Source organism: Talpa europaea (genome assembly GCF_964194135.1).
Source record: "Talpa europaea genome assembly, contig: HAP1_SCAFFOLD_147, whole genome shotgun sequence".
Lineage (NCBI taxonomy): Eukaryota > Metazoa > Chordata > Mammalia > Eulipotyphla > Talpidae > Talpa > Talpa europaea.
Genome location: NW_028167972.1, coordinates 1 through 51,690, shown reverse-complemented (window position 1 = coordinate 51,690; position 51,690 = coordinate 1). Strand labels below are relative to the sequence as shown.

The 51,690-nt window shown below is 42.0% G+C and overlaps 5 protein-coding genes across 5 annotated transcripts; 3 read left to right on the top strand and 2 right to left on the bottom strand.

Moving 5' to 3' along the window:
• Positions 1 to 5,671: 5,671 nt before the first annotated feature.
• LOC311188065 (histone H4) lies at positions 5,672 to 5,983 on the top strand (the record flags this gene model as incomplete). Its single annotated transcript, XM_084259834.1, has 1 exon — positions 5,672 to 5,983. The coding sequence occupies one exon, from the start codon at positions 5,672 to 5,674 to the stop codon at positions 5,981 to 5,983; it is 312 nt and encodes a 103-aa protein (XP_084115960.1).
• A 2,401-nt stretch (positions 5,984 to 8,384) lies between these two features.
• Positions 8,385 to 9,005, bottom strand: LOC311188058 (histone H1t-like; the record flags this gene model as incomplete). Its single annotated transcript, XM_084259828.1, has 1 exon — positions 8,385 to 9,005. One exon carries the CDS (start codon positions 9,003 to 9,005, stop codon positions 8,385 to 8,387), a length of 621 nt encoding a protein of 206 aa, XP_084115954.1.
• Positions 9,006 to 22,524: 13,519 nt separating this feature from the next.
• Positions 22,525 to 22,905, bottom strand: LOC311188059 (histone H2B type 1-C/E/F/G/I; the record flags this gene model as incomplete). The annotated part of the gene is made up of 1 exon (XM_084259829.1): positions 22,525 to 22,905. The coding sequence occupies one exon, from the start codon at positions 22,903 to 22,905 to the stop codon at positions 22,525 to 22,527; it is 381 nt and encodes a 126-aa protein (XP_084115955.1).
• A 192-nt stretch (positions 22,906 to 23,097) lies between these two features.
• On the top strand, positions 23,098 to 23,724 carry LOC311188055 (histone H2A type 1-C). The gene has a single exon (XM_084259825.1). The coding sequence runs from the start codon at positions 23,250 to 23,252 to the stop codon at positions 23,640 to 23,642; it is 393 nt and encodes a 130-aa protein (XP_084115951.1). The 5' UTR covers positions 23,098 to 23,249; the 3' UTR covers positions 23,643 to 23,724.
• Positions 23,725 to 50,506: 26,782 nt separating this feature from the next.
• Positions 50,507 to 51,251, top strand: LOC311188066 (histone H1.4). Its single transcript, XM_084259835.1, has one exon. It carries the CDS (start codon positions 50,538 to 50,540, stop codon positions 51,195 to 51,197), a length of 660 nt encoding a protein of 219 aa, XP_084115961.1. The 5' UTR covers positions 50,507 to 50,537; the 3' UTR covers positions 51,198 to 51,251.
• The last annotated feature ends 439 nt before the right edge of the window (positions 51,252 to 51,690 follow it).

Genomic DNA, 51,690 nt, shown 5'->3' with positions numbered 1-51,690 from the left:
TAAACCATTGGTCATTGTACTTCCCAACCAAGCTGAAAGTACACTGACCATTTTTTTTCTCTTTCAATATTATCTGATACTCAAAGCAGACTGGCAAGGAGCTTCTCTTGCTCTTCTACCTTATTAAGGATATGCTACAATTCATTAGGCAGAAGTTGTTTTTACATTGGTTTTATTTCACTAAGGCTGATATCTCAAGAAACACCTTTTAAGATAGCAGTTACTGTCAGCAGGTGTAAACTTTTGAGTCTTTTTTATAACACTTTTTTATAACACAAGTTATAAGTGTCTATTTTCTTTAATTATTTCTTATTTTTTCTGGCTTTCATGAATTCTTAAGGTCAGCCTCATTTGAAAAATTGAAAACTTACACTTTGTATCTTTCAAAGTTTGTATCTTTCATCCCTGGCAAGACACCCTAGAACAAAGCGCGGTAGCACAGAGTGGCGACACCTTGTGGCCATAGTCAAATATGTGATGGGGTCTTGTGACAAGAGAGCGGGGATGGGAGCTTTTTCTGAGCTGAAAGACATTGACAAGGGTGGGGACTTGGCGACCACTTGTGGAGAAATGCTCTTAAAATTTTGAGGAAACCAAGAAGAAATTCATCACCAGTTATTTGAATCTCTGGAATAACAGGGCACTGTTGAGCTGCCTGAACAAGGAATAGAAGGGAAGGAAAACAATTTGCCAGGTAATCCATGAGGCTAGAAGAAGCAGTTAGTCAAAGTCTGCTGGGACTTCCTAATACATTCTTGTTATAATAATTTAGTCTTAGAGTACTGTGTATTCTTGCACATTACAAAATATTCTTCATATACACACACACACATCACTTAGAAACATAAGGTGTCTAAATATGCTAAAAGATTCTTGTAAATTACCTTTTCTTCCTCTAACCATTCTTTTTTTTTAATATTAGAACTCAAAAATGCATGACTTTAAACATTAAGCTTTTCACCTATGTGGACAGAAGTTTGTATTTTTTATTTTCTTTTTGTAGACCTTGGGCCATTTTTTCTTCTCCCATTTTGAATCAGTGATTAACATGTAAACAGTTACTACAATATTAAATGAATTTGTGACAATTTTATAGAAAGCCTGTATTGTCTTGACTGCCTGTGCATTTATTAATTTACCCGGCATGCATGCTGCTATTTCACATATTGTTTCTGAGTAATTGTTTACAGTATTTACTCCTTTATCACTTTATTAGATGAATTTGCATTCTCAGTCAAATCTCTTCCATTAAATGAATATTTTCTAAAACTAAAATTTCTCAGCTAATAATTACTGAGTTCTTACTAGATGCCAGGCTATGATTGGAAAATTAATTTAATTCCTTTAAAGAATCCTTTGAGGTAAGATCTATTGTTATTCTATTACTCTTATCTTATTTTTCTATATGAAGGCACAGAAAGGCTAATTAACTTGCTGAAGTTTGCACAGCTAGGAAATGGTTGTGGTAGATTTTTATTCTAACTTGTCTGACTCTATAATCTCTCTCACTTAGTCAAAAAATATGGGGTGTGACATTGTTAACACCTTTTATGGATACTCCTTTAGGTATCCGTTCTGCTGCCTCTCTGATAAGTTTGTGGAGGTTGGTTCTGGATATTTCATATTTTTGTAACAAGTCTGATCATGGTTTGATTTGTTTGAATGTTTCAGGTGTCCAATTAGCCCCAACCTGTTTGCAGGGTTTTTATCTCAATGACCTAATCACATATTGAATGAACAGAGTCCTGTGAGACCATATTCACTTATGAGAGTGAGTCAGAAGATGAAATGGGAGAACGGGAAGCCAGAGAGGTTGTAGAATGAAGCCTTCTCCCAGACCACATGACTAGGTAATACCCGTGCTCTTCCCAGGGTAGAAGGACCCATTATTACTGTCTATATGTTTGTACCTTTAACATATTTTTGTTCTCATATTCATGATTTTTGAGTCAGTGACACTGAGAAAAATTTGGAAGTGGGGAAATTAGAAGGGAGTCAAGAATTGTCAAAATAGAAGTAAAGTTTTATTAATGACCTAGTAAGACATGTAAAATTGAGGAGTAGCTGACCTAAACCTCTGGACTTAATGAAGAGGGTACCTGAGATGTTTTTCAGGGTGAATCACACCGTTTGTTTTTGTCTGCAATGACTATATTGTATACATTCTATTTTCATGAATTAAACGGCCTGGGGAGATTTTAGTTTTACCTTTGAATTCAGACTGTCACGAACATATGTTATAAAAATCTTAAATAGCATAGTCTGCCAAAAGACCTTGACAACATTGAAAACTTCTGCACAAACGATCCAATTGAACCCCTGCACAGACGATGCTCAAATACAGCTAATAGGTAAGCAGGTGCTGTCCCTACTTGAAGAGTATATAAACCCAGGGGAATCTCACACTTAGAAAGCTTTGGCTTGGACACTGAACGTGCAGAAGCTCCCTCTGGACGCCAGGTCTCCAACCTGTCCTCTGTTTGAACACTGACTTCACCTGCGTGACCATCCTTGGCTATGAATTTCCATGGCTTCCTTCCCAGGTGACACCTGGGCTGGGACTGTGAGTGCTAAGAGATGTTGTGCTGTGGAAGCACCATGGTCAAGTTCTAATGTTTGCTCTTTAATATGTGAGTTTGAATTCAGAATGTCTATGAACTAGCGTAATAAAAATCCTTTGGAGACCAAACTCGACTAAGGCTGACTCTGTGCTTGTGACACAGGCCTTTCTCTTTTCTCTGAAGTGTTTGACATTTCTTTCTAGCTAAGTCTCTTAGAGTGTATGTGTCTGTGGTGGGAAGGGGGTATGAGTCAGGAACGAAAGAGCTCCTAATTAGGGCCAGAAGATAACCACTTAATTATTTCAGAGGTGTCCCAAACCCTTTGCCTTTCAGAGCCTCACAGTTCTTTCTTGGGTCTTTTCTTTTCCTTCCTGGTTCTTTCCACTTTTCAACTGAGTAACAAGCCCTCCAGAGTTTTGACGGCTAAAAGTGCAGCAATGATGGAGGAAAGGATAGAAAACCTAAAGGAGGCCTCACAAGACTAGAACCTAACTCACACAAGGAGGTGGGGGTAGAAGGGATAATCATAAACCATTAATCCAGTTATAGAAACCAAGACCCTTAGGCATCAATGCCCAGATCAGGAGGTACCACACCCAGAAACTATCAGACTGCTATAGGGAGTGTCAGGAGCATAGACCTGAAGGTGAAGATATGGAGATTAATGACCACAAACCATTCACCACAGATATGAGTCCTTCCCGACCAAAATAAGATGATAAAATCTAATGCTGCCCCCACAACGGGGCAGCAGTCCTTCTGCCCACCTGTGACTATGCAGGTGCTTCCTTTCACCAACTCTCCCTCTGCCAGGCAGCAGCCTTCCTGCCATCCCGTGACCTGTAGCATGTCGGGACTTCTCTTCACTGACCTCCCTCAGCAGAAGCAGCTCTCTTCAAGGCCGCCCGCCTGCAACCATGCAGGCCTCTCTAAGCAAACCTGTCCCGTTGGGGGCAGCTCTTCCTGCCCACTTCTGTCTATGCAAGTGTTCTTTACTCTTCTGTCCCTTTTCTAAAAAAATTGCTCTTTCAAATATAACTAACGTCTGTCTCGTGGAGAAACTTGTATAGGAAACTCACCACGTGCCGCTGAAAGGGGAGCTCTGGCGAAACATTCCCCAGAGTGAACCCAAGGACCCTGCACGCCAAACCCACTGACTCCAAAAACATCAGTAGTATGAAATTATAGCACGTCTCTCAGGCCATACTTGTATTCTACATATACAAATAGACATTTATTTTTGAACCAGAATGGGGGAAGGGTGTGCTTTTTTCTTTTGAGCAGTGTGACTGTTACACAGGAAATTTTCAAAAGCTGTAGCAGGAAGCTAAGGAGAAAGTTTTGATTGAAGAAGTTCCTCTTTGCAAACCAGATTCAGATTCATTCTATTCTAATTAAAAAAGGGGGGCAGGGTTAAGCTTGTTTAAAACACCAATAATTTTATCAAAATTCTCCCAGTGTTATAGGGCAGCCCTGATACAAAACGGGGTGCCGGTCTGTTTGTCCGCACCCGTGCTTAAAAGGACTTATCAATACTCTACTGCAGGTACACGAGAAAGGTTAATAAAAGGTTTATTTACAAGGAAGGGCAAATGAGGAAATGTACAGCTCAGGGAGAAAAATGGGAGACAAAGTTTTAAATGCATCCTACCAGATCTGCTGATCTGGAATCCCAAATGGCACTCTGAGAGCTGGCTGCGAGCCAGGAGCAGTGAAGCCAGAAGGCCAGCGATAGCCAGCAAGACCCCAAGGACCACGTGTTTGGTTTTTTATACCCAACCTGGCTGCTTAACTTCACCCTCAGGTCCCAGCCTCCTTCCTTTTGGTGGTGACAGGATTTGTTTTTCCCAATGTCTTGATGACTTTGGTCTGGAGTGGGGGTGGGGTCCACAAAGCCTGTATGGGATTAGCTCAGAACATCCTTTCCCTCTAACACCAGGAAGGCTTTGTAATGACCTTAGTCAAGTATTAGCCCCACCCTGTGATTAATCCCCAACTCTACAAAACTAGGTCTTGTCTCTAAAACTGCAGAAGGTTGAGAGGGAATTAATAAAGGAGGACAGAGGAGTCGTTTGGAATTACAGACCCTGAAGACAGTCCAGGGATTATGCTCCCTCTCAGACTTTTGCATGGAAAGAAGTCAACAGATAAGTATTTGAATGATGATAGAGAAGGAAGAAATTTTTATTTCCAATTCTTCCTCTTTGTGCCCCCCCCCCAACCCCACCCTTTGTTTGGTTCTGGCTGGTCAAAAAATCAAATCAACATTAGATTAACGAGAAAAGCCATATTTAATTGTCTGCATATAGGTTTTCCACAGGGATATGAGAGCCCAGGACAGAAATGAGGTGAGGCATATAGTTTAGGAATGGGATAGAGAAATGGGGCTTCACGGGGGTGAGGAGGAACATTCATGACTGAAAGATGAAGAGCTGTTGGGCAATTAGATATTTGCCCTGCCATATAGATATGTTTTTCATATGGAAAGGTTATTTCTGGTAATAGTAACTAATTTGGGGTAAGACTCCAAGTTCATTCTCAGTAAGGGAGTGATGTTTCTCATGAACCAGAGGACTTCCATTTATTTCAGCTCTAAACACACATGTCAAAGTGGCATATGTTGGGGAGGCCTATTCTAAACCCCTTGTCAGCATCCTTTGTTTAAGTAAGATTAAAGGGATTGTGAGGGAGTTCTTTGACCTCTAAACCCACCCTCCTCTACATAAAATTTCTCTACTGCCCTAGGAACCATTACCGAACTTACTAGCTACCAAGTGGCAACAAAAAGCAACATGGAGTGGAGCTCTTAACTCAGCTCCTTTGAGCTGATTGTCAGTACATTCGACTCGCGATTGTATGGGGAAAAAATTAAAAAGGCGAAAACAAGCTTTTCAGCGCAAAGAAACCTGTACCTACCTTTCCAGCACGCCCAATGAAGGGAGAGTTTCGTTGGCCAATCAAAACACTGAAGCGTTTCTGGTTATTCACTTGGCTCCACCCCCTTGACAACAATTTAAAAAAACCCGCCTGCGCTTGTGGTTCTCAATCAGGTCCGCTAAAGTGATATTTAAAGGGCTGAGGCGCTCTTGCGAGTTAATGAGAAGGCAATCATGTCTGGCCGTGGTAAAGGCGGGAAGGGTCTCGGTAAGGGCGGCGCCAAGCGCCACCGCAAGGTGCTGCGCGACAACATCCAGGGCATCACCAAGCCCGCCATCCGCCGCCTGGCCCGGCGCGGCGGCGTCAAGCGCATCTCGGGGCTCATCTACGAGGAGACCCGCGGGGTGCTCAAGGTTTTCCTGGAGAACGTGATCCGCGACGCCGTCACCTACACCGAGCACGCCAAACGCAAGACGGTCACGGCCATGGACGTGGTCTACGCCCTCAAGCGCCAGGGCCGCACCCTCTACGGTTTCGGCGGCTGAAGTAAAAAGCATCCGCCATACTTCAGTGAAAATACACAAAAGGCCCTTTTCAGGGCCGCCCACGGTGTCTTTTAAAGGGCTGTTACACGGCGCGTGAATGGTGTTGCTGAGATAATGGTATAAAAGTTGTTGATCTGTGGTTTCTGAGTACAGAAACTTACTCTGTTATTTAACATCAAGTTTTATAGAAATTAAGAGTTTAGCAAAGCGAAAGTAGGTTAGAGGTCAGCACGCAGCAATATTGGCAAGCTAGGAAGTGCCTGTGTTTGAATGGAGCGCGTTCTTTAGGTTTAGCTGATCTGCAACAGCCAGGGGGCATGTTTGTGCCAATGAGCTCATAGGACTCCAGCACTTAAGGCATTTAGGGGGCAAAGTTGGCCAAGGTGCCGGAAATTGCAGTTTTTGATTACAAAGGCTAGAATTCTAAAGATACATTTTTTTTTTTGGACAAAAGCAGTAAAGGGCTCCTTTACGAAATGGGATGAATCCGGTTATCGTAATTTCTTGTGATGAGAGTCTGGGGTCAGACCACTGAGAAAGTCACTGCCTTGCAGGGCATGTGAAACATACACTCCTGCCCTATGGCTACTACAACTTCAAAGGGAGACGTGCACCACCCTGTACAAGCAAGGCAGAGGTTTTGACTTACGCAGATTGAACCATTATGTTTAGTTCTTTCTCCCATTGGCCCAATTAGGTAAATTTGTGTGGAAAAGCTAGATCCTGAATCATGCCTTAGGACATGCGCGGGCGTGTGAAAGGAAACAGTTCTGCACTGGGTTTTTTTTGTTCAGACTCCCCAAATACCAAGACCCCAAATGGTTGACAATATGAATTTAAATTTTAGGATGACTTTCAAGAATGATCAATCACTAAGTGAAAACTGAACCAACCTTTTAAAAAAATGCTTTAACTGACCCTGAGTGTCTCTTAATAATTTAAGCGATTTTTGTGGCATCACCTCAGCCTCCAACATCTTAAGTTCTAGGATTAATATTTGAGGCTGGGAGTGAGATCTGGAAAAGTTTATACACTTTACAAATAAAATACATAGAATTATAACTGGAATCAACCAATCGTATTTAAATCTTTTTTTAATTTTTATACAATTGCTGGGGTACAGGCCGGCAGGCGCAGATTCGATTCCGGTGGCCTGGGAGAGGATTCCCGACATGGCGCAGGGCAGACGGCCTGTCTCGCCAACTGCTCCAGCTGGCGAGACAGACGTCTGCTGCGCCATGTGGGAATTTCCCAGGCCACCGGAAATCGAATCTGCGCTGCAGAGCCTGTGGACAGCTTCACAGCGCTGCGTTCAACTCTCTGGGCCACCAGGAAGGCCCAAATATGAATTTTTAAAATGACATCATTTAATTTATCAAGTGACAAATATTTCAATATTCTTGCAGTTGTGAATTCAAAGTATCTAATTTCTATCAGTAATGAACTTTCTAAAACCTCCCCCATTCAAATCCTGAGATACCTTGATTTCTATACACTGGATCCTTTAAGTCTGTGGATATGGAGCTCTAAATCTCCAGAATGACACCAATAACACCTACAGCAAATTTGTCTGGCGTAAAGTCAGATGTGTTTGGGCAATAGCCTGATTTGGCCCCTACAAGCAGACGTTCCTAAGGCAGGTACCTACCTATTCCAGCGTAAGTACCACTGCATAGCCTGCTTCAGAATGGACGGCTTGAATGTCTTACCATCTTCAGCTCTGCAGATATGTACCGTGTGGCTAATGAAACCTGTAATTAATCTCATCACAAAGGGCATGCTAACAGGGTGTTAAGTTATCCAGGAAAGATACCAGTGTTACGCCCTTTGAAGTTTAGGTGGCTCCTGGTGGCGCAGGCGGTTGAACACAGCGCTGTTAAGCTGCCCGCAGTCTCTGCAGCACCGGTTCGATCCCCGCCGTCCGGCCGATAAGATGCCCACCATGGCGAGGCAGACCTCTCCTGTTGCGCCCGCTGCTCCCCTCAGCACTGTGTTTCTATCGTCTGCCTGTTCTGTTCCCTGCTCGGTCTTTGATGAATCCTCACACCCTAACACCTCTGCCCTGTACCCCGGTTCTTGTAAAAATAAACGATAAAGCAGCCTACAGCCTCTACATCACGAGTTAGATCCCGGCCGGCTAGTGATGTTGAACCCACATGGCGCAGCAGACGTCTTCTCCCGCAACTCCCCTCAGCAGTGTATTTCAGTCTACCTGTTCTGATCCCCGCTCTGTCTGATGAATTCTGATACCCCTCTGATGTCTGGCTTGTGCCCCATGTCTTGTATAATAAACAAACCCGTAAAAAAAATAAAACCTGGCAAGTGTTACACCCTTCTAAGATTATTTAGGTGGCTCTTAAAAGAGCCTTTGGGTTATCTGAAAACTGCGTTGCAGTAAAGCTCACTTCTTCGAAGCTGCCTTCCGAGAGTTAGTTTTCTGACTCAGCTTGGGCTTCCCGGGTTTCGGCTTGCCGGCTCTTGCTTTCGCAGGGCTCTTATGTTGCTGCTTAACCTTGGCTGCCTTGGCCTTCCTGCCAGCTTTCTTAACCGCTGTTGCACTTGGCTTCTTGGCTCTCTTGTTGGTCTTGGTGCCCTTAGCAGACTTGGCCTCCAAGGCCACCTTCTTGGCCTTGGCAGAAGCAGGCTTTCTAGCCCTGCCCTTAGGAACCTCAACAGCAGCCTTCTTGCTGAGCTTGAAGGAGCCCGAGGCGCCGGTGCCTTTGGTCTGCACCAAGGTGCCATTGCTCACCAAGGCCTTGAGGCCCAGCTTGATGCGGCTGTTGTTCTTCTCCACGTCGTAGCCGGCGGCCGCCAGCGCCTTCTTGAGCGCCACCAGAGACATGCCCGCTCGCTCCTGAGAGGCTGAGAGCGCCTCCGTGATCAGCTTTGACAATGAAGGACTTGGAGCCTTGCGCCGTGCGCTCGTCAGGCCGCTCGGCTTCTTCCCTCGCTTTTTTGCTGGAGGCTTCTCCATTGAAGCTAAGCCTGGATCTGCCGGGACTACAGGTGCAGTCTCAGACATATCAGGGTGGACAAGGACGCGGGAGCCTGACAGGCGTGAAAAGCCGCGGGCCTCAGGGCCTTATATAGAGCAGCGCGCGCTGTGATTGGTGCGCTGCGCAGGCACCGCCCCCGCCCCCTGGGGCGGAGCATTTGTGTTTGTTTTACACCAAAAAGTTGAATCCTAAAAAAATCCACTGCACAAAATCGCCCAGGTTCCATACCGAACGATCCATGAAGACCCAGACTTCAATTGCATTTTCACTTTTTAACGAAAAATGACCCTCCGTGGCAAAAGTATTCAATAATGTCCTTGGTTTTCCGCCAAATTCAAGGATACGAGGAAAACTTCCTCTTTTCCCCATAAATTTAAAAGTAGTTTGAGTAGGAGACTTATCTTATCACTTCAGAATGGCTTTCCAAATGTTTGGCTTCCAGTATGTGGAGAAAATAACTTATTCAGACCCTGATTTTTATTGAAAATTATTTGTGTATGTGAGTGAAGTAACACAGAGTTCAGATGTCTCGGTATGGACCTAGATAATGCTTCTAACATGGTGTGAAAACTTCCGGGAACAACTGATTGTGTTTACCCAAACACAATCTAGTATCATAATATACAATGCATGAGTTTTGCTTGTGACTAAAACCACTCTTTAGTCTCTGCTCTTTGACAGAAGACCCTGGAGGATGGAGAGGAACATGGACCTCACTCGTGGTAACTGCTTGACCAAAATCACTCTCGTGGCTGGCGACCTCAACTGTTTTGCTAATGGTTTCATTAATTCAACCCCCGCCCATCACACCTCTTTTTAGACCTCCACCCCAAATACACAAAGGAATAGATAAGTTCCCTGCCTTCAATTAATTATATAAAATGTGAGGTAGAAACCTTCACCTGAAGTGGGAGCCGCAGACCCAGGTCTCTAACAAAAACTGGCCAATGTGTCTTCAGTAACTGGGAAAAGGGTTGTTGGGACATTGCCCAGGATACTTCTGTGCATTTGTCTCAGGCCTTACCTTTGTGAGAGATCTGGATCCAAATTTGCTCATCAGTGGGTAGTTGCTCAGGGGAGCATGGAGTGTGGCCAGAGCTCAGGGTCTCCTCACAAGAAATACCTTGTGATGATCTCAAATTCCTGCATATGGGATTTGGAAGTTATTTTGCAGATTGGGAAGCCACTTGAGATTTTTTAAGGAGAGAATTTGTGCATTATTGTTGATTTGTTGTATTGCTGTGTCTGTCTTAGCTCTGGATTCCACGTCATTGTAGAGAAGTATCTAATGTCAGTGGTTGGTAATCCGTTACAATAGTCTCAGAAGGAAGAAAAGGGCTTCCCTTTGTGTGGAAGTGGGGAAGGGAGTGGGGAAGTGTGAAGTGTGGGGAAGGAATCTACATTTGAAATATTTCTGAAGCAGAAGTAAAATAATGAGAATTTTAAACTTCTGATTGCTGAGTTTAAAAATTTTTCTCTGTTTCATGCACACAACTCACATACACACACACACCTAGAAAAAAAATTCAGAAAATAATGCTATGTTAAATAGCTGCATTCTGATGCATTTTATTCTAATCTATTTCAATTTTTTTTGTTTGTTTGTTTGGGTAATGCTGGCTGCAAATCATAAGATTGATTCCACAAGCCACTAACACACGACGACCCTCAGTTTGGAAAAAAAATTTTCTCTTGGATTACAGATGGATTTTACCAAGGGCCCTATCTTTTGATATCTTTTCACTTGCCAGCACTCCTGTCCTACACACTTTTTGGAATTTCCTGATCTAAGATTTAGAACTGCCTTTTAAAACAATTATCCCCTTTTAATATGTTTCTTTTTTAATAACTTTTTAAAGTTATAATATTTGGTTTCCAACCATTTTGCAGATGCTATTTCACAATTAATCTTACCTCTTTTTTTCAACTGATTTCTTCACTTTTGAAAATTCATTTTTGATTGGTTGCTTGTTCAACTATAGCATAATTGTTTTGTTTGTTTTGTAGGAGAAGCATGTGAATAATTCCATGTTTTGTAAAAATTGTCTCTAAAAGTCATTAAGGATTTATTGAATATCAGATGCGGGTATGATACTGTTTTTGCACTGAGGCATGTACAAAACCCATCTTTTTAATTAAAAACAAGTATTACTTGGTCGAAAGCAATTACCATTTTTCTTAATTTGGATGATAAAATCTAAGCAATTATTAGGTGCTTAAATCAGTGTCCAAAACAATAATCCTCCTGGGGACCACCCTGTTACACTCCCAGGATTTCATAATGGAGAAATTATTCAGAGAGGCTGGCAGGGGAGGTGTCTTCTCTGTTGGGTCAGAGGGACCTGAATGACTTGTTCATTCAGTTTCAACTGCTCGACTGTAAGCTGCACATCTTCAAGAATTCTGGAAAACTCAGAGGACAGAGACACTATTTTCAGGGCCACAGCTTAATTAGAAAAGCACTGGAAGTGTCTGACCTGAAAAAAAGGCTATTTATGTAGCTGGAAAACCCCTGGAGGAGCTTCACGCCATCTCATTTCTGTTCTTCCTGACATTCCTACCTCTTATTCGCTATTTATATGCAAGTAAAAACATACCCAGATTATGCTGTTTCTAAATTTGTGACTAGCATGTGTCATGCTGACTAGATAGACTTATGTCCAAATTCTATGAACAGCTCATTGTTAGGATGACTGAAAATATTTTCTCGAGCTACATGGATGCTATGGAGCCAATCTTTAAAAGAAGGGAGCCATGGCATTAAAACTTGGGGTAAATTTTCTGTTGTCAGAAAAAGTAAAAAGTCTTTTTTTCTTAAACTTCCTAATAATAAGAGGGAAGACTCACACGACTGTATCCCTTGCCCTAACCCCTCCTTCCTGCTGAGAATGTGCATCCTGGTGCTAGAGGTGCTGCAGTGTTGGGCCCAGACCTGGGGCCCAGACCTGAACATCCGGGTTCTTGCCTGAAGCAGGTACTGAATGTTAGCTCCAGGGAAGGTTTCAAGTTTCCTATTGTGACGACTGAACCCTTCCCCCTGCTTGCTACTGTGGCTTGTTTGCATTGGTGGTCTCTCCTTGTTAGCGATAACGAGAGACCTCCTCCTCTGAACCCTATATAACATTGTACACATTCCTGAATAAATGAGACTGGCTATGATCCTGGCTTTGTCTCCACTCCTCGCATACCCCTGTCCCATACCAAATCCCTGCTTCCTCCCCCGGGTACCACGTTGATCTGCCCGGAAAGCTACTTGATGCAAGGAATCTGCATATTTGGGCAGCCCCCCCACAGCCCTGGCCAAACCAGCCCAACCTGCCTGCTAACTGGAAAAAACAAATCCCTTTCCTGATAACCCACTGCATAAATGACCCAGTGCCTCCATAAATGATATACAAATATTGATTTGGTGGGTGGTTCCTCTCTGTAAGCATGCAGATTTCATGTGGTTGGGAGTTTTGTCTCCCATGTACACTGCTGAACCCTCTGGGAACAGAGTCTGGTGTGTGAGAGGGGCTTATGCATGCATACCCACTGAACGGCAGGATACTCACATGATGAATCTGACTTCCAGCTTTATCTCAGGTCTTTATTATTTTTTTTAAAGATTTATTTTTTTTTTTTAAAGATTTGTTTATTTTTACAAGCACTGGGTACTGTCAGAAGCATGGAAGAGTGAGAGGATTCACCAGAGCCAGAGCAGGAGACAGAACCGGCAGACTGACGAAATACACTGCTGAGGGAGCAGTGGGAGAGACAGGAGAGGTCAGATCTTTTTTTAAATAAAAAAGTTATAGCATATAGGGGCCTCCCTGGTGGCGTAACGGGTTGAGCACAACGTTGTGAAACTGTCCGCAGCCTCTGCAGCACGGTTTCTATTCACAGCCCACTGGGGAGATACCCACATGGCGCAGCAGACCTCTCCTGTCTCGCCTGCTGCGTCCCTCAATAGTGTTTTCTGTCATCTGCCAGTTCTGCTCCCTGCTCGGTCTCTGATGAATTCTGTCACCCTCCTGTGCCTCTAGCCTGTACCTCAGTTCTTGTATAAATAAATATTTTTACAAAATTTATAGCATATAGGCATCCAGTTTATTTACCCAGTTCAGGCATTAGTCTATGACCAAGTCATCCTCCTTCAGCACAGTGAGCACCTGCTACCCGACATGTGCCAACCTCTCCAGGGCTCTTAGGAGATCCTCACACTCTGTCAATTGAAAGCTATTTTGTACATAACTTGCATTTTAGCTTTTCATGATGCACCCATTCCTAATGGAGCAGTGTTCAGAGCATATGCATTTGTGATTGGGCATTATCTGGTCTAATGCTGACTCTTGAGTCATGAGCTTCTTGACTCTGTATGTGGTACAGAGGAGCCCCAGCCTTGAAGTAAGGAGAACTAGTTAGTTTCCCACCTTACTTGTTCTGATTTTTATGACTTTGGACAAATTTGACTTATTTCTCCTACTTATTCAACTTCCTTGTTGGTAAGTTACCATGACACATTAGCCTGTTCAAGCTACCAAAATAAAATACTATGGTCTGGGTAATTTCAACTACAGAAATTGATTTCTTCACAGCTCTGGAGGTAAAAAAACCCACATCAAGCAGGCTGGGTTCCAGAGAGGGCTCTTTTCCTGAGCTTCTTGCTGGATCCTCACATGGTCTCTCTCTGGGGAATGTGGTCCAGGAGTGGGCTCTCTCTCCTTCTTCAAATAAAGTCACTGATCCTATTAGATTAGTACTGCCCTCTCCCCTTATGATCTCTTCAAACTTAATTACTTCCTATAAGCCCTATCCTCAAATATAGACAGATGGAGGCTAAGAGGTCAACATGAATTTGGAAAGGACATATTTCAATCAGGAGCAGACACCTTTCTCAGGGAGTAGTCAGGAAGTTTCTCAGAGACAATGTAGGTAAAGTCGTTTCAGTTTCACACAGCCAAACAGTTTATTCCAACACAGTCTTGGGCCGAGCAGGTACCTGAAAAATACTAGCTTTTAGGTCTTACTGAGATCGTACTTATTCTTTGTATAGTGCCTTCTTGTGAAATGATTATAATTGTGCCCATTATCTCTCATGGCTCACAAAAATATGGGGAAAAAATGAAATTTTCATGATTGCTTTTGGCCTATGAGGTAAACAATGTTTTTCAATTTTTTTCAGTGTAAATATGAGTGCTAGGAAACAGGAATTTTCATATAATGTTGGTATGATTCTTCTGGATGGCCTTTTGGCAATGTATATATACTAAGAGTCCTACAATTTTTACCTTATGATTTAGTGTTTCTACTTCTAGAGTATATTCTAGGGAAATAACCAAATATTTAAACTGATTCATGTACAAAGGTTTATGATCTGTAGCACCAATAATATATAAAAATGAAACTCAATATAAATAGCCAATAACACATGACTACATGATACCATCAAAATTATTTCTAATCATAAACCCTAGAAAATTACATATATAGCACAATACAATTTGCTTTATACTCTATATATATTTATTATAGTTGTGTCACTATTTTCACATATACATACATCTCATATACATACACACAGGTGATACTAAGAGTTACTTTAATTTTCTTTATAATTTTTCTTTTTACAATTTTCTGCAATGAATATTTAATATTTTTATATTCAGAAAGAAGTATTTTTGCCAGATACTCATTATTCTTTCCATGACTGCTAAAAATATCTCCATGTAACTTCTTTTAGTATCATTCATTTTCATTGGTTTATTCATGAGATGTGTCCAGCAGTGACCAGTGGTAGGGAAAGGCACGTGTAAGCCCATTTCCATATCCTGTAGAAAGAGAGTGATTGATTGATGAATTTCATTTCTATAATTAATCAGTGACTTAGTAGTGAACTTAATAGTTCTCTGAATCTCTCTTGACTCAGAGAACAATAATGGTGGTGGCTAATGTTCCTTGGGTGTTTGCTCTGTGCCAGACATTTTCCTAAGCACTTTAAAGACATCAATGCATTTAATCTTGCAACAATCTTATGTGATACCTACTATCATTCTCCCTGCTTTAGGTGAGGAAATTAAGGCTAAGGGAAATTGAGCTTCCCAGGAGATACAACTATTGAACGATAATCCTCTGTAGTAAACCCACACCCACCAGCATTTGAGTCTCTATTGTACAGTCTTTAATAAAGGATGAGTATGAGCCAGTCAGTGTCCTGTACATTACATTTGAGCGAAGTTCTAAAATGTGAGTAGGACATCTGTCAGCTCAGGGCTTTTCCCAAAGGAGACACAATGACAAAAAACAGACAGTAGGGCTTGTGTAAGATGGGTGCTTGGGGCTGAGCCTTGGGGACCTCCTGGTGAGATAAGGAAGGGCCTTGCACTATGACAGCTTGAAGAAGTCAAGTTCCTTATTCCCACGTGGAGCCCAGAAGCCTCCCTTCTCTTGGATGCTCATCCCTCCTGGCTGTTGGCAGATGACATCATCTCCCCCCACTCTTTTTAAATAAGTCAGAAGAAACCTATCTAATGGAAAGGGACCCAAGTAAATACTTAGTCTCTTTCTTGAGGTGTTATAAAATGCTTTCCTCCTCCCTTTGACAAGTAAGCAAAGGGGAATCTTTTATGCTCCCCAGGAGTTCAAAGCCAGTGCTGGTAAATTTATGCAGGGAATTTAAAGGAATCCCCTTTAAAACCTATGAGCTGACAGTAGTGTGGCTGGAGTGTGATAAGCGTTCACACATTTGGCTAATTTGAGAAATCTTAATTATGACCCATATTTGACACTTCCAACACCTGCCTTCACTTCATTTTACAGACAGGAGCTTTTGTTGCATGTTTTGTGTCTATCTGTGAAAAGCACAGTCATAGTCAAATCTAGGCAGATTTTAAGGGAGATCCACCTGGGAACAGAGCAGGGGACAGGCAGGACATGGGTAGGGAGAGGCATTTCTCTCTCTTTAGCTGGTGAGGGGCACAGCCTCCCCCACTGTCATTGATCATTGCTGCTGACTTTAGGTGTGACCTCTGATATTCCACTAGTTCTTTAAACAGACTCATAGTGAAGACTTAATACTTTCAAGTTCCACATGTTATCTTAAACACTGTTGAAAAATTTAAGGACTGTGAGCAAGGGAACCGAAACTCTCCTCGGGCATGCTCACGTTCACCCCTCTGCCTGCAAACTCACACTGAATGAGGGCAGCGATGTTGGTGTTAGAGGACGGACTGGTACCAGGAACTCTATGGGTAGATCCCAGAGCTTTGATTTCTCTACTACTCGTTCTTCCTCTGGGCTTTTCATGTGCTTTCCTGCTAAGATTTTATTATTTGAGAATTCATTCATTTAATGTAAGGGGCTTACTTAGAACAGTGATTGGCACACACCCGTGTTTGCTACTATTGTTCCGTTACGCGTTTTAATGAATGTTAACATGTAATTTCATCTACTGCCACTCCTAATCCCCCTTTTCCTGCTTGTCATCCAATATAATTATTTGTTGTTTGCCTTTCCCAGCTGAGCTGGAAGCTCCGAAAGGGTGGTGACTTTGTTTTTTTCCAAGGGGACAGTCACTGGAGATAGCTCCTTAGCAGCGCAGGAACCAGAGTCAGAACACAATCCCTCAGGGCCACGGGCACTCTGCCTGCCGCTCTTCAGTGTTTCCTATGCATTAAAGATCTATTTTCACAAACATCTAAAAGGTAGGGCTATCACTATCATCCTCGAGCTACAGATGAGAACACTGAGGGACAGAGAGATGAAATGACTAACTTCAAAGTCTCACAACTCATAAATGGTGAACTGGGGGGTCAACTTTGGAGGTTCTGTCTCCAAAGGCTACACTTGTTTTTATCACAGAGCAAGGTTGTGCAGTCCTAGTATTGACAGCTACCATTTTGGGGATGAATATTTTATACTTGTTATTTCATTTAATCCATATTCATGAGCAGATAATTACTAGTACCTTTCAGGCTCAGTATGGGTAGCTTTGCCAAACAATAACTCAAAAACTGTTAATTGTTAACATACTGTTTGCTTGTGCACAAGTTATGTCAAGTAATAGCTTTCAACCAACAACATAGAAAAAATGATTTATGCAACAGAAAAAGGGAGCAAAAAGCCTAAAGACTGTGCAGGAATAAGAAAAGGGTGTTGTATGGACAACCTGTTCTGCACAGACCAAGGAGGGATTGCTGAGAAAATTATCAATGCTGTTCTAGAAATTCAAGATTGGAGTGTGAATGTTGGGCTGTCTCCGTGTAACATATCCCACTAACCCTCCAGGGCACTTCCATCCCAGGGAGGTCATATTTTCACCATCTCTGGCATCAATGTCTCACTTTCTCCACTTGGGTCAAGAGGAGAGTGGTCATACATGTGTTAGTGTACCTGTGTGGCTTTTAGTCCTAGTCTCCTCCCAGGATGATTAGTCATCAGCCTATTAGACAGAGGAGTGCAACAAATTATGAAAGCTATCACAAATATAGTAATACTTGAACTCAAATTTGACCCATAGAAATAAATTAACATTCTTGTTTAGGACATTTTAGTTAAAGTATTATGATCCTTGAAAAGAATGGGTAAAAATTAGCATGCCAGGCTCTGCTCTTTTTTTTAATACTTGGGAAAACCAAATTTAAAATCTAATCATTAGAAAGATTGATAATGAAGAGGAGGACAAAACAATACACAGGAAAAAAAGGAAAGAATTGCCACTTCTAGATCTACTCTTGACCTAAGGGAAAAACTTCTTAATCCAGAATTCTGAAGATTTTTTTTTTACTGTCTTAGAATTGGGTTTTCAATGGAAGTATATATCCAGTGTTAAGATTCTGAATGTATTTATACTGGGAATCAAAGATTTATCTGTCCTGAGGCTTAAAAGCAATGTTTGTAGTTACAAGCACTCTGAATGGACTTTTGCAGCATCCTTATAAAGCTGACACTTCTGAAAGCCTGCCACAAGTCTAAGGCACCTTCTGGAGAAGAACCATTGAAAAGGGGCAGAAAGGATTACGTATATGGAAGGAAAAGAGCAAAATATCAAAATGCAAGTCAAGATAAAGGCTGCCATTGCCAGCCTCCCCAGGGGTCTCTCACCCATCTCTCTTTCAAGTGTCTCCTTCCTTGTTCCCCAAGTGCTTGGTGCAAGTCCAAGGCCAAGAAGCAAGCAAGGCTTATCTACATGTCTCCACTCCATGAATCTCCTCTTGCCCTTGCTGCTCTGCTTCACCCTTTAATAGATGAGGCAGAGAACATGGAACCTTTCCTTTTTAGGTTACACTGTTTTATCTATAAATAGGCAAGATTCAATCACTTGTCAAAACTTTGGACTAACGAAAATTGTTTTTAACATTTGAACTACTTTTTTGTTGTTGAAATTCTTTTTTGTTACCTAATTACAGTCTGGAGATGGGTGGTCTATGCAAACAGTATAAGATTTTTGAGAGTCAATTTTCATTGAGAGGGTGGTTAGTTGAGTTTGATTCTTTTGTAATTTAGAAATCAGACTAGACAATTGTCATTACAGAATCGACATCGATGAAATCATTGAGGGTTACATCTTTACACTGCAGTTGGGATATTTTCTTTAGCATTTCCTTTTATTTTAACTAGTTGTTCTTTGTCTCTCATGAGCAATTATCCTCCCCCACTGCCACCCCAATGTGATTGAGCTCTAAGAATACATTAGAGAACTCCTTTGTTCTCACACAAGAAAACTCGCTTGTTCTCATGCAAGTGAAAGTAAGGAACAACCTCCAGGCATATCTATTATGAATATTGTTAAGTTAAAAATAAACAGGCCCAAAAGAGAGTCTTCTACTCTCCACCCTCTTCTTCCCCACACCTAATAAATCAGTTATGGAAGTTTCAAGGAATCTGGGGTGGAGTCAGAAAAGATTATCACAGCTTGCGGTGGAAACAGAGAGGATTACTGATCCTTAGAAGACCAGCCCAATCTGACCCCAAAGCAATAACTTGCGTAATTATTCCATTAAAGAATGTGTGCTGATGTGCCATGTAGGCCATGCTGCAGAGGCTACGGACAGCTCCACGGTGAGGCGCTCAACCCACTGTGCCACCAGGGAGGCCCAATAAAAATATGTGTTTTAAAAAATGAATAATACTCTTTTCAAAATCAAAAAATAAGTCTTTTAATATTACAATGAAAAAGAAGAAATTGTGCTGATAAATGGGAATGTCTGATGAAATCTTTCTCAGACACAAGAGCCTTAACCGCCATATCCCATCATCTGAGCTCCATCAGCTTTATTGAAATAATCTTTTTTTTGGCTAGTAACCTTGTCCTACCCTCTTTTCTGTCTACATATTAACCTACATTTTGTGTAACCTCTTACACTATCTAGATGGGATACTGCCCGGTTCATGAATTGCTTTATAGTTAATCAGATGTCTACAATTTGTGAATTTCTCTTTTTAACTATTTATGTTGTCAAGCTTTCAGCAAAGTGACACATATCTCATGAAACAGTGAGTTGTTATTCATCAAAGAACACAATAGTAAAAAAAGTATGCCTGAATTAATCCTGAGAGATCATTAATTTACAAATAATATGTCAGGATTGTAATTAGGGTTAAACGTTCAAGCAGACAAACTGGAATAAACTAAGTTTGGTGTGAGAACAGCCTTTAGAACATTTAACATGAATAGTTAGAAGGGTGGATGTAGAATGGGACATTTAAAAGTTACGTAAAAGCAGGTGAAAAATAGTGACTTTACAAGTGAAACCTGAGAAATACCAAACATGCCTTATTATTTTACCATTCCTCCTTTCTTTTAAGTATGGAAATAAAATTATTGGTTACCCCCAGTGACTATCATGGAAACCTCAGAGATAATATTCCGTTATAAAAGCCATCTTAACAGTTTTATTATTTTGAACTTAGAGCTTGAATTCAGGATAGGTAAAAAAAGATGTAAAAGAAAACTGTTATATACTGCATAGGTATATATGGCCAAAAAAAATACTTGCAATCTTATTTTAGAGTGCTATTTATTTATTTGTAAAGATTTATTTTATTTATTTATACAAGCACTGGGTACAGTCAGAAGCACGGGAGGGTGAGAGAATTCACCAGAGCCAGAGTGGAGAGCAGAACAGGCAGACTGACAAAGTACACTGCTGAGGGGAGCAGCGGGAGACAGGAGAGGTCTGCGCACCATGTGGGATCCTCGCCTGTTGGCCACTGGCACTGCAGAGGCTGCAAGCAGCTTTGCAACCCAGCACTCATCAGCTGCGCCACCGGGGATGTCCTAGAGTGCCATTTAAAACACAACATAGAGATGGGATCAAGCTCTTTGAGGTGAAGTACTTTTGTTAAAAAATGATTTATAGACAAAATACTTAAAACAAAAAAGGAAAAAAATAAAGGTTGACAAAGGCACAGTATTTCCAAAGTTCCCTTTGAATCCTGCCTTTTTACACCTTTGAAAAATTTTTTGTTTCTTTGTTGTCAGACAAATCCTGGTAAACTTTTTGTGCTTACTTAGAAATATGCAAATAAATGACAAATAAAATGTTTCATATAATGATGAATTCAAGAACTTTAAGTTCTAAAATATATTTACCTTGTCAGCACAAATAAGACAACACATATTAAATTGAATTTACTACATTAGCAAGCTAATATTTTTCGAATGACTACACCAAGCAGAACCATAATTTTGCATGCATATTTGGATTTCTCTGTAGCTGTGGTACTTGGTAGAGCCAAAGCTGCTTGTTTTCAATACAGTCCTTTTAAAAAGTAATCAGCTGTGTTCCCCCACAGGCTTAAGAAAACTGGGAGGCAGTCCCAAACCTACCTGTCCCTCTGGGCCCACACTTGCACACTGCTTATGCCTTTTACAGATTCAAAATGGCAAAAACAAGCATATATGACTTCATTCTTCCAGGGTACATGTACATTTTCTACTCTATTAATTTATGGTTATTCTAAACTACATGAAAAACAGACTTTCACAGATCATATAGATTTTAGTGATATGTATTTTTGTTGTACCCTCCAATTTAGAATTTGTGCAGGTATCCAAAGATTAGGCATTAATCTACTCAATTTAGTATTCGTCTTAGTTATCTATACATAGTACATTCAGTGTTTACATTGACACATTGAGTCCTTATCATTTGTGACATGCAGAAATTTATTCCATTGTTTAAATGACTATTAGAATTTACTTTAATACATAATTTACAACTGTAAAATTTTTAGTAAAATGTTAAATTCATCTAGCCAGTAAACCAACTAGGAGAAATTTAGTAAATTCATGTTAGAATTTTTAAGACAGACCCTAGACAGTGTAACTGAACTATTAATGCTAACATTTTTACATTATGACAAAAAAAAATAGCTATTTTTGAAACAAGTGTGAATCTGTGCAAAAAATTATCTTGATTAGAAATTTAGCCTTGTCATAAAATTAGATATCACATATTTAATGGCTAAAAAATAGTAGGGTTCTGCTTACCGTGTAACCTTTACTAAGAACAGTAATTAAACTCAGTTAAACGCCCCCCCCCCCAGTTCAAAAAGGTAGTACATTTAAACCATGCAAAATCGTGAAGAAAAAAGTTCCGTTAGCAGCTGCTCTTACTTTTTTCAGTCTTTACATAAGCGATTTAAACTTTTTTCAGTCTTTACATAAGCGATTTAAAACGAGTGTACATGTAACTTTATTAATTTCATATTAAGGTAAAAAATTTGGCTTAAAACTGTGTTCTAAAACAAAGTATTCTCAGTTGTTCGAGCTATGAAAAAAGTGAGATTTAAAGTTGGTAGAAACAGATACAGGCTTAAATGTGTTGATCTAGTAAAAATTGAGGAATGTATTTCGGATCAGAGACCCCTCACCCCTCCCACAGCACCTGGGGGTGGGGGGTAAATATTGATACCCTTCTAAGTTTGAAGGGAAATTCTATTTTCCAGTTTCATATCCCTTGAGTAAACTCATTAATCTTTAAAAACTATTGAAAGCTCACTTTATGTGGGTATCGGTGTCTCTTCCTGATTCAGTAAACTGATTTATAATCCTTATAAATCTATCTTAAAAACCCAGAGACAATGACTTGGAATTATTAAACCCCAAATTTAGAGGTTTTAGCACTACAATTAAACAAGTGGAATGTCCCACTCCCTGCCTGATTCCCACAGACCAACGATTTATTCCTCATCTTTTTTGGCATCTTTACCTTCAATTCAGCTTACCTTTAAAATTTCTGGATACCCAAAAATTTTGAATTGGCATCTCTTTAAGCAGAGAACTCTGACTACAGAATTTCTGATTTCTGTGTTCAGATATCAGACCAATTAAAGCAAACGCTGGATGAAGCCCAATCACAAAAAAAATTATAATAAAAAATGTTTGGCGCGTGACATCAACCACTACCATCTGTCATTATCTACATTGAAAAATAAAGAATTATGTTTTCTCCCAACCCACCAAGCAAACTAAGTGCCTGATTACAGCTCTCTTTGTGGACAAATGGGTGGCTCTTAAAAGAGCCTTTGGGATTAGGTTGTAAAAACGCTTACTTGGCGAATTTACTTGGAGCTGGTGTACTTGGTGACGGCCTTGGTGCCCTCGGACACGGCGTGCTTGGCCAGCTCCCCGGGCAGCAGCAGGCGCACGGCCGTCTGGATCTCCCGCGACGTGATGGTCGAGCGCTTGTTGTAGTGCGCCAGGCGGGACGCCTCGCCCGCGATGCGCTCGAAGATGTCGTTGACGAACGAGTTCATGATGCCCATGGCCTTGGACGAGATGCCCGTGTCGGGGTGCACCTGCTTCAGCACCTTGTACACGTACACCGAGTAGCTCTCCTTGCGGCTGCGCTTGCGCTTCTTGCCGTCCTTCTTCTGCGCCTTGGTCACCGCCTTCTTGGAGCCCTTCTTGGGCGCGGGCGCGGACTTCGCTGGCTCAGGCATTTTTAATCTCGAGACACCAAGATTAAAGTGAGAGTAGGAAGTGGATTTCTGCTATTTATAGGGCTTTTATGCTAATGAGGGATTCAGAGCCCGTCTTAGTTAATTGGAAGACAAACAGCAAGGCTGTCATACATGGGCAGTACTATGCAAATGAGGTATTGAAATGAAGACTTTCTATTGGCTACCTGAGTGAGTCTCACTATTAGCCAATCAGAAAGCCGAATTTACTCTCCAGGAAATGCCTATAAAAGCAGCAGTGTGTATTCCGCTCACAGGCTCAGCTTGCTTTACTGAGTACGTGGTTTTTATTTTTGTATTTTTCTCTCATCTTGTGTCTTTTTGCAATGTCTGGACGCGGTAAACAGGGCGGCAAGGCTCGTGCCAAGGCGAAATCTCGCTCCTCGCGAGCCGGGCTGCAGTTCCCCGTGGGCCGCGTGCACCGCCTGCTCCGCAAGGGCAACTACGCGGAGCGCGTGGGCGCCGGCGCGCCGGTGTACCTGGCCGCGGTGCTGGAGTACCTGACGGCCGAGATCCTGGAGCTGGCGGGCAACGCGGCGCGCGACAACAAGAAGACGCGCATCATCCCGCGCCACCTGCAGCTGGCCATCCGCAACGACGAGGAGCTCAACAAACTGCTGGGCCGCGTGACCATCGCGCAGGGTGGCGTCCTGCCCAACATTCAGGCCGTGCTGTTGCCCAAGAAGACCGAGAGCCACCACAAGGCCAAGGGCAAGTGATTTGACAGGCAGCTTGAGTTTCCACAAACGCTTTCCACCCAACGGCTCTTTTCAGAGCCCCCCCACCCAATCAAAAGAAGAGCTAATATCGCTATTAAAAGCAAAGGTACGCAGAGGTGAGTTAGTCTTCTCCTAGATTAGAGTAGGTTTTTAAGAACAGTCTCGGATATTACTGAAGACAGTTGTCTACATGAAAAATAATGTTGCTTGCAACTTGTGATGTATTCCGGAAATGCACTACTCAATGGTTTAGTAACTTTAGATTGTCTTTAAAACTACTGATAACTAGGTTCTCAAATGCAGCGGTTCAGGTTGGTAAACTTGACCAGATCCTCTTAGATGACTCAGTTTAGAGTGGGCAACCGCCTCTCTGAGCCCTGTAAGGAATTAAGGCTGGCCTGGCCATAGCTTTCAAGGGTAGCAACTGAGATTTACTAGAACATTAAAAGAACCTTTCAAAATTGGCTACTTAATTCAAAGTACAGAGTGATTCTAACCTCAAGTTGGAACACTCCCCTGTTTACAGTTGTGAAATAGGGTAAATTGAAACTGCTACAATTTTGATACCTAAGTTGGGGTACACATCGATAGCATCTTCATTAGTTTCTTAGCTAATTAACCACTTAATGCCTCAACTTAGATTCGTGCCTGACACTCAATGAATTAGTGTTAATACTGCGTTTGTAAGACTCCAGCACCTACATTCCCACAGCTGAAGATTTAGGATAGGGCTGCAGGAATTGCTAAACAAATGCTGCTAAGGGACTAATAACGCAGGTTGCCATAACTGAGCAGCACACAGAAATCCCTGGGGGTCCTATTTTCCAGGATTGAGTTACTAAATTTTTCTTCTGGATAACTGGGTTTGTGCAGTGATGGGGAATGAATAGGAAAGGAATCTGGGTTCTAGTGTATGGGAAAAGATTAAGCAGCAGCTGGCTTCCATGGACATGCCTCCCACTTTGTAGATACTGACACAAGTTGAGAAGTATAGAGACATCGTCCCTTCCCAAACTGTTGTAGGGCAGCCCCGATATTGAACGGGTTGCCTGGCTGTGGGTCCTCACCCGCGCGCTTACAAGGGACTTACTAATACTCCACTACAGGCACACACAAAAGGTTAATAAAAGGTTTATTTACAAGGGAAAAGGAAATAAGGAAAATGTACAACTCAGGGAGAAAATAGGGAAATAAAGTCTTTAATGTGTCCTACCCGATCCGCCGACCTGGAAACCCAAAAAGCACTCTCCGAGCTGGCCGGATGCTGCGAGCTGGCGGAGAGTCAAAATGGGGGACCCCTCCAAAGCCCATATGTCTGGCTTTATACCAACCTGGCTGCTTAACCCCACCCTCAGGTCCCAGCCACCTTCCCTTTGGTGGTGATGGGATTTGGAGTTCCCAGTGTCTTTGGCTTTGGCCTGGGGTGGGGGTAGAGTCCACAAACCCTGTGTGGAATTAGTTTTAGGACATCCTTTTCCCCCTAACAAAACCACCAGCAAAAGAACCAACTACAGTATCTGGGAATCTGGTGAAGGCAAAATGGAGGAAAAAATGAGCACCGGGATGACCACATATTAGAATTTTCCTGAGGAGTTTTTAACAATTATGATGAGCAGATGGGCATGACAAGGAATTAGACTGAGAGAAAGACTAAGGCTAGAGACTGTCCCAGGACAGGGTCCTCTGTGAGAACCAGGTTCATTCTCTTCAGCATCCCTTATGTTGGAATACTTGGCTTCCTAGGTTGGAATTGCTTTATAGGAACCTTGAGGTCCTTTTCATTAACTTTCCACTTTGGCTTTGAAGCTGGCACCCATACTTACTGGGTGTGTGACCTTGAACTAGGTACTTCATTTTTCCACCATCCATTTCCTCTTGTATGCTTTTGCTCACCTTATGATGGAAATGGATTTAGCAGCATGGTTCTGAACACAGGGTGCTCAAGACCAATGGCCAATAACAGCACTATGTATCAGGCAGTTTCCACATGTTACCAGCATAATTCATTTAACCCAACAATCTTAGAAGTAAAATTGGTATATCCCTATACAAATTTCAAAAATGAGGACTTAGAAACAAATCATAAATAACTTGTTTAAATCCCGAGGTTAAGAAGCCAGAACTTCTCACTGGGAACAATTCCATAATGGCTGCTCCCTAGCAGATTGTCAGAATAATGAAATCAGTAAAAACTCAGTACACTATGGGCTTACTTTATCCTAAACTATGTGAAGAATTTTAAGGGAAAGCAGGAAGGTGATCTCACTCCAATTTACCTAAAGGGAGAGAGTTAAATCTTGATGATGTGTGAGCACTGTTGACCCAGCAAAAAAAAAAAAAAAAAAAAAAAAGCCAATACACTTTTGATTTTGTGTGCTACAAGTAAAATAAGGTGAAGATTGGGTAGATGGCTTGGTAAAGAGCTAGGACTTGATAAGCTAATCAATTTATTGTGGTGAGTGAGAAAGGTATTAGAGAAGACTTGAGTTTGAATTCTCTCCCCTTGGATTATTCTCTCCAATAACAAAACTTTGATTAATTAGTATCGCATGACCCATTGTGTTAATTTTGTTTCACTCTCATCTAAGGTCAAGGACCCCATCTTGTTTAATTGTGGATAATCATCATAGACCATGGTGTACAATAAACACTTAATAATTGGATTTTGAGTAAATAATGAGATGAGTAAGTCAGTGGCTGGGCTATCCAGAGACATTTTGTTGTAGACGGTCAGTTTATTACCAGAACAGACATTAATTACACCCTAGACTGATAGGTTACTAATACCATTTTCTCTTTCCTACAGAAAAATCCCTTCTGAAAATCCAGTTTGTATTGGCCATTTATTTGGGGAACTTCAGAGAAACACAGAAGATTCCAACTGACCAACTCTTACCTAGAGGTGCTGCAAACAGGTTGTTCCCCAAGAGAATATTCCTTGCAGCTCTGTCCTAACTTCCCCACTCCAACGTATGTCTCTGCCTTCTACTTTGAAATGTCACTGTTTATATCCAAAAGCCCTGGTTGCTTCTTGGGAAAATTCTCTAGTGAGCAATAAAGTCTTCAGTTGGTTTCCAGCCCTTCAACTTGTCTCCATCTACTATGCCTCCAGGGTCCTGGGGCAGACCATTTAAATTGGGGCAAGTTGATGAGAATGATAAACCCAGGCCTTCCAATTACTGAAGGCACCAGGGACACAAGTTGATCTCAGGGATTTACTGAGATGTGAGGCTGAGACAGAAGCATTATTTGCTTAAATAAAGGTCATTCCGAACAAAGCAGATCATTTGACTTATCACCAATTACAGATCTCTTTTTAAATTTCCACATAATTTATGTCACAGTCTGTTTTTTTCCATACATCATCCACTTCCTTTATATTTTATGTAACATTTGTACTTTTTTCAAAATGTAATAAATTTTACATCTAATTATAAAAAAATATGCATTTTAAAGCTAAAATTAGGGTTCTCTTCTAAGAGTTTGTCATCTGTTAATCCTAATAATAATTATAAATATTTCTATTAAATATAATATATGTATGTTATTAGAAGATACTAGGACCTGATGTGAGGATTTCCCCATGCATTCTGAAATTGAGGATAAGGACTCTCATGGGACTCCAGCATTCTTCCCTCTCTTATTCCAGTGCCTAAGTATTGTACCAAATTAAGAAGAGCATCATCAGATCTACTAAAACATAGCCATCACCTAAATTTACACCTGGAAAACTGTCTCCTTGATAAATAAGCAAATACATTTTTTCAAAACTAAATAAGTATAATCATTATAACTTCAAGAGAAATTGGAATCTGCTACATATACTTCAATGAGTAAATTATCAAGCACAAATTAGTGTAGTCATTTTGAAAAATAGCAGATGATTGGACTTAATTTAGGGTTGTTCAGTGAGTTGCAGATTGGGCAGGGAGAGCGCATCAGGATCTCTTAGGACTTGGAACTCGGCACTTAGAGTGGAGGCTTTTTCTTAAAGAAGCAAGTGTGCTAGATATTAGACTCTTAGTTCTCTTAGTTCTAGGTTCTTTGTCTATCAGTTGGATCGTACCCCTCACTCTGCAGCAGACAGTTGCTGGGGAGACATCCATTTTTTTTCCTGTATTTGGTGAGAGCCAGAGCTGAAAGCACAGGACTGAACTGATTGTACACCACAACAGATTGTTCTTGCATTTAGTATCTCCCACAAAATGGCCAGACCATCTCGTGCTCTGAATTTTAGAAACCGAAGCTTGTCCCCTTCATGATTTCATCAGTGTTGCAGTTTCAAAGACTATATGCAATACATTTCCAACTTGACACTTTGAGCCCTGCCCTCTGCCAAAATGTAAATGTGTGTGTAGAGATTCCTTTTCAACACCTTCCCTTGTAACTTTATCAAGCCACTAAACCTGAATCCATCCAGAACACAGGAGTGAACATAGTGCTTCCTAGGCCCCTGATTCCCCAAAGTCTTCCCCTAATCAGTATATGACTTAACCTTAAATCCGTTTAACCAAGTGGAAATACTAGAAGTGAGACTTGTTCCTTTCATTAATCTGGGTAATTCATGTCACCTATACCTTCAATATATAGCTTAATTTATGCTCCTTACTATAATCTAAAGGGTCACCCATGACCACCTCTCTGATTTACTCTTCATCTTTCATCTTTCTGTCCCAGCCACACTGGTCTCTCCTAACTCCCAAGCTGTTTGTCTCTTCAAAACATTTGCATTGTTAGTCTAATTTCTCTGAAATGCTAGTCCTCTTTTTTTTTTTTCTGGCAAGCTCAATCTTTTCCTTCAGACCTCAGTCATCTTCAGACAAGTATTTCTAAAATAGACCTGCCCAGATGGATTAAAGATACAATTATATGGGCCTCCCCTGGTGGCGCAGGCGGTTCAGCACAGCTCTGTGAAGCTGACTACAGCCTCTGCAGCGCCAGTTCGATCCCAGCCAACAGCAAGGGTCCCACATGGCACAGCAGACGTCTCCTGTCACTCCTGCTGCTCTTCTCAGCAGTGTATTTTGTCAGTCTGCCTATTCTGTTCCCCGCTCTGTCTCTGGGGAATCCTCTCACCTTCCTGCGCATCTGGCCTGTACCCCAGTTCTTGTATAAATAAATATATAAATCTTTAAAAAAAAAGATACAATTATGTGAATATAAAAATATATGAAATATTAGGAAACATTTTGTTTAATTTCAGGGTTATGTTTGAGTGTGTGTGTGTTGAGGGGGCGGTTTCATTTTTAAGCAAAGCAGAAAACACAAAAGTCACGTAGGAAGGGACACAGACCACATAAACCAAAAAGAAATTAACAATACAGTATAATATAAAAAGAGTGAAAATAGGCAATACTTTCAGATGAAGGTATTGTAAGACATAATATGCAAAAGGCTAATGACCTTTTTTGATTCAATTTCCATTCAATTCAAATAGTCACTACCTATGAGGCTGGAAAACTCTTCATCTTCCTAGAATTTATGCTTTTTAACATAAAGATACATTTTTTCTCACCTATGAATAGACATTCTCTAAAAACAATAATATTCAGGACTGCTGGGAATAAGGGAGAATTGCCACTGTCTTTAATCTTTTGATAGCTCATCCTGGCTATAACTATTAAAATTTATTAGGGCCTCCCTGGTGGCACAAGGGGTTAAGACACAACCTATGAAGCTATCCACAGCCACAGTAGCACGAGTTCTATCCTGGGCCAAGGAGCTACACACATGGTACAGCAGACCTCTCCTGTCTCGCCTGCTGCACCCCTCTGCAGTGTATTTCGGTCAACCTGCCTGTTCTGTTCCCCACTCTATCTCTGGTGGATCCTCCCAACCCTCCACATCTTTGGCCTGTGCCCCAGTTCTTGTATGCATAAATAAAAATAAATCTTTTTAAAAATAAATAAATAATAAAATTTATTAGTAGACACTTGGGATCTACCACATCGCTATACCATATGAGGTTATAAGAGAAGACATGTTAGCCTTTATAAATACCTCTCTGTAAAGTGATGAGCAAGTATTAAGTTTGTAACTTAAAGAATAAATAGTAAAATAAAGAAACGGGGCCTCCTCTGGTGGTGCAGCGGTTGAGCGCTGGGCTGCAAAGCTGCTGCAGCCTCTGCAGCACCAGTTCAATCCCTGGCCACCGGCCATCGAGGGTCCCACATGGCCTGACAGACCTCTCCTGCCGTGCCCGCTGCTCCCCTCAGCAGTATATTCCGTCAGTCTGCCTGTTCTGCTCCCCGCTCTGGCTTTGGTGAATTCTTTCACCCTCCCGCAATTCTGACTGTACCCATTGCTTGTATAAATAAATAAATAAATCTTAAAAAATAAAATAAAATAAAATAACCTCCCTTTGCCCACTTCTTGCTCCAAATGACTTTCTCTTAATCAACCTGTATAGATTATTTAAAATACAGTCTGATCTGAGGTTTTATTTATCCAGTCCCCCATTGTTTGCCTCTCCCTGTTACTCTCTCCCTGTGCCACGATGTAGGGACCTGGTCCGAGCACTCACTCCGATTCCCCAGCTCCTAGTGGTGGCATCAGCTTTATTGAATGAACCTGGGAAAGACTGTTGTAGGCCACAGAGCCCTCATGTCTAAAACATCTGTCTGGTAATCACTTTTGCTCCATTACCTACTTGCCCTGCCCAGTTACCAGGAACGCAAGGGAATTTGGAAGGATCCACATTTGCTGTTCAATTCCAACTTTTCCAGGTTTCTTTTTTCTTTTCTTTTTTTTTAAAGATTTATTTATTTATGCATACAAGAACTGGGGTACAGGTCAGAGGTGCAAGGGGTGAGAGACAGAGTGAGGAACATAAGAGGCAGACTGACTGAAATACACTGCTGAGGAGAGCAGCGGGAGAGACAGGAAAGGTCTGCTGCGTCATGTGGGATGCTCCCAGGCTGGGGTTCGAACTCATGCTGCAGAGGCTGTGGATAGCTTCACAGCACTGTGCTTAACCCCTTAAGCCACCAGGGAGTCTCCCAGGTTTCTGTACTAACCTCTCCAGGCTCAGTGACTACTGAGAAGCCCCACTTACCCAGGAACCCCTCATTCCTCTCAGGCTCTTCTCTTTCCTGCCTGATATGCATAAGAGAATCCTCTTTAATATGCTGCTGGGCCTGTGGCTTAGAATCTTGGAAAGAAAAGGGTCACACAGCTTCTGTGTGACCACAGCGATGCTCTTTCATCCACTTCTCAATGCTCTCTCATCCACATTCTAATGCTGGGATGATCCAGTTAACTCTCTCATCCACAGGGTGAGTTGGTTGAAGAATTCCACATACTCATATCCATTCCCTAGAACTCCACATCCTCCCCATTTAGTAGATCATCAGTAAATACTCAAAAGGAATACTCAGAGAAGGTTGACAGCAAAATATATCAGCACAGAAGTGGAACAATCACTAAATAGCAGGGACCTGGTAGTTTATTCCTGGATTATGTACCATTTTAGCCACCACTTGATCTGAAATTCCAGTTGCTAAATTTAGAGGGAGATACATGACTGGCTCTGGACCTGCTCTGCCCAGTGCAGAAGCCATTAGTCACTTGTGACATTTTCAGCTTAAATAAAATAATTCAATTTAAAAATCAGGCCCTCTGTTGCACTAGCCACATTCCAGGTTGCTGGTGGCTACTGTACTGGACAGCAAAGGCATAGGACATGTCCACTTTCATAGAAAATTCTATTCGTAGCACTGGGCTAGGTACTTCAAGACCCTCTCAACTAACATGTTCATGTGTATCTAACAAGCTTTCTCCAGGGGGTATGTGAGGATGTGGTTGTAGAATAAAATATAGTATGCTCAGTTAAACTTGTATTTCAGATAAATGACAAGTACTTGTTACAATAAAGTGTACCCCAAATGATGCATGAAATATAATTAAACAATTGTTTACCTGAAACCCAGATTTTAAAAGACATCTTGTATATTTATTTGCCATATCTGGCAACTCTATCTGAAAAGCACAATCAGAATGTTTTTGGGTAGGGAGGGAAGGTGGTGCTGGGTTTTTCACCATGTAAGAAACACTAACTCATTATGAGGAAATGGGTCTATAAGTTTTTCTGCTTGTTTTGAGGAAGGCAAATTTGTTCCCTTTGGTTTCTTCCCTTCCTTAGGTTTCAAAAGCTCATCACTACAAAGAGATGGCTGGATTCTGAGCATCAAACTCATCAGTTCTCAGAAATAAATGGATGGCATCAGTGATTGAGTCAGTCCCAGAAAATGCTTTCTTATTAAAACTCATTCCAGGATTTTTTTGGGGGGTGGGTCTGTACATGTGTCCCTCGGTAATAAAGAAAAGGGACAGAAAAACTATTGGAGAAAAGCTCTCTTTCATACAAAACTGTGTCTATTTTCCTAATACATTCAGAGAATTCAAGCAAATTAATACAATAAGGTATATATTGATTCACCCACCACAGGACCTTTCTCCCTAAGGAATCTGTTTTTTTTTTTAAACCCTTTTGTATAAGCCCATTATTAATTCAGGAAGGTGTGAGTCAAAAAATGAGCATATGTTTATCTCCCCACTTTCATTCTTAAAACATAGCATACTAAAGTCTACATTTGTTATCTTTGACAACAATGTAACTTTCCAGATGTGAATATGGGAGCTTCACTCACATAAACTCTTGCATGGCCTCATTTGGCTCCTGTATAGCTTATGTAGCCTGTCAGTAGACACGTACAATTATGGGATGATAAACCTTGATTTACAGCAACGTTGACATGGTTCTCTGTTCTGCTACAGTGGTAGGAAGTGAAAAAATTGAATCACTTTTGGGTTGGGACTTAAAATCCTTCCTCTGAAAACCATCATGAAGTTAGTCATGCTGAAACTCAGTTTCTTCATCTGTAAAATGATGGTAATATTTCCCTTCAGTAACTATATGACTGAAAAAAGATCATGCGTATGAACCCTTTGAAACTCTAAAGAACAGCACAAATTAAATTTCCATACATTCCACATTCCTTTGGTTATACCTAATATATTCTAATAGGAACATATTCCACAGATTCCATCCTAGTGCAGAAGCCATGGAAGACCATACAGAGTAGGAGAAGGCTGTTTCATTAATTACCTGCACAAGACACCTCCCTAGTTAAATAATCATTTGCTGCCCCTCACATGAAAGGTGTAGAAACCACACCTTGGGCCTCCCTGGTGGCAGAAGGGGTTAAGCACAGCACCATGAAGACTATGAAGCTATCCGAAGCCTTGCAGTATGAGTTCAATCCCCTGGCCAGCCAGGGAGCTACCCACATGGCACAGCAGAATTCTGTCTAGCCTGCTGCTCCCCTCAGCAGTGTATTACAGTCAGTCTGCCTGTTCTGTTCCCCACTCTGTCTCTGGTGAATCTTCTCACACACACACACACACACACACACACACACACACACACACACATACACACACACACCAGCCCCCGCAACTCTGGCCTGTGCCCTAGCTCTTGTATGCATAAATGATCTTTAAAACAAACAAACAAACAAAAAAGCAAGCACACCTTTCCATCCGGCCCAAAATCTTGCTCCCTCTCCCCTTTCCCCAGCAGTCAAGGTCAGCCTTAAGAATGTCTCTCCTAGTCTCAAGACTCTGGTGTGTTGGGGCCAGACCTGTTTGGTGCACTGCTGTATGGCCAGCTCATGGCGTGGGGCCTGATGTTGCCTGGCATATACTAACCTTCAAGAAATCTGATGAATTCATAAGGCTGCATTGTCAGAAGGGCACCTAACTTAGTGATGAGAAATACCTATATATAAAGTCTATACAAAGTGGCTTGTGTGTGCACACACACATGTACACACACCACAGAGTGCAGTAAAATGTTTGGGAAAGATGGGAATCTGGAGGTAAAGTTTGGCTTTGTGTTCCAGCTCTGCCATTTGCCAAGTGTCCACTTGCAAGGGAGTCACTCCCCATCCCTGGAGATCAGACTTTTTATCTATAACCTGGGAGAACAGCATTTCTCAAAGATTTAAAAGAAAAATAAGATGTCACTTGAGAAAGTATTTTGTTCTTTGTAAAACTGTGTGTGTGTGCACGCGTGCACGCACGTGAGAGAGAGAGTGAGGTGTGTGTTTGTGTGTGTGTGTGTGTGAGAGAGAAATAGAGAGAGAGAGAGAGAGAGAGAGAGAGAGAGAGATTATATAGACTGTATAGATACAGAAATAATTGTGGAGGTGCAGGGGAAATTCCTCTAGTGTTCTTGGTTCTTCTCAGACTGGCTGAGTAATCAAAGTAGTTATCAGCTGGCTTAGCAAAGGAAAAAAACATTTTAATAACATACATGGGGAGTTACAATAGTCAGGCAGGTCCTGCTATCAGTCAGGGAGAAAGGGGTTTAAATCCTGAACTAAGGGTGGGGACAAGGGACGATGGCAACAAGGAGAGGAAAGGGGATTTCTTAGGAAATCTTCCATCTTCTCTCTGAAGGAAAAATGTGTTTCTCCAAGAGGACATCTTTAGTAATAAACCTACACGTGGATGACAACCCAAACTACATTCTTCTAGGTCATTAAAGGAAGCAGTAATTAATTCTTTGGTTAGGGGAAAGACAGATGAGGGGAAAGAGAAGAGTTTTTCAGCTTTCCAGGGCCTGTGTTGTTCTCAGCTCAAAATAATCTGCATGCCAGAGCAGAGCATCTTGAGGAGATCAACTCTGAGAATCATGGGGTGATCTGATTTGAGCACCTTCATTTTCTACCTTATCCTATCTATCAATCATCTATCTATCCATCTACCCATTCATCCATCCACCCACCAACTATATCATCAATCATCTATCCGTCTATCTATCTATCGATCTATCAATCTATCGATCATCTATCTCTACCATCTATTTTTCCTCACCTCAAATGTGGACAAGTGGAAGTAGGTGAGGATGCTGAGATTTCCCTCAGAGATTTGCTATTTCCCTCAGAGTAACTGGGGCTGTGCTAAGCCAGAGCATTACCTGGCCCCCACTGCAGGAGGAGGCTTCCGGAATAGTGGGTTTGGAAGACAGGCAGCAGTGAAATTGTTATAGGACAGGGAGAGGGGCAGCCCAAACCCTGCAAACCTGCCTATTCTAAATGGGTTCTGCCATCCGCCGCATCAACACAAAACATAGGAGACTTTAATGGGAAGGAACTTTAATAAAACTAGGAAACAATACAGGTAAGACAAAGAGTCTAGTCTCTAAATGAAGCACCCAAAGTTACCCATCCCCTCGTGGGTAAAAGTCCATCCAAATGGGATTGGCCCAGAGCAAGGCCCCAAAGCCTGCCATGAGTCTAAAGCACCTTCCAGTGGGGACCCACAGCAAAGGGTCAGAAACAATCAGACAAGCCCAGAAGGAAAAGAGCAAAATCAACATCAAGATAAAAGCTGCCATTGTCACCTCTCCACGGGTCTCACCCACATCTGTGTCACCCAGTCCACGACCAAAAGACAAGCGCAGTTTCTTCACATGTCTCTAGGCTCCATGCGCCTCCTCCAGGTCTCCTGGCTCCATCCTGCTTCCTTCCTTCCTCAGTCTCTTCTCCAGCTTCTCTTCTTCCTGCTCAGCTCCACCCTCCCTTGGGTGGGGCAGGGAACCTCCCCCTTTCCTGGGGACCACCCTGTTGCAAAATGACCAGTGGACACACCCACAAACCTCCCGCCAGTTCTCTGGGCACACAGCAGCATCCCAGTGGAGAGGGCCTGGGGGGACAGAGGGCATTTCAGACTCATCCAGCCATCTGGCCAAGAGCTGAGACACCCACTCCCATTTGGGGTCAGCTTGAGCTGTGGTGCTATTCACTCCTACTGGGTACCTGAGCCAACTTGGCAGAGGAAAAAGAAAATGAAGAAGACCTTTAAGGAGAAAAGCCCTTGGAAGGAAAGAAAAAATGAAAGGGAGAACATTTCTTCCTTGACCTTAGTCCTGTCAGGCTGTGGGTAAAGAGACGGCCTTGGATGAGCTGATGGCGAACATGGCGTGAGTGCTACACGTCCACAGCCTGGGTGACACTTAACTCCTCAGCCTCCTGGGGAATATCTGCATCTCGTTTTGAATCCTTCCTCCCTTTCTTCTTTTTCTATGTTCAGTGTGTTCTATGTTCAATAGTAGCTTGAAATTTTTCCTAGTGGCAGTTTTTACACCATGGGAATTAGCAGAGTTTACAAATCAAGACTTGCTGTTGTTTCTGGAGAGCCAGCTGTTAAACGTTCGTAAGCACACTAGGACCTTAAACACTCTTTGCTCCCGTCCAGTAAGGGATCCCTCATGTCTCCCGGTCTCGGTGGTTGTCTCTGATGCACACACGTCAGCTCTCTTTATTGTGTTGCTTTCCTACCTAGAAGACATCTGCCTCACCTCCCAAGTGACCCCCATGGTTCTGGACACGACTCTGATCTGCACCCACTGCACAGATTTCCATATGGCCTCCCATCTGCTGCTTTCATGTCTACTTTCCAAATTTTAGGAGAAAAGCATAGAATATTCTCCTCAAAGGGCCTCATCTTCTTCCTCTCCTCCCCTCCTTGGGGCTTTTGTTCAAATATCTTCTCAGTGTGGCCCTCCCTGCCCATACTCCTGCTCCCAGCGGGTAGAGAGAGGGCTTCTGGGAGGTGGCCAGGGTCTGATGGCCATGAGCCTGGGGGCATGAACTGTCTCATGGTGTGGTGAGGGATGCCATGAGCAAAGGCAGAGTGACAACAAAGTGGAGCTGTTAGCCAGTGACCCCAGGGACTTCTGGGTTGCCTGGCAATGAGCTGGGAACAATGGCTGCTCTTCTCCCTATGGGAGGATCAGCCCATGTTCCCAGGTGTGGGAAGGCTGGCGTTCCCTGCTGATACCCACACAAAATATTTCTTCTCCCTATTCATGTCTGCTCTGGTGCTTTCTCTCCAAAAGGGAACAGCAAGGGGGTGGGTTTTCTTCTGGAACACAAGCCTTCTGTGTGTGAGTTGCCTTCTTCCTGGGCACAGGGCTTGAGGGCTGCACCATAGCCATCACTGCACATCTGCTAACATTTGTGCCGTGGACCAGCACAGCAGTAGACGATGAGGCCACCTCAGGGTTGAGAGAAGCGTGCAGGGTGGTCAGGGCGTCGGTGAAAGAAATGACAAACAGACACACTTCAAGAGTGAAAATCTGAGTGTAATTTTCTTTGAGTTTGTGACCAGTATATATATGTTTTCCAAAAGCACAGGAATGAATATCAAAGAAATTAGCTTGCTCAAGGGCTCAGTCTATCACCATCAGGGAGGTGAGCTACATAACAAACAATGACCATTATAGAAGAAAGAAGGAAGTTTAGAAAGACAGATAAGGGATTAAAGTTTGTAGTTCTAGAAAGACAGGATAAGATTTTTAGCATTTTTGTAGTGGTTCTTGGTGGTCATTATTTTTTGATAAGCTTCTGCCTTTTCAGGGAACTTCCGCTAAACTTCCTCTGCTTCAGGCTGTTCCCCGCCCCCCCCCCCCCCCCCCCCCTGCGCGCTGGTTGCCCAGCCGGATCTAGGGACCTTGGCAAAAGCCATTCCTAAAGATCACTGCGGGGGGAGGTGCAGCAGGTAGGGTTTTGCTGTTCTTCCCCTGCTCACTGGTTGCCCAGCCGGACCTAGGGCCCTTTAGCCCTAAAGGTCACTGCAGGGGGAGGTGCAGCACATTTGCATGAGTTTCAGCAGCACAGGTGACACTGTGCCCACTGATGAGACAGACAGAAGCCCAAGGAAGGAAGACCTGCTAGGAGTTAGATGATCTCTAGAGGTCGTGGTCAGTGGAAAGGAGTGGATATAAACTTTCACTAAGAGATGGGAATCTGACTTTTTAAATCATTATTCTAACCACCTGCATCTTCATCTTCTAGAACACTCTTCATGAAAGTCACACGGAATGAGACTCAGCTCTAAAAAGGATGAAATCTTGCCAGTTGTGACATCATGGACAGAACTGGAGGGGATTATGTAAAATGAACTAAATTAGAAGGGGAAAGACAAAGACTGGATGATTTCACTCGTGTGTGGAAAATAGAAAAGCAAGACAAAGGAACACACAAAATCAAACCAAAACAAACTCTAGAAATCTGACTGCAGAATGAAGCTACCAGAAAGGGAGACCATGGTTGGGGAGCAGTGGACTACAGTGGAGGTTTATGGGTGATTTGGTGGTGGTGTGATGAGGCAAAATACATCTGAAGCAGTGTTAACCTGTACCTCTAAACCATATACAATATTGTAAGCCAATGTTCCCTCAATTAAAAAAAATACTTTTTATTATTTATTTATTTTTAAAGATTTAGTTATTTATATAAGAACTGGGGTACAGGCCAGATGTGCAGAAGGATGAAAGGATTCACCAGAGACTGAGTGGGAAACAGAACAGGCAGAGTGACTGAAATACACTGCTGAGGGGAGCAGCTGGCAATACAGGAGAGGTCTTCCGCGCCATGTGGGTTTTTCCCTGTCCGGCCAGGAATCAAACCCTTGCTGCAGAGGGTGCTTACAGCTTCATAGCACTGCGCTCAACTTGCTGCGCCACCAGGGAGGCCCACTTTTTATTTTTGAAAGAGCTACAAACCAAGGGCTCTTTCTGTCACTTTCCATTCATCTACCATCCCTTTCAATTTTGGATCGTTTTTCCACTCACTGTCTTTCTTCTCCATTTAGCATCAACTGTTTTTAAGGAGCATGTTAAACATGTGTCTTTCTTGTTTTCACACGAGGTGATCAGTGTTAAAATAAGCTCAACTCCAACTCCCCTGCCCGCAGCGATGCCCCATGAGGCCCCATGACGTGGGCCTGGAGACCTGCTCAGGAGCAAGGCACACAGCTACACCCAAGTTGCAGTCCTCTGGCTCCATCATTAGGAACCATGCAGCTTTGACCTAACCTGGGACTCAGAGGCTGTGCCTTCAGAATCAGAAAAATATTCCTCGTTGCCGAAATTTATTGCTCTCCAAGCTAGAGTTGGTATGTGAAGACTCCAGTACCTACCAGATTTTATTAATGGAATTGGAATGGTATGTGCCAAGCCCTAACTTATTTTATTTCATCTTCATAGTAAGTTGATGAGGTAGGTGCTATTATTATTCCATTTTGTAACAGGAGAATCAGGCACAGAGAGATAAACTTGCCCAAGTCGTATACCTAGCAAAAAAAGAGCTGGGGTGGGAGAGGCCCAGATGAGAGTAAAACACAGGGAATCAGGTTCACAGCATTATTTTTATCTGTTCCCAGTGTGAATGAGATAATTCACATAAAAATCTCAGTAAAGCATAATCAGTATTATTTTATTATACAATGATTCCAGTGGTCTAGTGGCCCAGGAACTAAGGAGTATCCATCTCTTTGGAGGTTTTTTTGGTTTAAATGGTAATTTCTTACTCCAATTTCATGTTGTCCTCTATAGCTTTTAGTGAAGAAACATCAAAAATAAAGCCCTACACATTTTTATCTATAGGTGAGTTATGATATTCTGGGAAAGAGAGATATGGGGGTTGAACTTTAAGAACTTTAAGGTAACATTCACTTTTAAGCAGTTTTGTTTTTTTATTTTCAACAAACCCAAATGAGAAGAAATCAAACTTGAAGCTTGCTTATTTTGACCTCTGGGACAATGGGATATAATGGAACAAAAGCACAGGTTTGGCCATCTGTCAAAGCACAGAAAATAAATTATTTTCCTTTTTCTTCCTGTTTCCTTGTCTGGAAGATGCTACCACTCGTGTCTAACCACTTCAGAGGATAGCTATCAAGATAAAGTGGGGATAATGTCCTTGATGTAGAATAGAAACTGAAGCCCACGCTCTCTCTTCCCTTCATTTCCCTTACAGATATGTTTGGTTTATCTCTTGGTGTGTTTGTTATCTACTGCCATCTCACAAATTATGTCCAAATTTAGCAGCTGCAGGATCTCAACTAGGCCCAGAGGTGTCCCCTGGATCTCTCCTCAAGCACATACTCAAGGAAAGGGGACAACACAATGGTATGAATGCTCAGAAGCCGGAATCTTTGGGGGTCCCCTGAGAGGATGAACCACATTGGGATTATCCCAATCTGCTTGAACCAAAGGAACATTCCTTTGGGCCCTGCAGCTTTAAAACTGAAAGTGTTTAAAACTGAAAAGTTTAAAACTGAAAGCCAATGGGGGCCTCCCTGGTGGTGCAAATGGTTAAGCACTGCATTGTGAAGCAATCTGTAGCCTCTGCAGCATGAGTTTGATCCTGGCTGGCCAGGGAGCAACCCACATGGCACAGCAGACCTCTCCTGTCTCGCCCGCTGCTCCCTCAGAGGTATATTTCAATCGATATGCCTGTTCAGCTCCCCACTCTGTCTCTGGTGAATCCTTTCACCCCCTGCACCTCTGGCCTGTGCCCAGCTCTTGTGTGCATAAATAAACAAAATAAAAAAAAAAAAAAAAAACTGAAAGCCAGTGGTTGAATGCAGGTACCGGGTAATACGTTCAGCCATTGGAAAATGTTGAAATTATTGTTTAAATTTCTGACTATTTCAGCATTTACCTTGTTTGCTCTGTGACAGCCTGTCTGTCATTGAAACTACACTTCCCAGACTCCTCTGCTCTCTGGTGTCAATAGATTGGCCAATGGGAGGCACTAGTGAAACAGGTTGGTGGGACATGGGTGTTTATTTCCCTCCCTGGGGTTTATCCAGCCTGGTTGGTCCTCTTTGGCTCCAATCCCATCAGATAGCCCTAATCCTGGGTCTTAGCTCTGGTGTTACCAGCCTGTGCTGTCCCAGCTTCACTGGGGGTTACAGATCACCTCATCTTCCTTTTGTGTTTTGCTCCCTATGAGAGGTGGCTTATCTTTGCGTTAACCCCTAACCCTCTTTTGGTTTCTCAACTCTTCTCTGCTTATTCAGTTATCCTTAAATACACAAATATATTCATATATCTGGAATAAATACCTGCCCTGGTCCTCGTTCTGCTGGAACTTTACACAGTGGCTGCTTTTTCAGGATGTATGTAGGTTCATTATTTTAGGCTCAAATTTCCTTTTTTTCTTTTTTTCCAAATGAGAGAGTTAATGACAGGTGTGATCTATCCTTGAATATTGGGGGCTCCAGAACTTCTCCCTAGGGTCAATTTAGGAACAGCATTCTGACTGAGAAATGGGTAGAAGCACTTAATATGAGAAACAAAAGGGGAGAAAAGAAAACAAATAAAAACCCAAAACCCAGAACTGTGCACCTCACAGAAGGGAGTGTCACTGTTGGGGCCACAGGGAAGCTAATGTGGATCAACCCATGACCTGGGAAATGAGAGTATTGTCCTGCTTATGGCTTCCTGTTTCCTACTCCACCCCCTGCTTTCTTCCCCACACCCTAATCCGAAGAAGAGTGCTGAAAATAAAGTTTCAAAATATGAAAATAATATTTCACTGGAATCAGAATAACAACGATTTGCAAAGCTAGTCCAATTAGTCACTGGAGTGAGTAATCTTACCAGGAGAAGAGAGAGTACGAGTAAGTCCTCTTATCATTAAACCCTGGACAAGTTAGTTGCCATCTTTGGACATAGTTTTGTCTTCAGCAAAATAGTGGTGAAAAATCTTACCTGAGGTAATTATAAAGATTAAGAGAGTATTTCTAAAGTGCTCAGATAATCATTGTCATGTAATATCTACTCCATGGTAAACTGGATAAATGTGTTGCAATTTTCTAAACTGGCTATATTTATATATTGTAGTTGATACTGGAATGTTATGGTTTCTATAAATCAGAAGAATTCATGTAAGAGCAACTGTGACCAAAAAAAAAAAAAAAAGTTTTGTAGAATGGTGACTAGGTCAGTGTAGATTTGCCACAAACAACCCTTGATTGGAAGACCACTGCAAGATGAAAAGTTCTTTCACAAAGCTATACTTAAAAAGTACCTCTAATCTGGGCCTCCCCTGGTGGCACAGCACTTGAGCACTGGGCTGCGAAGCTGCCCACAGCTCTGCACTGCCGGTTCAATTCCTGGTCGCTGGCGAGGGTCCCACATGGCACGCCCCACTGCTCCCCTCAGCAGTGTATTTCCTCAGTCTGCCTGTTCTGTTCCCTGCTCTGTCTCTGGTGAATTCTCTCACCCTCCCGCGCTTCTGACTGTACCCAGTGCTTGTATAAATAAATAAATAAATCTTAAAAAAAAACCCCAAAACCTCTAATCTATAGAGATCTTCAGTCCAGAAAGTAAATACATCTCTTAAACTTGTGTTTTATATATATCAATTGTATCTCTTATAATAAGTTAATGACATGCCTTAAAATTTAGCTCCTCCATGGTGCAAGGGGTTAAGTCTCTGTGCTGTCAAGCTATCAGCAGCACGAGTTCAAGTTCAATTCCTGGCCAGGGAACTAGCCCACATGGCGCAGCAGACCTCTCCTGTTTTGCCCACTGCTCCCATTAGCAGTGATTTCAGTGAGTTAGCCTGTTCTACTCCCTGCTCTGTCTCTGGTGAATCCTCTCACTCCACATCTCTGGCCTACGCTCCAGTTACTTAATGCATAAATTAATAAAATAAATATATATATTTTTTAAACTCAGCTCCTCTGGATTTATTTCTAGTAAGAGTTAGCATGCATGGTTATTTACTACATGCCAAACAGTGTCATAAGCTCTTCAAAAACCTCCGATCTTAACGTTTCTACTGAAACGTTAAATTATATAACAAAATAACCCTCAAATCTCAATAGATAACAATAGCAAGGGTTATTTTAGGCTCACTTTACATTTATTTTTGGACCAGCCTTAACTGTACATATTTTCTTCATGCAGTGACCCAAGCTGAAGGAACATAATAAAAAGGAGTCTTGTTGAGGCCTCCCTGGTGGCGCAAGGGGCTAAGCACAGCACTATGAAGCTATCCACAGCCTCGGCAGCATGAGTTTGATACCCGACTGGCCAGGGAGGTGATCCATATGGCACAGCAGACCTCTCCTATCTTGCTCGCTGCTCCCCTCAGCAGTGTATTTCAGTCAGTCAGCCATTCTGTTCCCCTCTCTGTCTCTGGTGAAAATCTCCCCACCTCCCCCTCCACACCTTTGACCTGTACTCCAGTTCTTGTATGCATAAATAAAGAAATCTTAAAAAAAAAAAAAAAAGGTTGGGGGGAGTCTCATTGCTTTCATTTGCCACTTCCTACAACTAGCCGGATGCTCATGAGCAGCATTTCCCGCTGGAAAGTGGGAGCCTTTCTCCTCTGTGCAGGTGGGGTGCAAGTGTGTGCTCACCTGGGAAAGCTATTATAAACCCATATAGGTGAGTAAGGATGTAAAATCCTCCCACAAAGAGCAGCAAAACAATGGGAATGATGGTACTACCTAGCATACTATTGTCATTTGGAAAAACAGAGCTTTGTAAATTTGTTAAATTCACAAACCTAATAAGGGCTAGGATTGAGATTTGAAATGGAAACATCTGTCTCTGGAAATATGGTAGCCAGACTACAAGATGCCCAAGTAATCCTTAACTTTTTATAGGTGACACTTATCTAGTGCCCTCCCAAACTGGATAGAGTATTGTAACTTTGGTTTTGCCCTCCCTCTCTTGTATCACTTATTCTTTTTTTTAAAGATTTATTTATTTATGCATACAAGAACTGGGATACAGGCCAGAGGTGGGAGAGATGAGAGTATTCACCAGAGACAGTGTGGGGAACAGAACAGGCAGACCAACTGAAATATACTGCTGAGGGGAGCAGCGGGCGAGACAGGAGAGGTCTGTTAAACCATGTGGGTAGCATCTTGACCTGCTAGAGATCAAACTCGTGCTGCAGAGGCTGTGGATAGCTACACAGAGCTGTGGTTAACCCTCTGCATCACCTGGGAGGCCCCTGGATCACTAATTCTTGAAGTAGCCAACAATGATAGAGTGAACAATCAGCTGGTGTACGGAAAGGTAGATGTATATGCCAAGGAAATGAGATCTGCCATTTACCACCACTGACTTGACAGCTGCTTGAGCCATGTGAGCTACAGTTATCAAAAAAGTTAATATTGCTTCCTCAAAGGTCTGTTTCAATTGGGGCATGCATGCATGAGTGTGAGTGTATGTTGTAACATGAGTTTCTTTATGCAGATTGTGGGGGGGAATTTTTAAAGAACTTGTTAGTTAATACACATGGAAATGAACTGAAACTACTATTGTTTTGGTTACAAAGTATCCCAAAATTGGTTGATTAAAAAAAAACCATTTTAGTATGCCCACAGATTCTATTAGTCAGAAATTCATAGAGCATGGTGGAGTTGGTCTCTATGCCATGATGTTTGGGACTTAGGCCGAAAAGACTTGACCACTTGGAACTAGAATCAACTGGATACTCCTGCTCCTTGAAATAGGATGGTTCAAAGATGAGGACTGCAGACCAGAAAGCCCAAATATGGTCACAATGTGCATCTTGTGTTTCTCACAACATGGTGGCCTCAGAGCCACCAAAAATGTTATGAGCTTGATAACTCAAAGATAGAGAAAGATGGAAGCCATGGGTTTCAACAAACAAGGCAGAGACTACATTGCTTTTAGGCCCAGGACTTGGAAGTCACATAGCCCCATTTCTTCCATACTGTGGGTGCAAACTATCACAAGCTCACTCAGATTCAGTGGGACAGGAATGAGGCTTGATGTGGCAGTGACAAGATGCATTGGAGAAGGGACTGTGGATCAAGGAGAAACTGTGTGACCATCTTTGGAAAATCAAATTTACCACATCCTACAACCAGGAGGATGCCAATGAGCAGTAGACTAGATCAGGCAATGCACTAGGCCACATTTATAAATGAAATATCAAACAGCAATGAAAAATGAACAAAATAGAGTTCTCTACACCAGAATAATGCACATGGATAGATCTTGTTCAGGGAACAAACGTAAGACACGTAATAAATATACTGTGATTGCGTGTATCAAATTTTTCAAAACTGGAATGAAGGAAGCCATATTTTTCACAGATGTATTTTTATGTGATAAATCTATAAATAAAAAAACAAGGAAATAATTAAATCAAAGTTCAGATAAAGAGGAAACAGAAGGCACAGGTGGTTCCTAGATGCCTGGGAAACTCCACATGTATTTTCTTAAAAACCAAGATTTATCATGTTTTTAACAGAAACATGTTATTTGCTAATAATAAAGTTTATGTTGGATACTGAAAAAACATAAACATTTGGACACAAGAATAAAAACCATCTACATTTCTATCACTGTGGAAAAGCTATGTCACATTTGGGTATACGTTCCTGTACTAAGAAAAGTGCTCTAACATGGTGAAAAACAAAGAGAAAAAATTCAAAACATTTTGTTTCAAAGTAATGGTAGATTTATAGGAAAGTTGCTAAAATAGTATAAAAATTTCCCTTATCTCCTTCTACTGACCTCCTTACTCTTATCTTATATACCCATAGTACAATTCACAAGAACAGAAAGTGAGTATACATACAATATTGTCAACTAAATTTTAGACTTTCTTCAAATTTCACCATTCCCATAAATGACCTTTTTATATTTCAGGATCTTATTCAGAAACCCACATTGTATTTGCCTACAGTTTTTCCCCAAATCTCTTCTGTTATATAATAATTCATTAGTCTGTCCATGACCTTCACACTTCTGAAGAGCACTGATCAGATATGTCCTTTAGGATGAATTTGTTGTTTTCTAATCAGTGGAGTAAGTTTATGTATTTTTGCCAAGAAATATCATCAACATATGATGAAGTGTCCTTGTAAATGGAAAGAGTCCATGAAGTCACTTATGACTTATTACATTGATATTTATTTACCTCGCTCATTTAGATAAGGTGGTGTCTACTGGGTTTCTCCACAGTCAATTTAACTTTCTCCTGTATTTGATAGGTATCTTGGGGACTGTACAATACTTGGAGATACTTTTATATTCAATACTTTGAGACTATACAATTCTTGCTTCTCCTTAAACTTTCAGCCAACAATTTTAGTACCCATATGTGGCATTAGCATTACCTACCAAAAGGCAGAGTTATCCCTTATTTATGACTTTATGTTTTTATTCAATGAATTAGAAACCAATATTATCAATTTTCATCTTATGTCCAAGTGGTACCTGTTTGGGCATTTAGGAGCTCCTTAAGACTGACTTGCATATTTTTTTCAGTTTTGACCTTTTTTCTAAACATCTTAATTTCCTGACACCACAAGATGTTCTGGAACCCACATTATTTCAGTTTTGAGATGAACCTTCATTGCTTCAGCTTTGATATGAAACATTTCGCAAAGGATCCCTGATTCCTTTTATTGGGGAATAATGATCAAAATGCAAATATTGTGTGCCAGGTGTGCTAATAGCTTCTAGGGTGTCACTGCTGGTATTGTAGACCTTCTCAGCTAACAGAGCAAGGAAATGTGTGTGTGTGTGTGTGTGTGTATTAACCCTGCAAGCACCCACACAAACACCTATGCTTCTATATCTGTGTAACTGTAGATATATTTTAAAATGAGTTTATGTTAATACTTTCTATTCTAATTCTGCACCCCAAGTTCATTTTAGTCATATCTCTTTCCATCATCGAGAATATTATCTCAATGTCTACAACATATTTGTTTCTCAGTTCAATTCTAGCATTCATAAGTCGTTTCAAAATTGTTGACCTATATCCTTAAAAAAACACTTTTACTAGATTACAACCTTGGCATTTATTTTTGTCTTTAGACTTAAAGTATTCATTATAGATACTGTTTACCAGTTCCTTAATTTTTATCTTTGGCAATCCTTTCATTGTTATCATGTTATTAATTTAATAGTTTGTTTCATTTGTTAGTAATTATAATCCCTATGTCATTTAATAGCTTATTTCATAGGTATGTGACACATATTAAGAGTCAGAGTTATATCAAAAAGGCATCCTTTTACATAAAATTGTCACTCCACCCTTATCCCTGCCACTTTGTTCCCATTCCATTCTTTTTTCCACTTCCGTCTAACCCACCTCTCATAGATAACCAATCTCTTTCATTTTTTATCCTTCCTGTATATCTTTTGCACAAAGGATCAGAAAAAAATGTGCTATCTTATATCCTCCTTTTTATTTTCTACAGGTATCTTTTTTGGGTATTCTTTTGAATTTGACTTTCTCATGTAATAGTATATCCTGGAATTCACTCCTTAATAGTTCATGGAGATCTGCTTCATTAATTTTTGTACCTGTGTGTTACTACATTGTGTGGATGTGCCCTAGTTTATACAACCACTCTCATGTGTATGGATATTAAAGGGGTTTTCCCCCCAATATTTTACAATTCCAAAAATGCTGCATGAATAACCACGGAGATGCAATCCACAGCTTTAATTGTCAGACCAAATAAAGAGAACATGTTCTGAGATAAAATATATTCCCTTTTAGGAAAAGTTTTCCAGAAATGCTCAAAACCAAAAGCCAATTTGCAATGCATATTAAAATAGTCCACAAAGGGGAAATTGGTCCCAACAGGTAGCATTCTACAAGTGGTCTTCACAATGTCAACAAGTCAGTGCTAGGAGGACGCTCGAGAGGATCTACTAGCTCCAGCTCCTCTTTCCCAAACTCTGTCTTCAATAAAGCAATTGTGCTGACCAGAATTGTGCAGTCAAATAAGCCAAGTCCTGTAGAGGGCTCCCCACTTCCCATGACTCAGGGTTCCTTGTACACTTAAAAAAATCAATGATAGACCTGCCTGGTTTTCCCATATTAATAACAGAGTATCACTTTTTTGCTCATTAGAGATGAATACACTTGAGAATCATGGCTGTAAAAACTCAAGGAATTGCAAAAGGAAGACACCTCCCATCCTGGCCAGATGAGCCTGCACAGTGAGAAATCCATTACACACTGGCTAACTCAGCACACGGTCAAAGAGCTGTATAGATAACAGGAACCGCATGCACTGGACCCTGATATTTTGTATTCTATTGTGGCTCATTGAAAAAGAAACATTTTAGCTGAGCCACTGATTTGATTTCATGAGAATTAGTGGTTGTTGAGATTGTAATCTGAAAAACACTGTTTATTAAGAGTACATGTTTTCAAGTCAGAAATATGTGAGTTGGAATCCTGGGTGCACCTCTTACTAGTCTCTTCTCAGGAGAATTCCCCAACTTACATAAAGCCATTTCCTCCTGTGTACTATAGTGATTAACCAAGAGTGAGGGACCATTCCATTAACTAAATAAGAATGCAGGTAGCACATGGCACCATAGCCAATGAGTGGAATTTTTTTTTTTTTTTAAGAATAAGAAAATGAAATCTGAAGTAGAGATGCCACACTAGGGAATTCTGGAAGTTCACAGGTAGCCAACGTGTTCTCACCCTCCGTGGATGAAAAATAATGAAGCAGAGGATCTTCTACTGTTACTCCTTCTTGGCCACACTAAAGTGCACAGTCATGTGTGAATCCAAAGTAGTCAGGAACAGGTTGCTGTTGCTCCCATCATCTCGATCTCTGATCATGGACTTCATTCGAAAGGATTCGCAGGCAAGTCCAGGAATCACGGGAACACTCACTTGACAGGAAACACTTCTGATCTGTTCATCACCTCCAGTGAGAGCAGCAGGGGTTCTCAGACCTGGCTGGACATCAGAGGATCCTGAGGAACTTGTGACATATTCAAAGTCCCACTGGAGTTGTTGGTTCAGGAACATCTGGAGCAAGCCTTTGGAATCTATATTTCCAACACATGCACACTCATTCACCCTCCTATTTAAACATCCTAGGTATTAGGATATAACCAGCCTAGGTGGATCACTAGGAAAGTGCAACCTTTTGGTATTATCCTAACTCATTATAGTGTCCAATAAATGCTTATTTAATAGTACCAGATATTTAGTATTTTCTTAAGTCCATCAAATAGATTAATTTCTATGAAAACACTCTACCATAGCAGACCAGCATAGATGAATTGACAGATCAAAGAATTGGAGATTTTAAGTCCCTCCAAATCAGAAGTAAGAAATACATAGAATAAAGTGAGGCATGTGAAAAAAAACCTCAATGTGTTGTGCAAATTTGAGCTGGGATGGGAATGGTTTTGCTAGTCATTTACCATGAGTATAAAATCTGACCACTCTGGGACCAAGTGCCCATAAAATCACCTTCCCTTATTACAATCAATTGGTCTGTTTTAGAAGCTCATCCCCTCCATTTTTATTTTAATATTCACCAAAGCCATATTTATTTTTCACTAGAATACTCTAATTACATTGAAAATATTTACACATTGAGGCTTAAAAATATTGATAATGTATCACACTGTTATACCAGATTCAGCAGTAATTTAAACATGGCTATTTTGAAACATTACATTAATGTTGTATCAAAGATTTGTCTTATTACAGTATTAGAGTCTTTTTTATAGGGAGAAGATGCCCAATGCTGCATTATAACCAGTCACCCACAACAGTATCATATCACCTTATAACACTGGCCAAATTGTGTTTTGTCTCTCAAGTGAGTTGCTTGTAATTTCATAAAACAAATGCATCCAGGCCATTTTCCAGGGACAATCCCTTTATTTAAATTTTCATTGCCAACATGTAGTCTGTTGACTGGGCAGCTATCTAAACAAACGCACACTTTTATACATCCTGCAAAAGATGTCTTCAGGGAGCAATAACTTAAAATGGATAGTCCCTCAAAGCTCTGCTTCTCAGATGGATATTTGAACTTGTTATTCAATCCTATATGCAACTTGCTTTCTTTTTTATGGAGCCCTGGGAATCCTAAAGCCATAATCTTCACGACTGATGCCATATTTGGTATGTGGAGTAGTCCTTCATCAGCATTCAGTAATAATAGGGTCTGCGTTTCTTTAATAATGGGAACAGATAAGTTATGATCTACACTCCTCATTTATTTTCCCTTATGATCGGTGCTTGAGTTTCAATTCTAACTTGTTTATTACAATTTCATCCTGAAGCACATGCCAATAGAACTCAGACAATTTCGGGAAAGTGCACCTCCACTTCCAGTGACTTTATGAGCATCACCTGCGTGATTTATTGAAAATTAGCCCTTTTCCTGAATATATTTTGGACTCTCTGTACTCTAACTATATTTTAGACTCTCCTTCTCTCCCAAATATCTTGAATTCAAGGTACATAAACTCATGAAGCAGTTGCCCAGAGAAAGAGAAGCAACAGCCCCGCCCCCAACCCTTGGGAGCAAAAGGGAAAGAAATATCCTAAGAAATTGTTTAAAAATCCAAATGCAGCAGACGAAAATGAAACGAGGGTTGCATAGATTGATGTCCCGGGGGTCCAAAATTTAACCCCAAATGGGCAGTAAATTGTTTGGCATTAAACTAAATCAGTTTGATGAACTCAAATGCCCTCGGCTCAATAGGCAGGACTCTCCGAGGAGCCTGTGTTACTTCCCTCACTTAAGTGCAGATTTGTAATAAAAACCTTAATGCCAGTGGCACGGTTTTTGGACATATAAGAAGCTAACCACTTGGAGAATCATATTTGCGAGGTCAGAAAACTCCACCATAAAAGATCGGTTTATAATTTACGAAGAAAATAGAAAGTTTTGTTTCTCTGAGTTGAAATTTGACAAGCACGGCGGGAAATATTGCTGGTTTTTGGCATAAGGCTTGGTGCTTTCCTCATAATTTAAGACCTGCGTGAAGCTTGAGACTTCGGGGATCATTTTCTGAGAAAAATCGAGCAATTCGGTGGAGAGAATTTTGATATTTTTGGCATTTTTTGAGGTGTAACAAACACAACTCAGGATCCGACAGGACACTCTGCGGCTGCCAGCGAGGCGGGCTGGACAGCGCACCAATCACGGCGCAGCTCCGCCCTATATAAACGGGCGGGCGCAGCGGCGCGGCCCGAGTCCCGGCCAGTGCCTCAGCTTCCGGCTCGAGTTCCTCTCCCCGCGCCCGCCTTCGACATGTCCGAGACTGCGCCCGCCGCGCCCGCTGCGCCCGCCCCAGCGGAGAAGACGCCCGTGAAGAAGAAGGCCCGCAAGTCCGCAGGGGCGGCGAAGCGCAAGGCGTCCGGGCCCCCGGTGTCCGAGCTCATCACCAAGGCTGTCGCCGCCTCCAAGGAGCGCAGCGGCGTGTCCCTGGCCGCGCTCAAGAAGGCGCTGGCGGCCGCGGGCTACGACGTGGAGAAGAACAACAGCCGCATCAAGCTCGGCCTCAAGAGCCTGGTGAGCAAGGGCACCCTGGTGCAGACCAAGGGCACCGGCGCCTCGGGCTCCTTCAAGCTCAACAAGAAGGCGGCCTCTGGGGACGCCAAGCCCAAGGCCAAGAAGGCGGGCGCGGCCAAGCCTAAGAAGCCCGCGGGGGCGGCCAAGAAGGCCAAGAAGGCCACCGGAGCGGCCACCCCGAAGAAGAGCGCCAAGAGAACCCCAAAGAAGGCGAAGAAGCCGGCCGCGGCTGCAGGAGCCAAAAAGGCAAAGAGCCCCAAGAAGGCGAAAGCAGCCAAGGCCAAGAAAGCGCCCAAGAGTCCAGCAAAGGCCAAAGCGGTGAAACCCAAGGCGGCTAAGCCAAAGACCGCCAAGCCCAAGGCAGCCAAGCCAAAGAAGGCGGCAGCCAAGAAGAAATAGGAAGTTCCTTTGGCCAACTGCTTAAAGCTCGAACACAACCCAAAGGCTCTTTTCAGAGCCACCCCCAGGTCTCAGGGAAAGAGCTGTTGCACGTCGCGAGGGGGCGTGGCGGGGAGGAAAACGCCACCATCGAGGGGCGGGCCTGGGGGGATGTGGGGGGGACAGGGTCGTTTGCAAATGTCGTGGGTGCCGAACTGTCCCGTGTATACTGTGCGGGGTACCTAGAATGGCGTACGGGATGCTGCAGTGCCATGTGAAAAGTGTTGTTGGGTAATAAAGTGCACTTTCGGTGGGCCATGGAGAGAGACACTGCTCAAATGGGTGAAATAAACACAGGTTGCACCGGAAGCCATAACGCAGTTTTAGGATAGGGCGTGCTTAGGGTTTTCAAAAATATAAGGGCAATTAGGAATGTGGGCTTAAGTTCTCGTAACAGCACATTGCTGCCTTCCTGTGCCACTGCTTCGCTATCACAGGCGCGGGATAATGCGCT

Bases quoted from the DNA above. Each gene is read 5' to 3' on its own strand.
- LOC311188066 (XM_084259835.1), top strand. From the start codon at position 50,538: ATGTCCGAGACTGCGCCCGCCGCGCCCGCTGCGCCCGCCCCAGCGGAG.
- LOC311188055 (XM_084259825.1), top strand. From the start codon at position 23,250: ATGTCTGGACGCGGTAAACAGGGCGGCAAGGCTCGTGCCAAGGCGAAA.